This window comes from Xyrauchen texanus, chromosome 17 (genome assembly GCF_025860055.1).
Source record: "Xyrauchen texanus isolate HMW12.3.18 chromosome 17, RBS_HiC_50CHRs, whole genome shotgun sequence".
Taxonomy (NCBI): Eukaryota; Metazoa; Chordata; class Actinopteri; order Cypriniformes; family Catostomidae; genus Xyrauchen; species Xyrauchen texanus.
This window is the reverse complement of record NC_068292.1, coordinates 37,307,696-37,379,784: the sequence shown is the minus strand read 5'-3', so window position 1 is coordinate 37,379,784 and position 72,089 is coordinate 37,307,696. Positions and strand designations below refer to the sequence as shown.

At 36.8% G+C, this 72,089-nt stretch overlaps 3 protein-coding genes across 7 annotated transcripts in view; 2 read left to right on the top strand and 1 right to left on the bottom strand.

Annotated features, from left to right (window-relative positions):
- The first annotated feature begins 6,712 nt into the window (after nucleotides 1-6,712).
- Nucleotides 6,713-18,532, top strand: LOC127657972 (26S proteasome regulatory subunit 6B). Its single transcript, XM_052147014.1, has 11 exons — nucleotides 6,713-6,763; nucleotides 7,579-7,668; nucleotides 9,096-9,282; nucleotides 15,240-15,386; nucleotides 15,472-15,581; nucleotides 15,671-15,764; nucleotides 16,124-16,291; nucleotides 16,997-17,073; nucleotides 17,162-17,330; nucleotides 17,476-17,531; nucleotides 17,973-18,532. The coding sequence occupies exons 1-11, from the start codon at nucleotides 6,728-6,730 to the stop codon at nucleotides 18,084-18,086; spliced, it is 1,248 nt and encodes a 415-aa protein (XP_052002974.1). The 5' UTR covers nucleotides 6,713-6,727; the 3' UTR covers nucleotides 18,087-18,532.
- Nucleotides 18,533-22,909: 4,377 nt separating this feature from the next.
- On the top strand, nucleotides 22,910-62,663 carry LOC127657953 (beta-1,4-galactosyltransferase 3-like). Its single transcript, XM_052146985.1, has 8 exons — nucleotides 22,910-23,036; nucleotides 40,511-40,846; nucleotides 41,364-41,632; nucleotides 42,398-42,633; nucleotides 48,616-48,803; nucleotides 57,951-58,073; nucleotides 58,807-58,911; nucleotides 59,707-62,663. The coding sequence occupies exons 2-8, from the start codon at nucleotides 40,758-40,760 to the stop codon at nucleotides 59,867-59,869; spliced, it is 1,173 nt and encodes a 390-aa protein (XP_052002945.1). The 5' UTR covers nucleotides 22,910-23,036; nucleotides 40,511-40,757; the 3' UTR covers nucleotides 59,870-62,663.
- Nucleotides 62,664-69,108: 6,445 nt separating this feature from the next.
- LOC127657960 (protein LYRIC-like) overlaps nucleotides 69,109-72,089 on the bottom strand; it is a 15,128-nt gene continuing 12,147 nt past the window's right edge. For all 5 annotated transcript variants that reach the window (XM_052146997.1, XM_052147000.1, XM_052146999.1 and 2 more), the window contains one exon: nucleotides 69,109-70,266. In XM_052146997.1, the coding sequence (XP_052002957.1) occupies nucleotides 70,199-70,266 (68 nt within the window). In that variant the 3' untranslated portion in view covers nucleotides 69,109-70,198. The remainder of the gene's footprint in view (nucleotides 70,267-72,089) is intronic.

The window sequence follows — 72,089 nt, the reverse complement described above, 5'->3', positions numbered from 1 at the left end:
AAAGCATTATTAAAAATTCATCAATCTATTAAAATTGTCCAAAGTAAAAGTAAAATATGCTAAAATTGAACTCATTTATAGATCATTCATTTCCATTCAGGTTTTATTTCTGCTACTTTAGCAAATGTTACACAAAACTATGTGGGGACTAACATCAGAACAAAGCCTCTCAAGCTTCTAGGAAGCTTAATTAAAAACATCACCTCAATTCAATAATAGTCTCTAGATAGTTTTTGAACCTACATTTATTCTTTCAGATGAATTTTCAACTTAATCTCTTTTCTTTAGTATAAACCCTTAACTTTAGATTGCCCTCTTAATATATAAAATCTTTAATCATTGATGAGGAGAGCTGTTTGAACTCCTTCATATCACTCTATCTAACATTATTGTCAAGGCACATCATTTTACATATAAAAATAAAATCAAACCAAAATAAAATGAAATAAAACACTTATGAATATTTCTTCAAATTCTGCTCTTGTGTTTCTGTTTCAAGCAGACACTTATCAATTTTAGACTGAGAGTGAGGAGTGGGGCATTACACTGTTTCACAATAATACATTTAATTTATTCTTCAACAGTAAAAATAGTGATATTTATAATAACTGATTATATTAACTGCTTTCAAACTTTCTCATCTCACACCATTTAAAAACAAAAACTACTCTCATCAAAAACTACTCTCATCTTACTTTCTTCTGTCCATTCAAACAACATACAAATAACCTTCTAATCTTTAATAAAACAGAACACAATGTCTTTTTCGACATTCTCTATATAATCAATACAACTTATGTTTAGCCTTCTGTTCATGCAGAGCTTTACATTTACAACACCTATCTTATTATTAATATATTATAATCCCTTTTTATTATTAAGTAATAATTTATTATTACTACTTTCTCCATTTCTTACACTTTCTCAGGTGAAGGAACTTCCATTCTATCTAATAAAATAATATAAATCAAGTTTTTAAACTAACAGAAAAGTAAAAGATTAAACAGAATAAAGTCTTAAAGACAAACATATCTAAAAACATATCTCTTTTCTTGTGTTTTGAAATAATTGCTCAGTAAGATACACTACGTACTTTTAATTTCTCATGACTCTTACATTATTTATTTATTTATTTTTTTTTTATCCAAATGTTTCATCATCTTTTAACAGTTATCACTATTATACCTCTAAAATTACACTTTCATGTATTAACTATGGCAAACTAAAATAGTAGTAATAGAAATAGACACTCAATCAGCACTTTATAGCACACACTAAGCTCCTTTTTTTTTTTTTCTTTATTATGAGGGTACTCTCTGGAAAATTTGGGGGAGTAACCAATCCAATAGGTAACTCTATAACTTTGCCACATGTTTGTAATATTTACTCTTCAAATCAATAAATCAGTGGTTAGCTGCTGGATTTAAATTTAGACCCTCAGAACAATTTAGACACGGGCATTGAACCCATTGATGGCATTCTGGAAAATCATAAAGTGATCGTATAAGACTGAAATAAACTTTTCCAGAGAAATTTTAATCCACATTATAAATGGCAAATCAATAATGATTACCAGCAGTAATGAGCGCAGGAGGATATATCAGATCAGTCACATCATTTTCAGTCTTCTTTGTGTCCTGATTTCCTCCTGCAGCATTAGTAACTTCTATAAAATCATCTTTCTCAGCCGTCTGCAATGGTGAGAAACTAGTTCCAGAATGAGTTAGTGAAACAACACACATAATAATAACAAATGAAACACAGAATAGACACATGAATATGAACTTATTAACATTCATATATGAGGAAGTTATGATGTTCAATTTAATCTTAACCTTTCTCCATGGGCTTCACCTGCCCCAAAGACTAATTTTTAAATGATCCAAATCATTCTTAAATTTATTTTCCTTTAATTTTAGTCTCAAATGCAGCTTCTCAGTGTATCCACGATCAACCAAGACCTATTCTGTGTATACCAAACAAAAATAAATAAAATAAAAATAAAATAGCTATCTATCTGCTTTCTATCTTTTTCTAAAGTCAGGGCCCCTTTCTGTCTGTCTGAAGACATCAAGAGAGGCCTGTTTCCCCTCAAAGTCATCCTCAATGCCTTCATCAGACAGTTCCTAACAAAAATAAAAAATCTCTGCCTATCTTTTGTTGGTTGATCAAGTTTACACCGATAACGCTGCACTCACATTTAAATTGTTCTCCAGACATTTTTAAAATCATAGAAAATTCAAAAACAACTTTCTTGTGTTTAATTTAATAATGTTAAAATAGTATTCTCTCATAAACTGGACCAGACAGAACATAAAATGGACACATGAATGTGAAGTTTTCACATTTAAGGTTTAACTGCATAAGATACAAAATAATAATTTTCTTATTTTATCATATCTTTGGTCCTCTTTTGCCATTTGCTTTAATATAACAACACTTATCTTAAATACAACCTTGGTTTAAAATACAATTACTTATTTGACTTTAGTTTAGCGCAATACACTCGACTCAAAGCTTTATTGTTTGTCCAGATAATGTGATTTCCCAAATGCAATTCAATCACTTTAAAGTTATCACTTTTTATAATCTAAATATTCTTACTCATCACTTTGATATAAAAGGAGTTATGATCTGACACATGTCCATTCAACAGCTCTCAGTTTAGTTAATCTTACATCAGGCTTCATTCATGGCATGAAAAGAACAGCCCAAGAATAAACATTGTCCAGTCCGCTAAGAGTTAACTTTTTGATTTCATGCACATTTTTGTTTTAAAGCTATTTGTTTGTTTATACTGTATTATATTTATCCTTATACATACATACATACATATACATATACATACACACATTTACACAGACATACAAATATAATTTTTATCATTGGTTTTAATTCTACAATCATAATATTTATTAAGTGCCCTCTTTGTTTTTAATCATCAGATCTCTTCTGCCTCTTATATTGATGAAAATAGTCTAAATAGATTTTCTTTTATGTAAATTGCATACATACTCCTCATTAGTTATGCAGCAAAGGATCAACCTCTCTATCTGGATGGATATTTATAGGGCTCATATAACATACACTTCCATACGCAATCACACTTCAGTCATACTTCCCATACTTTAAAACACAGATTCTCTCACAAACACAGAACCTTTCACACTTTTTACAAACACAAGGCCTTTATAAACACAGAGCTCTCAAAAAATATTATACTAAAACAAACCTATTACTTCTGCCCCTCCTTTTGCTCTCCTCTTTTTATCCCTCTCCTTTATTTCCATAAAAAACACTTATTATTTACAGTGGTTGATTGCTATATCTGTTACTTCTTTTTATATTAAAACTCATGTACTTCCACCCACAGAGGTCACATCCATTTTGGGTCTCTGTTCAAGACAATTTCTACATTGGTGCTAATTCTCCTTTACTCTCCCTATTAAAAATCACCTTAACATTTTTGACTGTATTTAATTTGTTCATAACTCCAGAAATGATCACTAATTCCCTGTGTTTCTATTATTAATCTTTTTAATTCGATTTATTTTCTCCTCTCAGTTAGTCTCCTCTCAAATTCAGTAACATCTTATTTCCACATTATGATTTCTGCTTCAGGAGGAAAACTGAGACAAGGAAAAAAAAGTATTGTTCTGTTTCTCTGTGCGTGCTCAAAGCCCTCCCTTTACAGCTCCCTATTCTCACTCTAGCAGCCCCTCCCTTCTCTCTTTCCCAGCACTCAGTCTCCAGCGTACTGTAAGAGAGAGAGAATGAAAAATCAACAACTGTGCTCATTTATCCGAGTCTTATCAACTATACTTCTGGATAACATCCAACTAAATAAACTAAATATTTATTACTACTAATACTTATTTATATATTTATTATACTTATTTTTATTTCTTATCTCTTCCCCTTATATTTATTTATTATCTTTTATTTCTTTCTTTTTACTCTTTTTGTTATCCTCTTTATTTTCTTAACTTATATTTTCTCTTATTCTTTTATTTTATTATTTGCTTATGTTCCTTCTTTTATTGCTTATATGGTTTCACTTTATTTCTTCTCAAAACCAACTATTTGTTTATTCATGCTTTATGTTTGTTAGTATAATCTTATTTTGTGATTTACAAAACTTTTCTTAAAACATGGTTATACCTCACATACTACTTATACATACATCTTGGGTACAAAGTCTAAACTGGATAACATGATTATACATTACTTATTTCTTATACATACAGCATGGTCACAAGTGTTTAAACTAATGCATTCATTTTTCTAATTATTTGCTTTATCATGCATTATAGGCTACTTTCATTTTTGATTACATATTTATTTCAACATGAGCAATACATTGCTTTCACATAAGTAATGCATCATTATCTATGTCTATATTAGCAATACACACTTAAGTTTTGCATTCTGCTTTATATCATGCATATCTATGTTTCCCTATCCAAGTCTGCCCTCTTAAAACAACGTTTCCCAATAATGTGCCACTTCAGATTTCAAGTAAGGAATATTCGCCTCCTTGACTGACACTTTCAAATGTCCCCTGTATATATCTATCTCATCTCTATGGCCTGTTTTACAGAGTGTAGTTATGTGATCCACAAATAATTTAGGATCTATGTTCCTAACCGCAACATCCAACCAGTTAACAAATGGCCACTCCTGTTCTATTTCTCCTAAATTCACCACTTCAGTTAAGGTTCTCATTAACTCCTTCTTTTTGCAGTTAATTTTCTCTTCTGCCCTGCGTAATCTATGTACTCTGATTCTTTCCAAAAATGATCGCTGATTCCCTTTAACTCTATCAGCGCTCTTTCCAATTCTCTCTCCCACTCTTCAGATCTGCATTGATCTCCAACTTTACAAAACTCGCTTGTCTCTGCATTTTTCTCTAGTCTTGTTCACTGTAATGGAAAACTTTTTGCCTTTTCTTTATCTTTTTCCCAATTATTCTATTTTTTCTCTTCTGAATCTCCCTTCCCTCACTCACAGAGCTGTCCGTTCAGCTGACCAGTGAGTGAGAGCAAGGCAGGGAGATATCAGAGAAGCAGGTGCCATTTTGCGTCTTTATACTTTTTCAACAATTGTTTTATTCAATTCACTGTTTCAATTAGTTTTCCACTTTTGCTCTCATTTAGCATTTCCTGCTTAGTGCACCTGATTCTCTGTATTATTCTGCCTCTGCACACAATACATCATCAACACTGTAATCATGCATTTGAATAAACACAAAAACAGCGCATTTAGTACCGTAAGCACACATGCACCAACAACATAGTTAGTCATGCACATTATTCATTATCTCAAACATGCACACATAGTTCAACAATTCCCAGTTTTCTGCACAGTCCGGGTTCCGTCAAACACTGCAATAAATAACTTAATCTAACACCTGGAGGAATTTTGCGCGAATTTTCACTTCTCCACCCGTGTTAGGATTTTCACCTGTACAGGATTTTCAGCCACTCTTCTGGCAAAACCTTGAATAAATGCACCTAACCGGGAATTTTCACGCGCGTCGCTTCTCGACTCACCCTCAGGCTTTTTCTACCTTCTTCAAATAAACTTTCTTAAACTCTCTTTAAACAATCCCACCCCCCTATTTTTGAAATCTGGAACTCGCCTCTATTTTAGCCAATTAGTTCAAATTATTCTATGTCCGGACTGGCAAAAGTCTTAGGGAAGCCACTTACCGGGACTCGCTACCACAGATCACACAAAAACACCTTAAGCAAAGATGCTTACCTCAGTTTCTGGCGCCGGTGTTTCTGTGCGATTCGTGCAAGCCGTCCCACCAGCGACCTCTGCCCCTTGACCTCAATGCCAGCCCCACGAGTTGGGCGCCAAAGATATGTCGTGGAATATCGCGATGAATCTCTCTAAGTTGTAAGAAAACTCTCAGAGTCTTGAGTTCCAGATGCCAAAGTTGTAGTTTATTGAACACCAACAAACATGAGACCGGCCAGCTGTCCGTTCTGACTGTCTTAGTCCAAAACCTCCTCTTCTATACAGTTTGTTATCTGGCATTACCTCATTTCTGTGCCCCTTTGTTATTTTTGTAACCAATGGATACTATTTGCCACCATTATCTCACAGAGCCTTTTGATATCTTTTTACTGGTAGAAACTTGGCTTTAGTCTATCTTCAAGGTCCTTAGTCTCATTATTTTGTTACAGCTGGGTGCTCTTTGTGGCCTCTGCAGCATCAACACTTTTAGTAACCTCATATGCTCTCTCCTGGGTCACACAAAGGCCAGGAAACTCATATAAGTATTTTGATATATAAGAAACATACTAGAATATTGAAAAATATACTATAACAGCTGTGTCCCACCAGCCCCCACTTTTAAAATAAATGCTAGGCCCCTGCTGAAGTGGTTAATTTGAATAAACATTATCTTAATATTTTACTCAGAAGAAAGTGTGCCTTTAAACCCGTTACACCATACGTCTTTTGATCTAAGTCATTTTAAGATCACAAGAAACATAAATTAAGTTAACACAAAGTAGGCTTACACTTAGCAGAAAAGTTAACTTTTACATTCGGATTATTTGTCAGATTAAATGGCTTGTGATGGCTTCATCGAGTCCTGCTGAAGTAGCCTATACTTATCGAAACCTGAGTAGCCCAAAACAACGTGCTTTGTTGGAAGAGGAGCGGAAGTAGGGTAAGACAGGAAAGACGTGACGTCAGTTTCTACAAAGCCAACATGGAGGACAGTGGAGTTTTGGTTGAGAAGCCTCAGGTGAGATATTCCGATTTATCTCAATAACTTTCAAAGACGCGGGCGGCGTTGACATCCCATTTATGTTGAATGAGACATTTGTCATATTAAGAAAATACAAATGCAGCAGGAACGCGAGTCTAAGGCCTTTAGTCGGACTTAAAAAGGTGCGGATTCATTCAGCTAGCTGCAAATGCTCAGTCATGCCATCCTGCGATAGCAGCTAACGTTAGGATGTGTGCTGACACACTTACAGAAGAGCACTCAATGCTAACCTTTCAAGTTCAAATTAATACATTTCAACACGGTTGTACTATATGGTAATTTGGAAAAGATTTGAAGGGTTTCACACCATAACAGCATAATTGTCAGTTGGGCAATTGGTTAGCCATTTAGCATAGCAGTTGGGCTGATTATCAGGTTAATTTGTTGTTTTGTTAACATTTTAGAAGAACATTAATAACAGTTAATAAACATGATATGGTGCGTAACAGATCCACAGTTCAGGTAGGTTCATACACATATAATATGGATGTGAGTGTGTATAAATATATATTAACTTCTGATACATTCTGACGGCTTCTGCCCCTGGTTCTACTCTGATTAGCATAAAGTAATAATGTTTGTGATGTTATTTATTGAACTTATTATTAACAAGTGTTTTTATTTATTAGTGTTATTTTTAAAAACTGTTTTGAGGCCCTGACTTGTAGATATAGGCTGATTGTGTGCGTTTATGGAAAATGGGCTTAGATGTTTAGACATTTGTGACTTCCCCGAATATATATATAAACACACACACATCCAGACATTTATTATCTCTCCCCCACCCCCAGGAGGCCCTGCTGAATTCAAGGCCCCAGACTGGCTTGTCTTTCTTAGCTCCAGAACCAGAAGATCTGGAGGACCTTTACAGCAGATATAAGGTTTGTTTTTTTTCCATGATGTTTTGTGAAAATTGTATTCTTGTGTTTTTTTTCTTTCACAATATTGCTGTAATAGACCACCTGGGGCTGCTCGATATTGTTGAAAACCATAATTGTATCATAACATTTTGCTCAATTTTAATCACAGAATTGTATTAATTGTATTATTCATGATTATTCTGTCATTTGAGTTTTTTTGTTTTATTATTATTACAGGACTGCACAATTCACACAAAAATCACTACCAATCTTAAAGGCGTTAAGACAGTCCAATACAAAAATGGAGCAAACCATTATACAATAAACAGTGGGAGATGCTTGACAAATATACATAGATAACATAAACGTAAACTAATTTAAATATCTACTCAAATGTTTATACCTTTTAGTGTTTTTAGTGTAAATTATTGCTCTTACAACTACTACTGCTTAGATATCAATTCTAAAAGAACCAAAAAAAAGTAAATTACATAAATACAAGCTCTCATGTTGATAGTAAGTGATTCCTTTTGACTAAAATTAAGTCATGTTTTGCCCATGCTTTACTGCCAATAGAAAGAGCCTACTATCTAGGGTGTTCACACTGATGAATTTTTAAAACAATTATTATATTGCAATAGTTATATAATTGTGTAATAATTTAGCATGCAGCATTGCAATACGTTCTCAATCCTTTATTTCAGCAGAAAACTGAAGGAAGTGTGTGTGTTGTTTCTGTTGACAACAGCTTTGTACTCTTTACATACATGGTGAAGTGCTCTCATCTCCTCCTCTGTCCACAAAACCCCATTGCCAAATGTGCAATTGATGTAAATCTGTGGGGCTTTTGATATAATGCGGTCACTGCATGCAATACGCACAAACTGCACTGAACACAGTCTGCAGCTTTTTTGTACAACGTAGGTCTATAATCAGAACACAAGATGGAACTTATTTAATGTGTATCAAGCACAGAACCATTCTGAGAAAAACTTGATCACTGTCCTCATTTGATAAATTGTGCAGCCCTAAGATATACCACCATAGTCAGGGTAGCTTCCATATTTAATTTTTTGTGATTGAAAATTTGAAATAGACATGCAGTCTGTTCACTGGCTTGTACTACCCAAATGTCAAAAGTCAAGTCTAATGATCACAAACCACATTTTCAGTAGTTTTTTGTCCACTGGAGTTTTTTTTGGAATGACATTTTTTATGTTTTGTCAGTGGGATCATCAACATCAAGGTAATAAACAGAAAAAATCATTGAAAAGACTGCATATATTCCTCACTTTCAATTTACAAAAAAGAACCCTGACAAAAGCTCTTTACGGATGAAGTATTTTTTATTTATTCAAGTGCATTTATTTATTTATACAAGGTACCTGTTATTACTGTTTTGAATATTGATATTGAGCCACATATTCGCTTTCATATCCACTCTGTAGAAGCTGCAGCAGGAGCTGGAGTTTCTGGAGGTGCAGGAGGAATATATTAAAGATGAGCAGAAGAACCTGAAGAAGGAGTTCCTTCACGCTCAAGAGGAGGTGAAGAGGATACAGAGCATCCCTCTGGTTATTGGGCAGTTCCTGGAAGCCGTTGACCAGAATACCGCCATTGTGGGCTCAACCACAGGTAAAGGGTTTTACCTGTTGTGTTATAAATTGTACTGTTATCAGAAGACATTAGTTGCTTTCACACACAGCCTTTTCCAGAAAATAAACTGCAATTTCCAGTGTAGCGGTCATGTGTGAACATAACCTGTAAAATTTCACACTGGCTATTTCTCTGAATAAGAATTTGTAGCATTAAATGAAAAGTTAAGGTCTGATGCTATCTGTGAACAGAGTCGTAAGATTAATGGTTTGGGCACTTACTAGTTCAGGACACGCTGACGTAAAATGGAGATTTTTAATTTTTTCTGGAGTCCAAAAAATATCTTAAAGCATAGTGAAATTATTCCAATTTGTCAAAGGATCTTAAAATATTAGATATTTTAGAGCTGACTTTAGAGGAAATCTTGTAGTGTATGATATTCCTTGACACCCATCTGAAGTAAATGGTCTGCACTTATATAGCACTTTTTTTAACCTTCGAGGTTACCAAAGCGCTTTACACTTTATTGTCGAAATCACCCATTCACACCCTCATACATGTAAGGCGCTAGCCTGCCATTGGGAGCAACTTGGGGTTCAGTGTCTTGCCCAAGGACGCTTCGACATGTAGAGTTACGTGGGCCGGGAATGGAACCGCCAACCCTGTGATTAGCAGCCGACCCGCTCTACCACCTGAGCCACAGCTGCCCCCAAGTCATCTAGTGAGCAGCCAATTGAAATCCATAGAGAAGCAGCAACATCAACGGCAGTGCACCCATATATCCATGGTTGTTTACATCTGTCATGCATCTCCTAGAATGGTGTCCTTTGTAACCACTAGGGCTGCACAATTAATCAAAATAAAATCAAAACCGCGATATGACCTAGTGCAATTATTAAACTGGAAGGGCTGCGATTTAATTCAATAAATAAATATTCTGCTCACTTCAAAGTTTATTTGCGCTGCAGTCTATATTAAGTTAGAGCACTGATGGTGTTTTCAGAGCGGTTCTGCACTCCACAACTGCTCTGAGTTTGGTTCCGTTTGCTTACGAGAGCTAAACGCTTTATTTACACTAAACTGGCACATCCTGCATGAAGCGTACTTTATTATTATCTGCGGTAGCAGCATCTCAGTCTCCACAAGGCACAGGTATCATAATAATAATGTGGAATACCAGATGGGGAATAATTCAAACATCTTTATTAAATGCTTGCTGAGCAAACAGCATTAACATTAACACCTGTAGAGTCCAGAAACATCTCTCTCTCCATTCTCCTGTCATTTGTTTACTTCACGAGAGCGTCGCCCTTATTACACTCCCCGCGGAAACAAGTGAAAGCGGAACTAATATTACCAACATCCAACAAAATTAAAAAAGGAATGAACGTACATATAATAAATCTATATTAAATATTTAGTTACTATATTATAATGCAATATAATATATTATAATATATATATTACTAAATTAAATATAATAAAATAATTAAATGAAATGGTGACAAACTAACCAATATTTTCACTTTAAATGAAATTACACCAATGGTTTATAAAGAGTAACATTTTATATTTAAAAATTATATTTTGTGTTTATTGCATTATTCAATCAACCAACATTATTTTTGACAGCAAAAACTAGGCAACAACTATGGTTTTACCAACAGGAAAATTCAGCTAACAGTGACATTGTACAGAAAGCTTACATATAACCAGTTTTGAAAGAGCTGCTGATAAAAGTTAAATGATCAGCATCAATTGATGAGATGAAAAGAAATTTGGAAATCATATCGGATGTTAAAATCCTGATTGGAGCATTCTTAATATTCAAGTTGTCTGTGTTTCAAAAACTAATGATGATGATTAGTGGGCTGAGACACAAAATGGACAAAAACAGGTACACAGTGGATGGTAACATTTGAATATGAAGAAGACTTTGTTTCAATGTTTATATATTTATTTGTTTGTGGTTGAACTGAAAAAAAGGTCTCTGTTAGGTTTTTTATAAGAGGGTTCAAGTGTGAAAACCCCAGCAGCCTTTTTGCAGTTGAACATGTGGAAAACATTACCATCTTAATCACAGTTCAAATCGCAATCACAATATTTTTCAAAATAATCACAATATGACTTTGTCCAAATCATGCAGCCCTAGTAACCACTATACTTGCCACCATGTCATAAACCGACTATACCGGTAATACCGCTGGTTGAACGCTAGGTGGTGCTATGGGGGTAATTTTCATATGCAATAGCCTACTACACCATCACAGGCAGCTTGATTTCAAACTTTTAATTAAATGTTGTATTTAATTGAACTATAAATGACAATAAAGCCATCCCAGATGTATATGAATTTCCTTCTTCAGCAGAACTGAAATTAATAATTTTATAAGCCCATTTCAGCTCAGTTTGTCCATTCAGTGCATGAAAACAAGTGCCATTAGGCTGTTGGTGATCTGATGGTCCAAAAGGCATATTTCGGTAGCATAACAGTAATCCACATTACTCCAGTCGATCAATTAATGTCTTCCGAAGCAAATCGATAGGTAGAAGAGTTTTTATGTAAGTAAGTTACGTTTTTAACTTTAAATTGTTGCTTTAGCTGGATTGCTGTTTGAAATACCGAACTCTCGTGTGACATTCGTTCCTCTGTTGTAAACAAAACGAGTGCTTCCGATTTTTCACGTGAATTTTGCGCTTGCGTCATGCGATGGTAACATTATGCGTCGACAGCTGGCAGGAAGCGATTTTTAAAAGTTAATGAAGTTTTAATTATCAAACCAATGCAAGGCCAGACCCTGGATGCCAACCATACACTAGGCTTTTGAAAAGTATGTTGAGGTCAATAGTGTCAAAAGCTGTGCTGAGATCCAACAAAACTAAAACGGTGTATGAGGCCAGAGCAATCAAGATATCATTTGTGACCTTCAATAAAGCAGACTCAGTACTGTGTAAGGATCAGAAACTGGACTGAAATGTGTCTAAAATGTTAAAAGTGTTCAGGTAAGAGTGAAGCTGTGAATTCATGACTCTTTCCAAAAGCTTGGAAAGAAAAGGCAATTTAGAAAATGGCCTGTAATTACTTTGTATTGTAGAATCAAGATGTTTTTTTTAGCAAAGGTTGCACAACTGCATGTTTAAAACTAGCTGAAACTAGTCCATTAGCTAGGGAGCAATTAATTATAGCTGTCACGCTTGGAATAATTGTCTTAAAAACATCTTTGAAAAGACGTGCAGGAAGAACATCAATCTTGCAACCTGAACATTTCATCAATGAAATTACATCAGCTAACTGGGATGGGAAAACTGGTTGAAAGTCAGTCAGACAGCTGGCAGGTGGAGATAATTTTGGAAATGCCAACTTAGAAGGTACAATAGTAGAATTCATCTTTTTTTTATTTTGTGAATAAAATAATATATAAAAAAATGTTCACAGGTCTCTGTTGAAGCATCTGGAAAGACATTAGTAATATTGTTTTAAACAGAATCAATTGTCTTAAAGTTTTGGGTCTATTTGCATTATTAGCAATTCATTTGGAAAAGAACTTAGATTTTGCGTCCTTTACTGATGTTTGATAATTAATTAAACATGCCTTTTAGAATATCATATGAGAACTGAAGCTTGTCCCTTTTCCACTTTCACAGCGGAGCAACACTGTCAAGAGTAATAGAACATGATTAAGATTCAACTTTATTGTCATTGTGCAGAGTACAGGTACAGAGCCAATGAAATGCAGTTGTTTTCGCATATCCCAACTAAGCTGGGGTCAGAGCGCAGGGTCAGCCATGAAACAGCGCCCCTGGAGCAGGTAGGGTCAAGGGCCCAACAGTGGTATCTTGGCGGTGCTGGGGCTTGAACCCCCGACCTTTCGGTCAGTAACCCAGAGCCTTAACTGGGCCACCACTGGCCCAGTTTATTAAAAGCTTCAACCAAATGTTCATGTCTATAGGCAAGTTTCTGCATTCAATTACTTTCTGAAAATAGTGGCAACTCAACCACCATGTCCATGGAGAACTGATGAAGGCACAATCCGGGGGGTAGAGATCACAGAGATACGTTAAATCCCCGGGGTTAAGCCACATCTCAGTCACAAATAAAAAGTTCAGTGAATGAAACAAAGTCATTAAGAATAAAATATTTATTTGATATTGACCTTGCATTCACTAAGGCCATCTTGACTGTAAAAGAGTTTGTACTCTTGGGAGAGCTTAGAGATGAGTGCTTCAGCAAACCGAGATTTTTAAAATGTACTCTGACACTTGAATTGGCGGGGGAAACCAGATAACTGGAATGTGGTCATTTGCGGGGGAGGTGGTCGGCATTCTTGAGCAGAGATCATTGTGAGATCACCAGTGGACATACCAGGGGCGACGTGTGATTCCCCAGGAAGCGCAATGATTTAGTATTCATATATTGATATTTTAGTCTCTGAACACTGTAAACATTTGAACCATAAGAGTATTATTGATAAGCATTTGTCAATCTTGTCTATCCAAAACCAATATATATATATTTTGTTGTTGTTGTAATTTCAATGTTATTTTTCACACAAGATTGATCTTCTCATGATGAGCTTATGATGATGACGTTGCGCGCAGCGGGGGGTGAGAGACGAGCATCTCTGTATTAGAGTGTGCATCAGCCGGTGGAACTTTAAATCTCTCCCGATCTTGACTCCCGCTCAGATTGGGTCTCTTCCGCGACTGGTTGAAGCAGCTCTGACCGCACAGAGAATGACAGTTTTTAAGTTTGTGCTTATTTACATGGCATGCTCCTATATTATTTGAAGCTTAATTAAGGACGAAGTAAAGATATCTGTGATCTGTGTTTCTATCAGACACTCGCACTGCAGAGCTCCTCTCGTCTCGCGTATCATCATTATAGACTGGTCATCTTTTTATTAGCTGTGTAGAAAATGGGCAAACAGCTCTGAGAGAATGGGCTGTCACGTCCACACATGCACTTATTTATTTGATAAAATCGCAGCATTTTGCCATCATATAATCACACAGGCTGACATCGCGATTTCGATATGATTAATCGTGCATCAGTAGTGGGGACGCTGCCACCCAGACCAGCTTTAATTTACAAGACGGTTATAGAACTGCAGATTGTAATTTCCATACACATCCTTAGATTGCTGCTAATTTGCTGCATTGCTGCTGTGGGGATGATGCAAGAGAGATCTTTCTCAGTTAATGTTCCCTCTGACTCTTGCTGTACAAATCCTATTTTTACTGGGCAGAACCATCCATTCGTCCATCTGTCCGAAATACTACAGTAAAAATGGATATTGTGCTATTGAACGCATTCCTTTGTTTAGAAAGTTAAATATTAATTTAGATTTAAATGTTTTAAATAAAACCAATGGCATGTTGCCTTGGTGTTTCTCAATTAAGTAAATATTGCTTCATGTTTTTTTTTATTATTCTGGAACTTAAACTAAGAGCATAGTAGGCTAATAATAACAAATTAAGAGCAGTGGCTTTCTTTTCAATGTTGATTGTTGTTTGATTAAGATTAACAACATAAAAGACAGCGGCAGATCTATTAGGCTCATTAGTGTGTTTACAGTATATTGCAACGTCTTATGCAAAGATCCTGTATTTTGACACAAACATTTGTTGCACATGTCTGCATTCACGTAAGACATATGCGATTGTATGTTTATCACTCGCGGGACAGGCATAGACCATGAAGCACATTTAACCATTCGGATGCGCAGCCGCTTTTTCACATTAACTGATGGTGCCCTCGCCTCACAGTAAATGCGGAATGTGTATGTGTTGTTTCACGACTCGATATGTATTTCCACCAGTTTTACACACAAGATTTCATTCAAAGCTACAGCTCCATAGTGGAAAAAATATTTGCATTCAAATGGACTCCAGTTGAAACACTGAGCATGCATTTAGCTGTGTCTTATGCTAATATTTTTTACTTAATGCTACTCATTTTAGCTTCAACACTAATGTCCTGGTATATTTTTCTCCAGGCTCCAACTACTATGTTCGAATTCTGAGCACTATTGACAGAGAACTGCTGAAGCCCAATGCCTCTGTTGCCCTGCACAAGCACAGCAATGCACTGGTGGACGTTCTCCCTCCAGAGGCTGATAGTAGCATTATGATGCTCACCTCAGGTAAGAACATCTGTTGCAGTATTCCCATGGTCATGGACAACCTGAAATTATGATACAAATAACAACATTTTGTTAATGACTTCAGACCAGAAGCCAGATGTGACATACTCTGAAATTGGAGGAATGGACATCCAGAAACAGGAAGTGAGAGAGGCTGTGGAGCTCCCCCTCACACACTTTGAGCTCTATAAACAGGTGTGTGTGTATGCAAGAGCCTGTGGGAAACATGGGGTCACAGTTTAGCTGTTTTGTTTGTCCACTCACTTTTAAACTTTCATCCTCAGATTGGTATTGACCCACCCAGAGGAGTGCTGATGTATGGCCCACCTGGTTGTGGAAAGACTTTGCTGGCAAAAGCTGTGGCTCACCACACCACAGGTGTGTTTTAAAGAAACCTGGTCCACCATGGAGTTTTCATTCTTTAATCTCTTACACCTTGTCTATGCTGGACATGAACGTTGCATCGTGTCAAAAGCAATAGAACCGATTATAACCAACGACATCTACACTGGAAGTGTCTGTTGCTAACAACACTGCCAACAACATAAGTAAACAGTTTAGAAAGTTTGTGTTGATTCACCCAGTGTAGGCAGGGTGTTAAGATGCCTTTCTCGTTGATCGGCGTGGTTTTGTTTCTAAACATAGACTAAAATGAATGAGAATAAATAAAACAAAGTGTACACTGTTATATTCTAGCTTTCATAATTATCTTTGCTTTTTTTTTTTTATGTGTGCAGCGGCTTTTATCCGTGTGGTGGGCTCAGAGTTTGTACAGAAGTATCTTGGAGAGGGTCCGCGAATGGTACGAGATGTCTTCCGACTGGCCAAAGAGAACGCTCCAGCTATTATCTTTATTGATGAGATTGATGCAATTGCAACCAAGCGTTTTGATGCACAGACTGGAGGTATGGAGGTGCCTCTAAATTTTCCACCTTATTACCTTTTTTGTTTGTCTGTCTGTTTATTTCAGAAATGTGTCCACCTTCAAGTAAACCATTATTCATGATAAAATGTATATTGTATTACAGGCAAGGCATATCGTAGCATGAAATAATTTTAATGGTTTATATGAAGTTATAAAGTTCCTTGCAAGTAGTTTATTATTGTTTTTTTTGTTTTTTTACATAGCAATTGAGAAATACAAAGTACTGCCATTCTAGTAAAAATATTAATTAAAATTAAAGGTATAGTTCACCAAAAATTGAAAAGTCTGTTAGTTACCATCATGTCCTAAGCTGCTCTTTTGCAAACAACAATAGCTGATCAGGGCTGCATTTCCCAAAATCATCGTAAGCCAAGTAGATTGTAGAAACCATTGGCGCCAGTGGACTCTACAATCAACTCAAACTTGTGATACTTTTGGGAAATCAGCCCAGGACTGGGCTGATTTTTAAAAACCACTTGACTTGACTTGACTGGAGTTAATTACTGGGATGATAAAAAGTGACAAAAAATCAACACGAAGTCATCCATACTACTCGTGTGCTATTTTCCATGTTTTCTAATGGCATTCGATAGGTCTAGGTTAGGAACAGACCAACATTTAGGTCCTGTGCACTGTATTTTGTGTTCATATTGTTTTATTGTTTTTCTGTTATCTCCTTTTATAGCTGATCGAGAGGTGCAGAGAATCCTGTTGGAGCTTCTTAATCAGATGGATGGTTTTGACCAGAATGTGAATGTTAAGGTTGGAGAGAATTTTCATATTTTTATTTTTATTTCATTGTCACTTTAAGCCTCTGCTGATGTCCACTATTTCACTTTTTCAATGGCAGGTCATCATGGCCACCAACAGGGCCGACACACTGGACCCAGCCCTGCTGCGCCCAGGTAGGCTGGACCGTAAGATCGAGTTCCCGCTACCAGATCGTCGACAAAAACGCCTGGTGTTTTCCACCATAACCAGCATGATGAACCTGTCTGAGGAGGTTGACCTGGAGGACTGTATCCTGATTCTGCATGAAATGTTTGCTCATAAATATTTCATGAATTATAAGAATTTAGTTTCTCATGTTGGACTTTCTCAACCAAAAAGTAGATGTTTAGAATAATCATTTAATTGCTTTTCACATCCTTAACCAAAGTGCAGATGTTGCCAGGCCTGACAAGATATCTGGTGCTGATATCAACTCTATTTGCCAGGAGGTGAGTTAGAGCAGAGGAGTTTAGAGCAATATTTTCTTTGATTTAGATTTGTGAAACGGTATACTAGCCTAACAAAGTGCTTGACATCTCTAAAGCAACATTTCTGTGTAGTTTTGTTTGTAGATGTTTTTCTTTTAAATTCTTTGAATATGACATTCAGGATATATACAGAGTGCACTTTGCAAACTGTTTTGTTAAGGATTAAAGCTTTTTTTAATTATTACATATTAAACCTTTTTAAGAACTAAGTGAAAAAATGTAATTACACTCCATATATATATATATGATTGCACTGCTTTGACCCTTTCACTGATTACTTTTTTGCATATTGAAATTCGCTTGACAGTTTGTTCTCTGTATAAATTTCATATTTTCATTTTTTTGTGCTAATGCTAATGTTTTTTTCTGTTAAGATTAATCCTGTTTCTCTCATGTTGATAGGCTGGTATGCTGGCTGTGCGGGAAAACCGTTACATTGTGCTTGCTAAAGATTTTGAGAAAGCTTACAAGACTGTAATCAAGAAAGACGAGCAGGAACACGAGTTCTACAAGTAAAAAAACTCCAGGATATCGTAGACTGGATGTCGGCATTAGCTTTTACCCTGTTTGTTTCAGCATTTTTTTGTATGCACAGTGTATTGTTGAGGTTATAACACTTGAACCTTGATTTAACCATTCAAGGTTTACACTGCTTGTACTGGAACTTAAATTTCACAGGATTTATGTACGTATATAAAGTATGGTTGCATAAACATGTAGATCTCGTGAGCATTTCATGTTTCAATTTAAGAAAACACCTAAAAATATGACCTTTAAAGTGTTTGCCATATAAAAGAGTCTAGGAAATTGAGATGACAAACTCAACATATTCTGACAGACAATATTTTCAGTGAATTTCTAAAGAAAATTGACAAATGTACTAATAGATAGATTTTAGCCCATTTCAAGTATCACTCTTGTTGCATGTGATGGCAGATAAAAAAAAGCAAAATGCTTTTTGAGAAACATTTTTATACTAACTTTGCTAATGCTGTTTAACATTGGTCAAATGTAATGACCTGGACATTGTTTCCAGGCATTTTTAATAAGAAACCAAAAACACTTGACTAAAGGTCATTCAACATATCTTGTACAAACAATATATATATATATATATATATATATATATATATATATATATATATATATATATATACACACACACACACACACAGGTTAAACTACTTTTCACACTTTTTACTTCAGTGAATAATTTTCAAGGTTTTGTTTAAATACCATATACACACATATACACTCACCTAAAGGATTATTAGGAACACCATACTAATACTGTGTTTGACCCCCTTTCGCCTTCAGAACTGCCTTAATTCTATGTGGCATTGATTCAACAAGGTGCTGAAAGCATTCTTTAGAAATGTTGGCCCATATTGATAGGATAGCATCTTGCAGTTGATGGAGATTTGTGGGATGCACATCCAGGGCACGAAGCTCCCGTTCCACCACATCCCAAAGATGCTCTATTGGGTTGAGATCTGGTGACTGTGGGGGCCATTTTAGTACAGTGAACTCATTGTCATGTTCAAGAAACCAATTTGAAATTATTCGAGCTTTGTGACATGGTGCATTATCCTGCTGGAAGTAGCCATCAGAGGATGGGTACGTGGTGGCCATAAAGGGATGGACATGGTCAGAAACTATGCTCAGGTAGGCCGTGGCATTTAAACGATGCCCAATTGGCACTAAGGGGCCTAAAGTGTGCCAAGAAAACATCCCCCACACCATTACACCACCACCACCAGCCTGCACAGTGTTAACAAGGCATGATGGATCCATGTTCTCATTCTGTTTACGCCAAATTCTGACTCTACCATCTGAATGTCTCAACAGAAATCGAGACTCATCAGACCAGGCAACATTTTTCCAGTCTTCAACTGTCCAATTTTGGTGAGCTCTTGCAAATTGTAGCCTCTTTTTCCTATTTGTAGTTGAGATGAGTGGTACCCGGTGGGGTCTTCTGCTGTTGTAGCCCATCCGCCTCAAGGTTGTGCGTGTTGTGGCTTCACAAATGCTTTGCTGCATACCTCGGTTGTAACGAGTGGTTATTTCAGGCAAAGTTGCTCTTCTATCAGCTTGAATCAGTCGGCCCATTCTCCTCTGACCTCTAGCATCAACAAGGCATTTTCACCCACAGGACTGCCGCATACTGGATGTTTTTCCCTTTTCACACCATTCTTTGTAAACCCTAGAAATGGTTGTGCGTGAAAATCCCAGTAACTGAGCAGATTGTGAAATACTCAGACCGGCCCATCTGGCACCAACAACCATGCCACGCTCAAAATTGCTTAAATCACCTTTCTTTCCCATTCTGACATTCAGTTTGGAGTTCAGGAGATTGTCTTGACCAGGACCACACCCCTAAATGCATTGAAGCAACTGCCATGTGATTGGTTGATTAGATAATTGCATTAATGAGAAATTGAACAGGTGTTCCTAATAATCCTTTAGGTGAGTGTGTGTATGTATATATATATATATATATATATATATATATATATATATATATATATATATATATATATATATATATATAAATGTGTGTGTGTTTAAAGGTTAATACCTTGAAGTATTGGGTACAAAACAATTAAGCATTTCCACTGTTACTGCCTAGGAAATCAAGATATAGTTAATTTAGCACCTGCTGTTGTTTGACACGCATTAGAGGTTATTACACCTTTGTTTGACATGAAATAGTATTGAAAGTAAATGAGTAATCTTCCACACAATATCTGTAATTAAAGTGTATTACAGCCTACTCAAATGGCTTTCTGACGATAATTTAAACGATTACCGAATTTGAAACCTGAAACAATTGATAAAACAACAAAAAATACAATTGTAACTTAAAATACAATTCAAGCAATTGTTTTGGCCTAAAATTGATTGTTCAAATATATTGTACACGTTAACAACTTATAAAACTTGTGACAACTTGCCTAAAACCATTTGTGACAAAAAAAAAGTGATAAAATGCACCTTTATAATATAGTCTTGTAAATAATAGAAATGTATTCTTTCAGCTTTCCCCTTGTTTACCCAAGAGCTACTAAAATATGAGGGATGTTTTTTATTTATTTTCATTTTAGACTGTTTTTTAAAAAGTGTTTAAATTCAACATAATGTTTAGATAACTACTTTTAAAGAAAACAAGCACCTATGCAATTACACTTTTGACTCAAAACCTCACAGCTACTAAAAAATAGCCCTTGTGATTTTATCATGTGACAACCAGCCTCGTTATCCCTCAAATTACTTGCATTGCATTAATATACTATATGAAGGAAGACCTGTGTTATTGTGAGACGGAACATTTAAGTCATATGGGGTTGCTGGTTAGTGGATGTAGTTCCTTTACCATAGTCAACATCTTTAATCGTTTTTGATCTGATCTGGTAATGTCCATATGTCAATGAATGACTGCGCCAAACAATCAATCACTCCCAATCCTGGGTGTCAGTTTATACATATTAAGAAATAGTTCACCCAAAAATGATTCTCAAAAAATTCTCATATTTCCCTCATGCCATCTCAGATATGTATGACTTTCTTCAGCAGAACAAAAACAATGATTTTTAGAAGAATACCTCCACTCAGTTTGGCCAGAACTTTGAAGCAAAAAAAAGTACATCAAGGCAGTATAAAAGATTCCAGTGGTTTAATCCATATCTTCAGAAGCAATATGATAGGTGTGGGTGAGAAATAAATCAATATTAATGTCCTTTTTTTACTATAAATCTCCACCTTTGACCAGCCTCGGCCATTAGGTGGTAATATGCATGAAGAATGCGAATCACCCAAAAACAAGTGGAGATTTATAGTAAAAAGGACTTGAACTGTTTCACACCCACACCATATCATTGAACTACTGGAGTCACATGGATTACTTTTATAATGTCTTTATGTTCTTTTTGGTGCTTCAAAGTTCTGGCCACCATTCACTTGCATTGTATTGACCTAAAGAGCTGAGATATAAAAAATTAAAAAAAGGCTTTGTGTTCTGCTGAAGAAAGTCAGTCATATATATCTGGGATGGTGTGAAGGGGTTTTAATTGAGCCAGTTTAAATTTTTGGGTGAGCTATTCCTCACTTCAGTCTCAAATTGTAGTACTGCCTTCCACCACAAGATAGTGCTTGTTTATAAATAAAATGTGCTTGGGCCAGCACAGCATTCTGCCTTCATGTATTTAGTACAGTTCTTAGTGCCTCCAGTTATATACTTTCTGTCTCAGCCTGATTATCACATAGTATAATCACCCCACCATTGTCCAACACGTTTCTGTTTGTTAAATATTAACAGGTTCCAACAAGCTTGGACAGCTTAAAGGCGGAGATGTAAAATATTATCTTTTGTGATATAAGAATGACTTCACCCATGCCCTTAACAGTAGAGATTGACAGATAGTCAGTTTGACTGATAATTTTAATGGACATTTTAACTTTATCGTTTAATCTGTTATCGGTTCTTTAATAGTAAAAATAAGTGGGATAAAGCACAGAACTTGTAAGCAGAAGGTTGCCGGTTCGATCCACACAGCCACCACCATTGTGTTCTTGAGCAATGCACTGAACTCTATGATGCTCCTGTAATAAGTGCACTGTAAGTCACTTTGTTTAAAAGCATCTGCCAATTGCATAAATGTAAATATTAAGTGAGGGGCTTGAAATAAACTAAAACTAGTCAAATTAATTCTTTGTAGAAGAATCGTTTGATATGATGTGTATGACTTTCTTTCATCTGCTAAACTGAAATATCGATTACATTTATGAAAATATCGATTCAATTTATGATGCATTTATGTGCTTTTTGGAGCATCAAAATTTTGGCGCCCATTCGCCTGCATTGTGTGGACATACAGAGCTGAAATATTCTTCTTAAAATCATAATTATGTTCTTCAGAAGAAAGGAAGTCATACACATCTGGGATGGCATGAGGGTGAGTAAATGATGAGAGAATTTTCATTTGTGGGTGAACTATCCCTTTAAGGCCGGGAGAGTGAGGTTTACACACCACAGCTATCATGAACCAGCTGGCAACTGTTACACATAAATGTAAGATTTTAAGTGTTAATATGTTCAAACAAATAATCAGTTATTCATCACAATTGACTTCAATAACTTTAAATTAAATTAGAGAATCTTATGGAACCAAGTCATTTGACACTGTAAACGTTTTTGGAACAACATTGTTTTCTTCAAATAAGAAGAAAAGAAATCCCTCAGTTAACACAATAATGTGTGAAACTTGGGCGGAAAAAAGCAAAAAATCCCTGTGAGCGCGCACCCGCACAGCAGCGTGACCGCGCATTACTTCCGCGCATTGTGCATGCTGGGCGCTTTCAACGACGTCAGGACAATCGTGAGGGGGGTGCGAGTCAAAGTCTTACAAAAGAGTGAAAATAACGGAATATCCGAAGAAATTGTCCAGCAAACTTTTCGAGATTAATCGGGTAAGTTATAAAGTATCTTATAGATATCTTTTCTCATCCATTGGAATTTGTTGAGGGCCATTTTCCACCTTTTTGAGGGTTAGTCAGTGTTGTGAGGAGCCCCAGTTGTGCTAGCCTGCTGTAGCTAACCGTACTGGCTGTGTGTGACGACAGGCGGCTCAGCATCGTTTTCTTTTAAGTTCAGGACTAAAACAAACCCCAATGTTTGCGGAGTAACGGCTTTTTAATGTGTCATAGGCGTTATAATTACCCCTAAAGCATCAGTAAAGCCACCCTCAGCAGCCATAGTGTTATTACAGCCAGCGTTTGATATGACAACAGCTGTGACAGTTCAACAACAATTACGAGGCGTCCCTGATTTTATATTTATCTTGATAAATACTCCTGTTGTCTATTAAGTGTCTATGTGATTACCACGGCCACATGGATCCGTGAGTAAAATAAAAACCAAAGATTGATTTTACATGCACAAGTCAAATTTTGTTCCCCTTGATTTGCAATTTCACTTTCTAATGCTGTCCTTTATTTGTGGACAGAATTAGATTTGAATGACAGTATTTGTTTTAAATTTTACTTGGTACTTTTTGTAAATCATTGCCATGTTATTCAGAGGTACCTTTAGCAGTTAATCAGGCTTGTTTTAGTCAAATATCTTTAGTTTACTCACTACTTTGCTTCAGGCAATCCATGTCTGTTATTTGGTTTCTCATGGTTGCGCAACATAACAGTAAAGACAGAATTAGCATGCAGTGTGATTTTGTTCATTTAGACCAGGAGAATATTTGTATTAGACTATTTTTAGTGTTATATTGATGCTTATAGCTACTAGATCGATTAGGATAAATGTGGTGGTTATTGCTGCATGGTGTCTAGCCTTGTTTTTTTTTGCACAGCTATTCCTGATAATAAATGACTGTGCTTTATTTTCCTGTTTTGAGACTCAGGCTCTTTTTAGTGGGTTGACGTTTTTGGTCCACCTGGATCTTATCACTTGGTTACAGATACAAGCAGCAGGATGTCTTGCTTGCACTTAAGGCTTTGCTGTCCCTGTAGTTTTGTGGTATCTGTGTGTTATGGATCAACTGGGATCATGTTAAGTGGGGATGCAAGTAAAATGATTCACGTGCACGTGCCCATCCTCAATTAACATGATCCCCAGTTGATCCATAACACTGGAACAGATAAATAACCTTAAAGTACAAAATGGGTCAGTGAAAAATTAGGTGTGGTTTCTCGTCAGCGCTCTCATTTCATACAATCAAGGTCGAAGAACGTGTATCGGTGAAAAGTTAATGAATAATTTTTACTTTTTTAAAGTGCTAACGTGAAAGTGTGCACAATGCCTGGATAGTTAGTAGATAAATAGAATAATTGCTCTGTTGTTAAGGAGTCGGAGCCAAATTAATTCCTGGTCTGATTATAAGTAACATACAATTTTTTTTACAAGTTAGAACAAAGTTGTTGTCACATGGTTCCCACAGTCATTGGGAACCTTTTAAAATGGTTTTGTAAATTTGTGATTTTCGGTCCTTGAAAAGTCAATATTATTATGGCAGGGAAATTTATGTTTTGGGGATATGATGTGATGCTCATTGTTTTGTCCAGATCGATTTATTTATTAAAAAGACATTACAAATGCAAAAACAAAATAGTTTGAATACACCTCTATTATGATGATCATGATTTCAATCACGGAGTTCGAAGTCATTTTAACATTTATTTATGGGGGTTCAAAGTCAAAAATATAATGTGGTGTAACTGCCCTGGGGGGTTCATTAAAGGAAGACATTCTTGAAAAAGTAGTAAAAGTAGTGGAGATTGCAGAAAAGTGTTTTATAATTATTTCTTGTAAAAATAAGCAGTGAAAATTTATTTAAAAATGATTAATGCTTGGAAAAACTTTTGTCAACCTACTTACTTTTGTAACCCTAAGCATGTAGGTAGCTTTCATCAACAAGGCATTTCCGTCCTCAGAACTTCCACTCACTGGATGTTTATATATATATATATATATATATATATATATATATATATATATATATATATATATATATATATATATATTATATATCTGTCACTTTAAAAAATGTTTTTAAAATGTATAATTAAGTAGCATACACTCATGTTGGGCATTTAAACATTTAACATGTGAAGTATTTTAAAACAAGAACAAAAGTTGATAATAGTAGGGCTGCAACAACTAATTGATAGAATCGAATATGAAAATCATTGTCAACAAATGTCATTATCGATTAGTTGGTCTGACTCTGCTCACGTCATGGGGAGCGTTTGCTGATTACATCACTTTCATGACAACACAATCACACGTGAAATGGCAGAGAGTACAGATCAACTGGAGGCAGAAAAAATGTGCGCCCCAAGCCATCTAAGGCATGGGAGTATTTTACATTAAATGAAGAAGATTGAACCTGTAAGTTATGCAAAGCTGAGCTTGTGTGGCATGGAAGTACCACAGTGATGCACGAACACGTGAAAAGAAAACACGTTGGTGTCATGGATGAAGGTGAAACATCAGCACGGTAGGCAAAAACTGTGTATTTCCTCATTATATGAAGATGTGAAAATGGTGTAGTCTAGTTTAGTTCAATGCTATTGTGTGAACCGCTATGTTAACTAACTTCGAGACAGTCACACTAGATCTATTTTTCTATTCTCAAGCATCAGGTTGTGTAATCGGTTCTCTTGCAACATAGTGATTGATTAAAATAGCCCTAACACAAAAATAGGTTTAATTAAAACGGTGTGAACAAAGTGAAGCACTAAATATAAAGGCAGTTTATAACAGCAGCAGTAAAAGTTTGTTGTTAGGGTTAGTCACTGTAGTCAGTGGTTTTCAGCAAATGCTTATGCACTTGTGCTCTAATGCATACATTTTCCTGTCCTTTTAATCAAGCCTGTTAGCTTGCTGTTTACCGTTCCATTCTCTTTTTGTAGCATTTGTCTATTACGTTTTTTATCGTTTTTTGCAAACGCAATTTCTACTGTGGCTGTACTTCGTTCAGACGCTTCTTTTCAGTCACCTGAGCAAATTATAACTGTGCAAGCTATAGTGCAAACTGAAGCACTTGCAGCAAGAAGGGAGATGGTGCAGCAGCAACAAATGACCACCTCAGTCATAAGTACAGAGCTGAACCTTCAACAGCTTTGATTTGCTCACTACATGAGTCTGGAGGCAGCAGTGAGAAAGAAAGCAAAGAGGAGAAAACTAAGGAGGATCTCAACACTCAAATAAGAAATTAAGTCCTGGCTTACTTCATTGAGAGGCACCTAGCCAAGGAGTTCAATCCTTTGGATTGGTAAAATCCCACCTTGGCAAAATTTGCTAAATCCTTCTTGTGTATACCAAGTACCTCAACACCATCTTGAGCGTCTGTTCTCTGCTCCAGGTAACATAGCTTGCAAAAAGAGAGCCAGCCTAGACATGTAGACATGCTGACTGTGGCAGGGCAGAGGGTCCCGTATTCGGCTAATCAAGCCTCCCGAGAGGGATAAAGGTCGACTGCAGAGGATCGTGCGGGAGAGAGAGATAGTTTACAAACATGTCCGTCATGTGTGTGTTTGTCTTTTGTTTCAGTTTATTATTATAATATTATTTATGTTGAAAAGCCGGTTCTCGCCTCCTCCTTTCCATTGAATACTTTACACTGACATTTTTGCGTTCCAATGTTTTGGAAGAGTGAATAAGAAACGTGGTCATATGAACAACAGTAACTGTTTTCCTCTTCTGCATTCTACCTCTGTATCAAACACTAACATTTGTTGTTTGATTGTTTATTATTTTTAATTTTGATATATTCTATTGCTTGATATCTTATTACAAACATGTTTGTGTCCTAATTTCATAATTAGTTTTTTTTTTTTTTTTTTCATAAAAGTTTATATGAGTACAACACACTATTTTGTTTTATTTATATTTTGGATATTTAAAGAAGTTTTACGGTTTAAAAACTGGCCAAAATTTGTGTTTTGTTTAAAATGTCAAAATTAAAGATTATATTAGTAAAACTCAATATGTGGCCTTTGCACCTTTTAATGTACACTTTTACACATAAATACCCTGATTTAGGGTTTTATTTGGTTATAATAAACAAATCTAATTGAAAAATTGTTTAGCTTTTTATTGGATTAATCGGAAAAATATTCATCCGATTAATCGATTATCAAAATAATTGTTAGATGCAGCCCTAGGTAATCGTATTTTACACTTGTGAAAGGCAGTTTGAAAATGTTGCTAGAGTAATGCAATACATTCCAATTAATTCCTTCTATTCTTTCCATGTGGAACTTTAGAAGCAGCCTCAATAAGCGGAGTAAAATTAGTTGAGGGAAAATATTTCCTGGTACTGTTGCTGCGGGCTCAAACTAATCCTTTGCATGCAGGATTGTCTCCGTTGACTAATGCCATATGTCCTCTCTGGTCATGATATTGATATTTTTCTTTAATTTATTTAACCCCAAAAACTTTGCAAACATTTGTTTCACAATATTATTATGAAGGATAATCCAATTTTCAGTATGACGCATCAGATTTGCCACTTTCCAGATTTGGCATTCTTAGCATTTACTCTCCCTTCAGGTTACATGCAAAGATGTTATATAAATGGCCCAGATTTGACAATGTGAAGTTCTGACAGCCTAATGCCTTAGTCCTTAAAGTTTGGCCCCTTTGCATGTAGTTGCTTTAAAGTGCATGGAACGCACAGGCCCGTTTGTACACATGAAATTGTGAAACTATTTGTCCCCAGCTGCTTTATTGTAAACAATCTTAACAAAATACACCAACTGTTGCTCAGCCGTTTTGTATTGGATTTGATCAAGTTGCCTTTGTCACACAGGACTGTTTAATGGGCAGTCTTTTGTGGGCCAGGTGTATTTGATGTTTGTTCCTCTAATTGTTTAAAGGTTTTAACTTACATGTGTATTTTATTTAAGGTGTTTGTAACCAAAGAAAAGCTTCATTGTTTTTTTTTTTTCAGGCTTTTGTTTGTGCTTCTCGATTGAACCGATATTCAAACCTCTGACATGACAAATGTTGTTTGTAGCATTGTTTGAAAGTTGTGAAACCACATACTTGTGTTTTACTGAGCTGTTATTCAGTGTGGTATTGTTTTTGATTCAGTTTGGTATTGTAGACTCTGCTGCTTATGGTTCAGATAGTGTGTATTTTAGTGATCTTGTAGGCTTTGTAGAGACATGATTTGCTATACATGGACAGATGTTGGTGGATTGGCTGATAGGTTGACCAATGACCTTGTGTGACTGACGCAGGAGACAGAGGGATTGTTTTCTCTTAAGTTTTGATTGACAGCAGGCGGCAAGGTCCAGGGAATCCAGCCTTCACAAAGCTCTTCTCATTCTTATTCTACCGCTCTCATAATCTAACCCATGCAATCCAGATGCTCTGCAACTCCAGCCAATGTGCCTCTGCCATTCGTCTTGCTGAGTTGGCTAAGAATTTTTAAGGTTTGAATCTTTTCATCTTTTTATTCACTTATACATTCCATTATAAATACAATAATTACTCTTTTACAGGGCCTTCTGTGATTCACCCCTCTGCCAATTTGCTTTGGGGGGGAATAATATTTTTAATACTAAAACATCTGAAATTTTACAACAAACTAAAGATCACACAGAGGCTACTTTTCTCACTGCTTACCTCTATTTTGTTTAATCAGATAAAAAATCTTATGTATACAGTCAACTTTACGCCCCTTCTCTTCAGTCACTTGTTTCCCAGAAAGATGCAATGTAGTCATGTGTTGACATGATGTACTTGTTCTTGGCAGATACCTTTAACAAATACTTTAACTAGTTGATAATGGGCGGGTCACACAAAAATGAAACTTCTGTCATTATTCACCCTCAAGATTGCAGTAATTTGACTTCTGTAGAACACCTAAGGAGATTTTAGGCAGTATGTCCAGTCACCATTCAGTGTCACTGCATCTTTACATACAATAAAAGTGAGTGGTGACTGAAACTAACATCCTCCTTTTACAGTCAGGTCCATAAATATTGGGACATCGACACAATTCTAATCGTTTTGGCTCTATACACCACCACAATGGATTATACAAACATATACATATACAAACTGTTGTAATTCCTACACCGTTCACCTGATTTGGATGTAAATACCCTCAAATTAAAGCTGAAAGTCTGCAGTTAAAGCACATCTTGTCTGTTTCATTTCAAATCCATTGTGGTGGTGTATAGAGCCAAAAAGATTAGAATTGTGTCGATGCCCAATATTTATGGACCACGTAAGAAAAGAAAAGGAACCACGTATATCATTTTGCAAAAATGTTGCCAGAGTTATGTCATTTTGATGAGATCAAACAGATTATTTTTGTGTAGAAATGACATTACTGGACTGCTCTGCTGAACTAAACAACCTAAATCACCATTTACACTCTGGCTCTACGGAGAAGTTTGATGCTAATGCAGATCTTGGATAAATGTTTTATTCGTACATCAAACAAGCATCATGCTGTTCCTCACTTTTCTATTTGCTGTACAGCTGAGCAAAGCCATGCGAGTTGCTACGGGCTACACAGAAGGAAGGATTTTCTATATTTATATCAATGCAATTCATATTTACCCATTTATCTGTCCATTGTAGTGTTTGTCAGTGGGCTTTGCCGTGTATGCATATGCATATGATATTAAAGCCCATGGGCACAGTAGATTGTCCCATTTATAGCTTGACGCATAGATGCATGTTTGCTCTACTGTGTGAGGGAGGAGAGAAAGGAATGAGATAAAAGATGTGTGCCTTGGCTTGTGAAGATGGGAGTTAGTCATGGCAGTGCTGTCCCTTTGAATGCAGAATGGAGGTGGTGGGCGAGGGGCATGTGCTTTGGCAAGGCAAGAGAACGAAACTATGAATTAAGTCTAAAGCATTCAGTCTCTATTCCATTTTAATTTTCTTCACCATCACTCCCTTTCCTTGTCGTCTTTATGTGGCTTAGTAATGCCATACTTTGTTCTGGTTCGGTGGCCACAGACTCACTACACTTGACTTTGCATTAGTGTCTCTTCCCAGAAGACATTTCGTTTTTCCTAAGTGCCTCTACAACGATTATTTTATCTATTCCATTTACTGTTGCTTTCTAAACTTAGGCGCAGCACATTAAGGTTATACTTTGAAGTTTTAAGCAACACATTTTTTTTAAGTTAATTTATGTGCTGCAGCTGGCATGTTGCCTTTAGTGTGTATAAATGGCCTTAGTAAGCAAACCATAATATGTGTTGGCATGAGATTGGTGTGATAGTAGCACAGCTTTGTGCGAAGTTATATCCAGTCTTTCAGCTCTTGCCTTGACCAGCTAAAAAAGTAAACCTGGCTTCCGCTTGGTATCTGTGCAAGAATACCATGGACATTTTCTGTTTTCAACATCAAGACTTTAAACAATGAGTGGTTTACATTGTTTTAAAAAAAAATTCAATTCAGTAAGTTTAATGGTCCTGCAGTTTGACAAATTAATTTGACAAATTTAATTCTGCCTTTCAAAGCCTCTTAATTTAAAAGGGCTTAACTGTTTGTATAATAGATAAACAAGAGAAAATGTGCTTAAGTATCCTACACTGTGACCTCTAAAATTGTCATTGCTTGACATGTCAACTACCCATATGCATGACCACACGATATGTATACAGTATCTCACAAAAGTGAGTACACCCCTCACATTTTTGTAAATATTTGATTATATCACTGAAGAAATGACACTTTGCTACAATGTAAAGTAGTGAGTGTACAGCTTGAATAACAGTGTAAATTTGCTGTCCCCTCAATAACTCAACACACATCCATTAATGTTTAAACTGCTGGCAACAAAAGTGAGTACACCCCTAAGTGAAAATGTCCAAATTGGGCCCAAATTGTCTATTTTGTGTGGCCACCATTATTTTCCAGCACTGCTTTAACTGTGTGTGTGTGTGTGTGTGTGTGTGTGAGAGATAGATAGATATTACACACACATACATACACACACATATTTGGGCTGAAATGATTAGTTGACGTTATAAAACAATAAAAAAAAAACAATTAGACAAACATTTTTGTCGAATAGTCGTTTGATCTCATTTAACGTAACATAAGATCATATGAAGCTCTACTGATGGCATTTGAAAGAAGCACCGCAGCTCTTGCTTAACTGAGGAGAGGAAGAATACATTTCTCAGAGTCCAGAAGCTTCAGGTGATGTAGATCGCAAAGTATGAGGGGAATTATAATGCAAATCTACGAAATAAGAAAATACCGAAGCGCTGTCATCTGAAAAAAAAAGCAGAGCCAGATCTGCATTACACTTCAGCAAAACCTGTATGTCAGCGTATCTAAAAAGCAAACAACCTGACATTATAGCTTTAATTTATCCTTAATTAAAGTTCAAATAATAAGGAAGTGGGGTCATAAACAAAAAAAACAAAAACAAAAGAAAATGGCATTTCTCTGAGTCGCGCGAAAGGGGAGGGATTGAAACTTCACCCGGCTGGTGAACACTGGCGTAGGGATGCTTGTCCCTCGTGCATGTTTGCTGCAGCTAGATTATAACGTGATGTATTGTATCATAATATGCTGTAGCCTGCGTGTGTGTTGTTCATTTATAGGGGTCAGAATTGTTGTCTGTGGTACTTTAGTTGTACATGGACATCAGTTAGTTTAATATAACCTATAATATTTACGAAATGTTCATCCTAAAAGGCGAGGTTGAGATGGTGTGTTTGAGTAAGTCAGCACAACATCAAACCTCTTGTGCTCTCTGACCTCATTACAGTAGTGTAAAAAGTCATTAACAGTATCAGTATCAATTCCAATTCTTCCATTTAGTTTCCTTTGCATGATCTTCCCTCATGTGCCTCTCTCATAACTTCTCACAAGAGAAGGAACGGCAAAGAATGATGATAAAAGTGCCCATAATCTGTAGTGTGAGAATAGCACGAGATGACTGTAATAGTGCCGGATACAACTGTTCATGTGTTCACACACTTACACTTTGCCTTTTCTTCCCTTCGCACAATCCACCAATCCCTGCGCTATTCCCCAGATTAGGATTATTGGCCTGTCAAGAGGCTGTTTTAATGAGGTGTAATTGATTTGTAAACGCAGATCTACCAGACCATGCCAAGCAGATTAACTGAAGCTGGAACAAGCCCCAGGTCACTTCAAGCAAGTCTACCTGGTGGTTGGTAAGAATTCCCTGCAGGAATAATGTGACTTTTGGGATCAAGGCTGCACTGAGCTTTTACCAAGTCCCTGCCTTGCTGCTGAGGGTGTTTGCCTCCTTCCTAATGGACAAAGTTGTGTCTGGGACGTTAGCCATGTTTGAACCAAGTGTAGGGTATATTAATCTAAAAACAAATTTAGAGGAATGGAAGGGGAAGCAGCACAGGCTGGTAGTGTTTGCTGTTCAACAGTTGTGCACAGGGTCCAAAATTAACCTTTTATTTTTTTTTTTAAACCAACCCACAGATTTCCTATTAGCAAACTATAGTTTTGGCAAGTTGTTTGGTGACCTCTACTTTGTGCATGACATGAATAATGTTTCCAACAATTGTTTACATAGTCAATAAAAAGTCAATTATATCTCATAAACAGTTAAAACTGCCCCACTGAGCATTAATTATGTGCAATACACAGTTTATCTATTTATATTATCTAACATATCCTCTTCTACCATTACATACAAAGAAAAAAAAAAAAAAAACGTTTTGCACTGTACATAACGTACTGTATTTTTGTACAATATATAACAGATTTGTTTTAGTTTATTTATTTATTTATTTATTTATATATATATATATATATATATATATATATATATATATATATATATATAATAATAATAATAATAATAATAATAATAATAATAATAATAATTATATATATATATATATATATATATATTTATTTATTTATTATTATCTATGTCTTGCTGCTGTTTTTGTATTGTTGTGCACTGGAAGCTCCTTTCACCAAGACAAATTCCTTGTATGTTTAAGCATCTTGGCAATAAAGTGGATACTGATATCACAGTTCCTGTGGGTCAGAAGATTACATGCACAAAGTTAACTGTGCCTTTTAAGCAGCTTGGAAAATTCCAGAAAATTATGTCAAGCTTTTAGGCATTTGGCTTCTAATGGCTAATTGGAGTCAATTGGAGGTTTATCTGTGGATGTATTTTAAGGCATACCTTCAAACTCAGTGCCTCTTTGCTTGACCTCATGGGAAAATCTAAACGAATCAGCTGAGACATCAAAAATAAAATTGTGGACATCCACAAGCTATTTCCAAATGCCTGAAGGTCATGTTCATCTGAACAAGCGCAAGTATAAACACCATGCCATCATACCACTCAGGATGGAGACTCATTCTGTCTCCTAGAGATGAATGTAGTTTGGTGCGAAAAGTGCAAATCAATCCCATAACAATAGCAAAGGACCTTGTGAAGATGCTGGAGGAAACCGGTAGACAAATATCCACAGAAAAGCGAGTCTTATATTGACATAACCTGAAAGGCTGCTCAGCAAGGAAGATGACACTGCTCCAAAACCACAATAAAAAGACAGACTACAGTTTGCAAGTGCACATGGGGACGAAGATCTTTTTTTTTTCTTTTTTTTTATAACTGTTTGGACATAATGACCATCATTATGTTTGGAAGAAAAACGGTGAGGCTTGCAAGCCGAAAAACACCATCCCAACCATGAAGCAAGAAAATAGATGGCATCATTAGGAAGGAAAATTATGTGGATATATTGAAGCAACATCTCAAGACATCAGCCATGAAGTTAAAGCTTGTTGCAAATAGGTCTTCCAAATGCACAATGACCTCAAGCATGCCTCAAGTTGTGGCAAAATTGCTTTACAACAACAAAGTCAAGCTATTGGAGTGGCCATCACAAAGCGCTGACATCAATCTAATAGTACATTTGTGGGAAGAATTGAAAAAAATGTGAGACCTAAAAACCTGACTCTGTTACACCAGTTTTGTCTGGAGGAATGGGTTAAAATTCCAGCAACTTGTTTTGAGAAGCTTGTGGAAGGTTACCCAAAATATTTGACCCAAGTTAAACCATTTAAAGGCAATGCTACCAAATACTAGCAAAGTGTATGTAAATTCTGACCCACTGGGAATGTGATGAAAGGAATAAAAGCTGAAATAAACCACTTAATTATTTTCCAGAATTCAGTTTTAAAGTTTAATTTAATGTCATCATCAAAATGGTGTCTTACCAAATGAATTCTTAAAACTTTTAACAAGTAAAAAATAGAATGTGCTATTCAACATACCATTGCATTTTTAACCAACTTTTATTCAGTTCAAATGCACTCTTGCTTGTGATTTATATATTTCATAATTATTATTTATTTATCTATGAGTATGTATTATTGTTTGTTATATTTCTGCAGTGAGTATTACATTTACTTTTATGGCTGCAACTAATGCTTATTTTGATAATCGACTAGGGCTGGGCAGAATGTCCATATCGTATAAAACGATATCGATATAGATCACGATAAAGAAAATCCACGAGAAACTTTTGAGGATTTATTTTTTTATATTTACTGCTTGCCGCTAAAACACAAGCAGTTCGGCTTTCTCAGGCTGCGTTTCCACTGGGGTGGGCGAAATCCGTTCAAAGGTGCTCACAGCGCTAGGAGAGAGCTTGCTCCGCACCGCTGCCAATTCTACGATCCACCTTGCGAGTGTGATGCTTTCATAGGAATTAATAGGTCTTTTTTTTTTTGTTTTTTTTTTAAACGTTTTCTAAATTTTCTCTCTGGACGCCCCTGAACCCACATTCAGCATCATTCCACAGTCACAAGGGCTTCTATGCCCCATACTTGGGTATCTGAATCTAAAGAAATATAAAAAAATATTTAATTTTAATTTAAAAAATATTCCAATAAATACTGACTGCTGTCACTATGCTTCAGAACAAACAAATGATCTTTTAACATTCATTTTCAATTGATAAACGGTAAAAGACGTTAAAATTGGTAAAAGATCCTGCAGACCCCACTGCTTTGGCCGTCTCTGGACCCCCTGTGCAGTTTTGTAGAGACTATTTTGACTGTAATAGAATTTATTTTTTCTTCTGTCAACTTTTACACATTGAAAAAAAAAAAAAGAAAAGAAAGTGCAATGTATATCATGATAAATATCGATATCGAACAATATGAAAAAGATTATCGTGATAACAATTTTGGCCATATCGCCCAGCCCTATAATCGACTAATCTAACGATTATTAGAACAATTATTTGGTGATTATTACAATGATTAATCATTAGCTCTTAACCTACTATTCAGCTTGTACCCCAACTTATAAGGTTGTATTAAATATGCTTTCTAACATTACAGATGACAAAATCATCTTGTAAAAATACCTCTTAATGACATTACCTGAATTAAAGGAAACATATACAGTGAGGAAAATAAGTATTTGAACACCGTGCTATTTTGCAAGTTCTCCCACTTAGAAATCATGGAGGGGTCTGAAATTGTCATCGTAGGTGCATGTCCACTGTGAGAGACATAATCTAAAAAAAAAAAATCCAGAAATCACAATATATGATTTTTTTAACTATTTATTTGTATGATACAGCTGCAAATAAGTATTTGAACACCTGAGAAAATCAATGTTAATATTTGGTACAGTAGCCTTTGTTTGCAATTACAGAGGTCAAACGTTTCCTGTAGTTTTTCACCAGGTTTGCACACACTGCAGGAGGGATTTTGGCCCACTCCTCCACACAGATCTTCTATAGATCAGTCAGGTTTCTGGGCTGTCGCTGAGAAACACGGAGTTTGAGCTCCCTCCAAAGATTCTCTATTGGGTTTAGGTCTGGAGACTGGCTAGGCCATGCCAGAACCTTGATATGCTTCTTACAGAGCCACTCCTTGGTTATCCTGGCTGTGTGCTTCGGGTCATTGTCATGTTGGAAGACCCAGCCTCGACCCATCTTCAATGCTCTAACTGAGGGAAGGAGGTTGTTCCCCAAACTCTCGCAATACATGGCCCCGGTCATCCTCCCCTTAATACAGTGCAGTCAGCCCTGTCCCATGTGCAGAAAAACACCCCCAAAGCATGATGCTACCACCCCCATGCTTCACAGTAGGGATGGTGTTCTTGGGATGGTACTCATCATTCTTCTTCCTCCAAACACGGTTAGTGGAATTATGACCAAAAAGTTCTATTTTGGTCTCATCTGACCACATGACTTTCTCCCATGACTCCTCTGGATCATCCAAATGGTCATTGGCAAACTTAAGATGGGCCTTGACATGTGCTGGTTTAAGCAGGGGAACCTTCCGTGCCATGCATGATTTCAAACCGTGACGTCTTAGTGTATTACCAACAGTAACCTTGGAAACGGTGGTCCCAGCTCTTTTCAGGTCATTGACCAGCTCCTCCCGTGTAGTTCTGGGCTGATTTCTCACCTTTCTTAGGATCATTGAGACCCCACGAGGTGAGATCTTGCATGGAGCCCCAGTCCGAGGGAGATTGACAGTCATGTTTAGCTTCTTCCATTTTCTAATGATTGCTCCAACAGTGGACTTTTTTTCACCATGCTGCTTGGCAATTTCCCCGTAGCCCTTTCCAGCCTTGTGGAGGTGTACAATTTTGTCTCTAGTGTCTTTGGACAGCTCTTTGGTCTTGGCCATGTTAGTAGTTGGATTCTTACTGATTGTATGGGGTGGACAGGTGTCTTTATGCAGCTAACGACCTCAAACAGGTGCATCTAATTTAGGATAATAAATGGAGTGGAGGTGGACATTTTAAAGGCAGACTAACAGGTCTTTGAGGGTCAGAATTCTAGCTGATAGACAGGTGTTCAAATACTTATTTGCAGCTGTATCATACAAATAAATAGTTAAAAAATCATACATTGTGATTTCTGGATTTTTTTTTTTAGATTATGTCTCTCACAGTGGACATGCACCTACGATGACAATTTCAGACCCCTCCATGATTTCCAAGTGGGAGAACTTGCAAAATAGCAGGGTGTTCAAATACTTATTTTCCTCACTGTATTTTGTTTAATGAATTTTACTTCAGTATAAAATTCACTGCAAAAAATCCTATTCTTATCAAGTGTCTCGTTTTCCATTTGAAATGGTCTAAAAATACTTAAAACAAGATATATCTAGCTTCTCAAGTAAATGTAAGATATTTAGACTTGTCATTGTGGTGTAGTGGGCTAAAGCACATAACTGTTAATCAGAAGGTCTCTGTGTCCATGAGCAAGGCACTTAACTCCAGGTTGCTCCGGGGGGGATTGTCCCTGTAATTAAGTGCACTAAGTCGCTTTGGATAAAAGCATCTACCAAATGCATAAATGTAAATGTAGACTTGCTTTAAGAGAATGCATTTTAAATAACAGTGTATTTTGTATACAAGTGTATTTTTTCACACTTATACTTCTGCAAGTGCAGTAAAGACAAAATATACTTAGATTCAAGATCTATTCTCTAAAAGTTAGTCTAAATATATTATATGCTGCTTCTCAGGTGAATGCATTATTTTTTTTTTACTTTTTTTTTTTTTTTTTTTTTTTTAGATATTGTAAAATATATGTTGTTGTTGTTGTTGTTGTTGTTGTTACATTCTCGGATAAAAAAAAAAAATTCTGCAGCTGCTAAAGTAGATGTATATAGTTTAAAATTAGTTTTAGATATTCATTTTGAAAAACAAGCCAAAACAAAAACATCAAATTTATTTTGTTGCCATGTATAATGAGGTGAAGTCTTATTATTAAAGCAGCATATTGCCAATTTTCTTCACGATAAGAAATGCACAGTGGCACATATATTATGACTCAATAAGTTGCGAGCATCACGTTATAATCTAGCTGCAGCAAGTGTGCCTCAGCCGGGTGCAGTTTCAATATCTCCCCACTACATCGGGACACTTCGCACAACTTATAGAAGAGGTGCTGACCGCAGAGTGAAATGACCGTTTCGGAGTTTGTAGGTGACCTGTTTCCTTATTATTTGAACTTTTTAATAAAGCTATAATGCGTTAAATATAACTGCATTAAAGATGTAACACCTGGGTGTTTCCTTTAAAGATGCTCGACATGCAAGTTTTGCTCTAGCTCTGCTTATTTCACAATGAGAGTGCTGCTGTATTTACTTATTTTGGATTATTCCCTCATTTTTGCGATCTACATCACCTGAGGCTGTGAAAGTTTAGAGTTCATCTGGACTGTGAGCTGTGTAATTCTTCCTCTCCTTAGTCAGACGCGAGCTGAAGTGCTGTGTAATTCTTCCCCTCCTTAGTCAGACGCGAGCTGAAGTGCTCCTCTCGCGTGTTGTCATTTAGAGTTTAATGTGATCTAAAACGTTAAATGACATCAAACCACTATTCGACAGCTACTTTTTTTTTGTCGACAATTTTTTTGTTTACGTTGTTTTACTATACAGTTTCCTAGCTATTATTTTGAATCCTGTTTTTATTTTGATGGAAGCTCTCATCTTCTGACAGTTAACCGGTTTGCTACATGGCCCAGTGTGATCATTAAAGCACAAATGCTGTGATTTTAATTATATAAATATATAGTCTACATATAATACGTACTTTACAGTGGATTAGTGCTCTGCTTTATCATCTTATACAATGTGAATGATTCTCAATGTATGTGGAGTTTCCATTGTATGAGCAGTCGGTTTCACACATTTAAAGTACACACCTCAAATGCAGACTAAGATTGCAACCTTTCATGGTTTAATAATTGTATTGAGACATATATCACAATTTTTATTTGATTAATTGTCCATTTCAGTGTAAAAAGATTAACAAAGCACACACTCAAATAAGCATGTTAGCATTTGGAGGCATTTGTGTGCCAGTCAGACAGCATGAGGTACCGAATTAAGTCACTTGGTGCTTCATACTTGGTGCTTGGTACTGCCGGTACTGTAGAAACACTGTTATGGTTACATTTTAGCCTATTCATTTAAGTACCAGTACTTTTGACAACAGTCAATTACAGCATCATATACAAACTACTCCCTATCTCTCTGTAAAACTGCACCTGTTCTTAATAATGTATAGTTTTTTTTAGTGGCTTAATGCAAATAATATAATCAAATATCTAATGTCTCGCCACATGGAGTTCTGGAGGAAAAAAAACTTTAGGCATCCTAGATACATTTCTGATGATACATTTTCTACTAAGGTAAAAGTTGTTGGATGCTTTCTTTTCTATTTGTATGTCTTTAAAATGAATTGCTCATGTGATTTACACCAGTGATCATCAGACTATCGTACTTGTTCTTTTGAAACATTTATTATGGTTGTTGTGTATTCTGTAAATTCCTTATTACTTTACTAGGGCTGCCAACAGGGTTGAGAAACTAAATTTGAAGTTTTCATTTAAGTGCTACCAAATTCGAATTATATTCAAATTGTATTAGTGTTTCGAAATATTTTGTTAAATGGAAAAATAAGCGTTTCCATAGATCGGTCTGTTAACTTTGTGCTGGATGGTATTTAGCCTAGGTGCCAGGGTACTACAGTGGTAATCGTGTGTGTGTGTGTGTGTGTGTGTGTGTGTGTGTGTGTGTGTGTGTGTGTGTGTCTGTCTGTCTGTCTGTCTGTCTGTCTGTCTGGTACATAAATACAGTGGTAATCAAGCTTCAAAATATCTATATATGAGTATTATAGTATAAAGTATTATATAAATAACATGTACATAAAATATACATAAATATTTGGCCAAATTTATCAAAATAAATATTAACAAAATTCTAATTGTATTGAATTTTTAAAGACATTATTTCAGTTGGGGGAAAAAGTTACAAGATATCACTGATCCATGTATTATGTAGAGACTTTTTGTAAAACTAATAAATAAATAAATAAATGCTTCAAAATATCAGAATTAATTACTGTTTTATGTATGGTAGTAATATTCCCAAATAGTAGTGGTATTTGGTTGAACTCTTGTGGAGTGGCATTTGTGGCACCATGTATGGTGTAAAGGCATGTACTAGTATGTGCACTCAGTGCTGCTGTTCCTAACAGGATGCTACTTGGGGCACAATAGAATCGGACAGAACACTGAGGTCTCGAGACAGTGTTTTTAAACTCATTGATCCCTTATAAGCATCTTGCAGCAAGACACATTTGGCCAAAGAGAAAGACATCCACCGAAGTCATCGTCAGTGTTTGGCACACACCTAACATTTTAAAGCACTGTTTTTACATTTATGCATTTTTAGATTTAGTTCACAGAATATTTCAATTTGAATTTGACTGCCTTAAATGTTATCATCCACTGGTGAGTTCCTGGCCAAAGCCTATATATATTTTTATTATTATTTTGAACACTGGTTGTGCGCAAGCATGAGTGAATTCATTATGGAATGGATGCTTAACAAACTTAACCTATGTAAAGACACCGTTCTGGATCATTCCTCATGTCTTCCTCTTTGTTTTCAGGCACTGACTCCTGTCATTGGACCAGCTGGCATTGGACGGGGTGTTGGACCCTCCCCCTGCACAGCGATGGAATGAGACAATAGCTGTGGGTGTTTGATGTCGTGCCTCCCCCCTCTTTGTTTGCCCCTTCTACATATCCAGGAAGATATCCACATTCTCTCACAACACACCCCTTGACCACTCTGGCCCCTACATGCTATGTTATGCTTTGTTGTGAAGGGGCCATGAGGTTTGTACTGGACATTTCATGAGTGCTGCTGTTGAGGACCCTTGGGGAACAAAACAATCAGTTTCCTTCCAGCAAGCAGACACATCCTCCTGGGGTCTACAGCTTTGGTGAGGCCTGACGGAAGCTTGTTAGATCATTGAATCATGAAGATACCAGAGGACCACTAGGGGTTTCTGTTTGGAGTTGTATATTAATAGCCTGAAAGACTGCCAGTGAGCAAAGTGAATCGAATTCAACCTGCAATAGGTCTTGAGCGTCTGTTGAAATACATGAAATTTCTCCTTGGCCATTTCATCGAACACATCTGAAGTGCCTTGTGCTTCATCAAAACTGACATTAACATATCTTATCTATATCTGCCATTCCTTGAAAATAATAATTTGTTTACATCTCCAAGCTTCATAGCTTCCTGAGACATATCAGTTAATTTTACTTAACCCTTATACAGTTTAGACCTTTTCTATTAGCTTCTTCTGTTTGCATGGTTCCACTAAGTGTATCGGTCTGAAGTATCTGTGATGCAAGGAATGAGACCACCATAGAGTCCAGTTCATCATACTTCTCAAACTTAATTGCTATCATTCATCTGACTCTCAAACTTGTTGTACTGTTTTCGTGGCCCAGTTCCATCACCATGTTCACACTGCAGTCCAAATGGCGCTACCTGATCATGCTCTTGGGCGTCCAGTTGGTAGTCATGGCTATTCTCTCCAGAGAGGGCTGCCAGAAAAGGGTGTCATATTTTTTCCGGATTTTCCGTAAGTCTGATTCTGTGATGGGACATGTAGTTGGTGGGCGGAACCACACGGATGTCTATGCCAACCTTTCCCTACTGGGCCCAGCTCTGAATAAAGAGGACATGCCCTACTGCCCCAAGCAGTCTCCTCTGATTGGTGAGTTTAATAGCTCCCATTGGCATTGTGCTATCAGGTTCCTAATCGATCTATTGTAAATCCATAATCTCAAGTGTGTTTGTAGTAACAGAAATTGCCAGGAAACTCCACTTAGACTTGACCCAAAACCATTGCTATAATAATGACAGATTTTACTGGTGTCTGTTTTAAGTGATGAAGCAAAGTAGTCATGGATTAGTGCAAATGTAAAATCAAACAAATTCTAAGCATGGGAAGTCTACGTGGAAAATCTTTCCACCTTAACAATATCACAATTAACAGATTTACAACACAGCAATAAGATACTATAAATACTTTCACAACCCATAGTTAAAGGGATCACAGAGCCTTTGTAACAGGTTTATTTCTGGAACACATAGTCCAGTCATGCTAGCAGGTTTCTGATTTCTAGGTGTGTACTAGTACAACCGCTTTGCAATGTAGTAGCCAGAACTCAAAACAGTGTAATGTGTCCATCTTTTAGGGCTCTTAGACTTCCTTCAAAGGGACAGTTGACCTAAGTTGACATAAAATTTTGTTTTATAAAAAAAAGATAAAATAAAAGTGAATTCTGACTGAGGCTAACTTCCTGCCTAGCATCTGCTTTTGTTTTCCATGAAATAAAGAACCTATTGTAGGATAGGAACAAACTCGCAGTGAATAAATGATGACTTTTTGTATATGTCTGGTTTAATAATTGATTTAAGCCAAATTGTTTCCTCCTGAGCCAGTGATGTTTCTGTTCACGCTTCTGTTCTTATCCAGGTGGACCAATCCATGTCACCTTCCCTTCTGGGCTTACGCTCGCTGAAGTGGAGAGAAAAAATCCTCTTGTTGTCCGTGGTGGACGCTATAGACCACCAAACTGTGATGCACGCCACCGAACTGCCATAATCATTCCTCACAGAAGCAGAGAGCACCACCTCAAATTTCTCCTTTACTATCTGCATCCTTTCCTTCAGCGTCAGCAGCTCAACTATGGCATCTATGTCATTGAACAGGTGCGTTGCCTTCATTTACATTTGTGGCATTTAACAGAGTGCCTCTACAAAAAGTGCTAGCTTATCATGCATGACTGCCATGGTGAGCGTGCAATTCAGGAAGTTATTTGCTGACAAACAAATTCTACAAGTACAAATGTATTACAAATGAGTCGTGAAAATCCTTCACACAGGTTCAAAAATTTTCTTTTTGTGCATGCAATCTTTAAAATGACTTTGAAAAATCTTTTTCCAGAAGTCACAAATGTAAGGCGGGGTGCCAATGTGTTTGCTTTTCAAAGGCAAAGAGCAGTGATCTTTGAGAAATGATCTTTGAGAAAATCAACAAATGAACTTTCTCACAATTAGCAACTCTTCCTGTGGCACCACACCCCACTGAGCGAAGACTGCAAATTCACACCTCATTGTTGCCCTTCCACATCTGTCCCATTCTCTCCCCTCTCCTTCTCATCCATTCCCCTTCAGCCCAGAATCACCTCAAACTCACCTAAGATCTGTATGTAACAAAAGACCATATCTGATGTATACAAATAATGTAACTTGTGTAACATGTTTGGTATCATTTAAAATGTATCGGTGCATCTGGTATAGTGTTTTGTCCCCAGGTTTATAAAACTTAATGACAACAAAGTTATAAGGTCTATGCCAAATACTGAATAACTCTGGTGGTCTATCCCCCACCTTGAAGGTTTAACACCAGGAAGCCAAGAACCCTTTCACCCCCAAATTCTCATTGATCAAAGGATAATACCATTTGGTACACAATGTGTATTCTCTCTGGATATTTAAGGAAAGCTGGCCCAGAGCTCAAGGTTCTCTGTAGTCAGATGATCCCACACCTCAATGTGTGTAACAGTAATAATTGGAATCTGCATTCAGATTTCCCATGCTTTGCAATTACATGTAGTTTTCTCAACTGCCAGGTATGTTCTTTGACTTGTTTCTTTAACTTGTGTTTTAAATCCTACCTGGCAAATAAATTGTTACTTTTTGATTCATTCTGTTTTCCTCGGGAAATCATTTATATCAATACTGGGTCTATAAAATAGGAGAAACTGCTCTGGAGGAACCGAGCAGGAGAATCCCATTTTAAAAATCATTTATATCATAACTGAAGTTTTAATGTAGGAGGAAGCCACTTGAAGACTATCAGTTTGAATCTCATTAGAAACTGATCAAAAGGTAAATGAATAGAAGAGGATTCAGAGTAATCAATAACGTAAATGATTAAAATAAAAGAATGATCAGAAAGTATTTAGAGCTTTAATTTAAATTAAAGGTCAACTCTTGGAGTCAGATTAATATCAAATTGGAGTAAGATAAAATTAATAACGGGATGAATTTGTAAAGTGCAAATTATTAACAATAATTGCTTTGCTTCAGTGCTCAGAAAAGACAGAACAACGCAGAGACCTTCAAGGGGCAAATCAATATATTTTTAGCAGTTTTGCCTGCCATTTTACACAAACAATAGGGATGGGACGACATATTGAATTTCGAAAAATCGCAAACCAAAAAAAAATTATGAACCATATAGAGGCAAAACTACATTTTTCACAAAGTGCAACATTGTTTTCTGTCCATGTGATCATAAATGAGATGACCCATCAAACGTCATAATCTCTATTGCTTGATTTTATCTCTACTGTGCTTATTTCTACACTGTTCACAGGGTTTGCATAATTACTGTAAGTCTCTTTGATAATAGTGTCTGCCAAATGTATAAATGTAATGATCTGATCGATCGCTCCCACTGATCTATAATATATCATTGATCGCTTCCTGTTTCCTATATGCATTGTGGCAATCAATCACTATAGTGTATGAGTGAGCAATTTCACATTTTGGCTGGTTTCTGTTCGTGGTTAAATGATAAAATCTTGGAGAAATGCAAACCATTTAATTTCCTTTTGTGTTTGTTTTTTGGTATCACTTACACTAAACAGAATACAATATTAACAGTAAAGGCTACATGTTTTAACTCTGAGCTGAATCATTTGAAGTTGTGTGTGTGCTGGCATCTTTTGCACAACCTCTTGTGTCGTGCATGCAAAATGTCTGCATAAAAGAGGTGGCAAGATCACAAAACAAAGTGATGAAAAACGATGCCAGACATTACTGATACACATTTATTGACAAATGGTTGTAAATTGATTGACCCTTCGCTAAGCCACACTTTAAAAGCTCTTCTGACCAATCCTGTCGAAGCAACTGTTGCCCTGCTGCCATTTAATCTGACATGCAATAGCAATTTTCCAGTGACAGCCTATGGAAGTATTGTGTGTTTGAGTACATTTAAGCAGGATTTTATCAAAATAATAATAAAAAAATTAAAGTGTTAAAGTTACCAAGAGAGGAGACCTGAAGTGATTTCTTTCTTTTTTTCTAAATAATCTTTTGAATAAATCTGGAGAAGAGCTTGATATGGATTAAACTGTGTCAGCCATCATTTCCTAATGAACATGTAACCTCTGCAACGACACCTACATTTGCTCCAATGTCACTTGAATCAATACATAAATTAATTAACATTCAGTTATTAGCTTTAAGTCATGGTAAAAGCTAGTAAATAAAATGGTTCACAGCATCAAAATGAGTGTTATGAGATGTTGACCACTGCTACACCACTGTAAACGATGCATGTCGCTCTGTCCCACGTGTAGCTTTAGGACTCTCTGATCACTGTCTGGTTCATCTTCTCCTGACCTACAAGCAGAAACTAAAATCAGCTAAGCTTGTATTAAGGACTGTAAAGAATGGAGCAATGAAGCAGAGCAGGAACTACAAGCCTACTTTGACTGCACTGATTGGAGTGTTTTTTAGGCTGAAGCCACTGACCTGGACAATCTCACAGTTACTGTGACATCAAATATCAATTTCAGTGAGGATATGTGGATCCCTACTAAGACATTTTTATCATTCAATAACGATAAAACTCAGATAGCTTGATCATGCCAAAGAGGATGCTTACAGAATTGGGGATACAATGTTGTACAAACAGGCCAGGAACACACTTACCAAGGTAATTGGACTGGTTAAAAGAAGCAACTCTGAAAAGCGGAAAAAAGCATTACCAAGTATATGGCGTCTCCCCCTCGCTCTGTAGAGAGTCAACTAATGGCTGATGAACTGAATGTGTTTTGCTGCACCTCCTGGAACCCCCCCACCTGCTACTCAATCTGCACTTGTGATTTGTGAGAAGGATATGTACCGGTTCTTTTGGAAACAAAAGACTAGGAAAGCTTCAGCACTGGACCCCCTTCGGTTTGCCTGAGCAAACAGATCTGTATGTTACGGTCAACATGGGACTGTATTATATCCTGCAACACTTCTACAGACCTGGGACTCATACAAGGATTCTATTTTACAGCCTTCAGACGACACCACAGTCATCAGCATCATCCGCAAATGTGACGAGTCTGCATTCAGAAGGGAGGTTGATCAGCTCTGGTGCGGGCACAACAACCTTGAGCAGACCATGCTCAAAACAGTGGAGATTATGGTGAACTTCAGGAGAAAAATACCTTGCACTCCCAGTGGAGTCATTAAGGTTCCTGGGCTCTGCCATCTCTCGGGACATGAAGTGGGACACCCACATAGACTCCATTGTGAAGAAGGCTCAGCAGAGGTTGTACTTCCTTCGCCAGCTGAGGAAGTTCAACATCCCACAGGGGTGACACCGTACTACTTGGCCGTCATGGAGTCTGTCCTGTGCTCATCTATACATGCTTGTTTTGGTTCAGCCACCGAATCAGACAGAAGGAAATTACAATGGACAGTCACTACATCTGAGAGGATTATTGGTGCCCCCCTGCCTAGCCTGTGAGGAAACATGTAGATAGAATCACTCTGGACCCCACTTATCCTGCCCACTCCCTCTTTGAAGTGTTGCCCTCTGGCCGATGTTACAGAGCACTGACTGCTAGGACATCCAGGCACAAGAACAGTTTCTTCCCTCTGGCCATTTTCCACATGAACAATTAGACTCAGGACTCTCCCATAGTGCAATAATGTATACAAATATCTGTACATACCCCTTCCTTGCACATACATTTCCACTTGCACATGCACATATGCCATTCTTTGTTATATGTCCTATTATTTGTATGTCTATTTATACTCTTACCTTTTTTTATATTCTGTGTCTCACTGTAATGTTGTGTGTACTTGTTTCTCCTATCACCAAAAAAAACCTCCTTGTGTACATGAGAACACTTGGCAACAAAGCTGATTCTGATTATAAACAGCTCTGTTCACACGCTAATGTTATTAGATGCTACATAAATTGCTATTAAATGAAGTTTTTCCCTTTTCGAGTGACTAATAATTGTTTGCCTGGATTCAGATTCAGTCTACACAGTTTGTAAGCAGATTACTGTGTAATTTAGCAATTTATTTGATAAAAAACTTAAAATAAAGATGCATTACAATGTCACAACTAGCCCACATAAAAGAAATGATCAATTCCGTTTGAGAATATTTTGCCAAAAACTGCGTTGTTCACAGCAGTCTCCCATTCATTCCAATGGGGAATTCTGCAGAGCTTGTCAGAGCGAGCAACCGTAACCAAAGGGGGCAAATATTACATTTAAAAAGGTGATACTCCTATCCAGTGATTTTATACCAAGGTTGTGGTGGATGACATTGGTGTCCCCTTAAATAAATAGTTGCATGACACCTCTGGGTTAGACTATCTAACTAGACTTTATTTTAAGACTTTAACCACATTTATGGTCTTAATGTGTTGCAATTTCTACAAGGTTACAAGCAAAATGGCTAGTAGTGTCTCGCCAAACCAAATTTTAACTTGCATTTGGCACTCAGCAAATGTTCATTTTATAGACACTGTCTTATCAGTTTATATTTAATATAAAGATATATTTGTTGCTTGGTTACATTTCAAACACAAACCTCTGATATGATAACTCAACTGTGCCTCCTGGTGTTTCGTCTGCGAGGTAGTGCTCAGTTGTAATCACTTTATCCTGTTGTAGCTGTATGCAAACCTGTACCACTCACTCTGACACGTCATTCACAGGTCATCTTTTGCTTTCCCCCATCTGATCTGTTGTTCTGTTGGAAATATTAGTAAAAAAAACACCCAATATTTTGTTTTTCAAAGCAGCAATGTGCTAGATTCAGACCTGATTTAACTACATTCCCAGGATTTATTATTGTACTGTACATAGTTTAATACAATTTTATGTATGATTATAGTTAAATGGCATTTTTGGAATTGAATAATTTTTTTTCTCAAGAAATCATGACTCGATTAGCTTAATGGGATTGAAATCTGAATTGTGGCATTTTAAACCAAATTCGTCAATGGTGTACAGTGCAGTAATGGGTCATATTTTGACAATTTTCCAATTTCCTCAAACCTTTTAGTTTAATAGTTTGGCATATGCATTTATTTTTATTTTTTTAAGTTGACCCAATGGGATTTAAATGTATTATTATTATTATTATTAAATGCCTTTTTTTGCCATTGAAAATAGCCAAGGAAGCTGGCATGACGTTAAATCGCTAACAAACAAACATGATAATTATAAGAAATATTTATAATTTTTAATTAGATTTGATGCATGCCATTGATTTGTTCTCTGAGAATTACAGATTGAATACAAATTCAGTGGTCAGAAAATGTAGAGTAAAACAGTGGATTGAGAAGTAAATCTCTTTGTTTGAGACTTCAATTTTCCCACTTCACATTAGTAGAGCAAGGATTAGAATGTAATCTTCATTAATCTGGCCTTTTGAATCCTTGCCACATTATGGACACATTAAGACCATTTGCACAAGTAATATACACCCAACCGCAAACTGCATTGAGTCGGAAGGCTTTGTTGTCTTCCTGTAAATACATTTTATTCATCCATTTGTTATGCACAGTACACTATGCCATATCATACATCTGTGTATTCATTTCTTATCACTGTAGCTAGTTCAATACAAATAAATGTCTGCGTGTGTTGTGTGTAGGCTGGTAATTATACCTTTAACCGAGCGAAACTCATGAACGTGGGTTTTCGTGAGGCAATGAGGGATGAGGATTGGGACTGTCTCTTCTTCCATGATGTAGACCTTATTCCTGAAGATGACCGCAACACCTACGTCTGCGACACTCACCCCAAACACGCCGCCATTGCCATGGACAAATTTGGTTACAAGTAAGTCTTCAGCTAGTCTGTATTTCATTTGACTTTATTTGCTTGCATTTTCACTTGAACTTCTGCACATATTGATTGTTTTGCAACTCGTGCTGCTTAACTTGTGCTGGGGGATACATGTATTAACATTAATCCCTGTATACTTGATTATTTTCAATAAATATAAATAGAAATATATGTTGTAAAAAGTATGTATTTGCTCTGAAATGGCCTGAAAGAGAGATTCAATCATTCTAAGCATAATTTCAAGCTAACTGGTAGATTTCAATGAACTAAAATGCTGTACAAATCTAGAGAAGACTAATCAAGGCCTGTTTCCCACTCAGGAATGTTCCAAGTTCAATAAGCTCAATTGACAGCATTTGTGTCATAATGTTGATTACAAAAACATTTATTTCAACTCGTTCCTCTGATTCTTTAAATAAAGCAAAAAAGATGTTAAAGTGAGGCACTTGCAATGGAAATGAATGAGGATAATGAAAGTGAATGTGGCCATTTAGAAGGTTTATATACATTTTTCACATAAATTTGAAGCTTTATAATAATATAAAAGCACTCTCATTAATTCTTCTGTTTGAACTCTTATTTGAGCTGTAAAGTTGTTTTCAATCATTTTTTTTTGTGTGTTTTAGGGTTTGTTGACATTACATCATCATGGTAACAAAGTTATAAAATTGGCTTTTACTTTACACAAAAGGTTTGAAGGTGATTTTATAACACAAATTATTTTTACATGCGTATCCTTTGTCTTGTGGCTATACTTTTGAAACGGGGTATTTAAACAAAATCCAAAAATTGACCACAGTAACTCTCATTATAAATAACTCGATGGAACCAAGATGTTTGCTTTTTTTTTTTAAAGAAAATGAAGGGCAAGTCAAAATAAATTAGTGGTAATCAACGTTATGCCACAAATGCTGTCGAATTAGCTTAACTTGTATTGAACCCGGGACATTCCTTTTTAAGTGAACACAGGGAAGACTGTGAATGAATAATTTGTGCTTGTATGCAAATATAACAGTGCATGGTAATCAACAGCATTATTTTCCTACATATAATTTACTAAAAGATAAAATGGCAAGCATTTTAGTGATGATGGAAAAATTGTTGAATTAGATTTTTATATCGCTCTAGGCGGGTCAAACAGTAATCCCCTGTGCCCGTCAAGGAGTCTTCTTAGGCCCTAGGGATGATTTGCAGGGGGAGGAATGTTTGAAAACATTCATGTTGATTTAGCCTGTAACTTGGGTAAGATGTATTCACACTATTATTTTATTAGCAACTGCATAACAGATATTGCAGATGTAGCTATGCTATAGCTTGCATGATCAGTGGAATTTATTTTAATTACACGGGACATTTAGCACGCACAGTCAAGCATATCAGCGATTGCTACACATGTCTGATGGTGACAAGTTCCATGGCCACGCGTTCCCATGGTGAAGTTTCTCTCACGGAAATAATGACAACATGGACAGGTCCAAGGTTAGATGTAAAAACTGTTGCTTTGTTTCCGTCCCATTCAACTATTATTCATTTTAAGTAGGTTTCTCTCATTTTCTTGACATTTTCTCAACCGACTTCTTGAGGTTTCACCCTAGGATGCTTTTAAAACATATTGAAGGAGTTCCCATCTATGTTGGGCACCTATTGGCAGCTTTTCTTTATTTGGTCCAAGTCAAATTTCAAAAACGTTTTTTTTCTATTAAATTTTATTTTTTTAATGAAATAAATTAATATGGTGTCCCAATTATATTTTTGTCTATAAAATGAAGTGTGTGTGTGTGTGTGTGTGTGTGTGTGTGTGCGTGTGTTCACACAGTTGAAGTCAGATGTTTACATACACTTAGGTTGAAGTCATTAAAACCTTTTTTTTACCACTCAGATTTCATATTAGCAAACTATAGCAAGTTGTGTCATGCACAAAGTAGATGTCCTAAACAAGTAATTTTCCCAGCAGTTGTTTACAGACAGATTGTTTCACTTTTAATTGACTACATCACATTTCCAGTAGATCAGACGTTTACATACACCAAGTTAACGGTTCCTTTAAGCAGCTTGGAAAATTCCAGAAAATTATGTCTAGCCTTTAGGCAATTAGCCAGTTATTATGGTAATTAGCCAGCTTCTGAAATGATAATTGGAGTCAATTGGAGGTGTACCTGTGGATGTATTTTAAGGCCTACCTTTAAACTCCGTACCTCTTTCCTTTTGATTTCAAAAGGAAATCAGCAAGGACTTCAGAAAAAAATTGTGGACCCAAGTCTGGTTCATCATTGGGAGCAATTTCCAAATGCCTGAAGGTACCACCACGTTCATCTGTACGTACAATAGTACGCAAGTATAAATGCCGTGGGACCACTCAGGAAGGAGGCGGATTCTGTCTCCTAGAGATGAACGTAGTTTGGTGCGAAAAGGGCAGATCAATCCCAAAACGACAGCAAAGGACCTTGAGAAGATGCTTGAGGAATCAGGAAGACTAGTATCTATATCCACAGTTAAACAAGTCCTATATTGAGATAACCTGAAAGGCTGCTCCACAAGGAAGATGACACTGCTCCAAAACCACCATAAAAAAATCCAGACTACAGTTTGCAAGTGCACATGGGGACAAAGATCTTACTTTTTAGAGAAATGTCCTCTAGTCTGATGAAACAAAAATTTAACTGGTTGGACATAATGACCATCGTTATGTTTGGAGAAAAAAGGGTAAGGCTTGCAAGCCGAAGAACACCATCCCAACTGTGAATCATGGGGGTGGCAGCATCATGATGTGGGGGTGTTTTGCTGCAGGAGGGACTGGTGTATTCACAAAATAGGTGGCATCATAAGGAAGGAAAATTATGTGGATATATTGAAGCAACATCTCAAGACATCAGCCAGGAAGTTAAAGCTCTGTCGCTAATGGGTCATCCAAATGGACAATGACCCTAATCATACCTCCAAATTTGTGGCAAAGTGGCTTTAGGACAACAAAGTTAAGGTATTGGAGTGGCCATCACAAAGCCCTGACCTCAAACCGATAGGAAATTTGTGGGATAAAACATCTGTGCAAGGAGACCCAGTTCTGTCTGGAGGAATGGGCCAAAATTGTGGGAGGTTACCCAAAATATTTGACCCAAGTTAAACAATTTAAAGGCAATTCTACCAAATACTAACAAAGTGTATGTAAACTTCTGACCAACTGGGAACGTGATGAAAGAAATAAAAGCTGAAATAAATAATTCTCTCTACTATTATACTATTAATTTGACATTTCACATTCTTAAAATAAAGTAGTGATCCTAAAACATGGAATGTTTTCTACGATTAAATGTCAGGAATTGTAAAAAAAATGAGTTTAAATGTATTTACAATAATGTACAGTTTTTGTGGTTTCTGAAGAAAATTGGTTCTTTTAATTCACCAAAGTGGCATTCAACTGATCACAAAGTATAGTCAGGGCATCACTGATGTAAAAAAAACAGCACCATCTCTATTTGAAAAAAGTCATTTTTTATCAAATTTGGACAGGCCCCATATCCAGCAGCCATCACTCCAACATCTTATCCTTGAGTAATCCTACTAAATTGCTAATTTGGTACTAGAAAATCACTTGCCATTATATCAAACACAGCTGAAAGCTATTTGGTTCGTTAAATGAAGCTTAACATTGTCTTTGTGTTTGTTTTTGAGTTGCCACAGTATGCAATAGACTGGCATGTCTTAAGGTCAACATTAGGTAAAAAAAACGGCTTTTCTCTAAACCCGTCATTCAATCACACTACAGTCTTCAAAGACAAAGGACAACTGGCTCTAACAAGGACAGAAAGAGATGTGGAAGGTCAGATGTACAACTAAACAAGAGGATAAGTACACCAGAGTCTCTAGTTTGAGAAATGGATGCCTCATGTCATCAGCTGACAGCTTCATTGAATTCTACCCGCTCAACACCAGTTTCATGTACAACAGTAAAGAGAAGACTCAGGGGTGCAGGCCTTATGGGAAGAATTGCAAAGAAAAAGCCACTTTTGAAAAGAAAAGGTTAGAGTGGGAAAAGAAACGCAGACATTGGACAACAGATTATTGGGGAAAGAGTGTTCTGGATCTTAACCCTTTGAGCTTTTGTGGGATCAGCTAGACCAAGGGTACTCCATTAAAGTTCCAAGAGGTCCGGTCTCTACATTTCCTTCCCAGCAAAGGTCCGGATAGTATGTAGCTTACATGGTCAGTAGTTATATGGTTAGGAAATTATGTATCTTTTTTTTAATAGTTTTTATAACTTGCCATGTTGACCGCAATAGTACAAAAAAATCCTGATGAGAACTTTGGGGGCCCAGAGGACAGCTAGAGGGGTCTGGGAAATCTTTTCTACCAAAGAATTAAAATATTTAATCAAGACTTTATAGATCGAGTGCACATGGATGTGAATATTAAAAGATAAAATCAGCAGTTTTGAAGGTAAATGACAGGAGTCCAGTTTTATTTAAATATTTATACATTCAGAATCTATACCTACAGTGGGAAAGTATTCAGACCCGCCTAAATTTTTCACTCTTTGTTATATTGCAGCCATTTGCTAAAATCATTTAAGTTCATTTTTTTTCCTCATTATTGTACACACAGCACCCCATATTGACAGAAAAACACAATTGTTGACATTTTTGCACATTTATTATAAAAGAAAAACTGAAATATCACATGGTCCTAAGTATTCAGACCCTTTGCTGTGACACTCATATATTTAACTCGGGTGCTGTCCATCATTTTTATATTTTCCTTAAAGTGAGAATCTACTAACAAGCAAACAATTTACATAACAGTGAAGCATTAAATATCTGTTTGATTAAGCATAAATAGGCTTTCCTTGCCATGATGACATTTCTGCTTAATTTTCACAAAATTAGAACAAAAATCTGATTTATTTTGAAATGCTCATAACATGCTGATTAATGAAGCTAAATTTCGATGGAAAAAACTTTATAATCTTAAGGCGGCACGTTATCTTGGCCTGACAAACCTGGCTTAGCTGAACCGGCTGAATCACATATCAGAAAGATGAATATAGTATCAATTTACTTAAGTTTAGTTTTCCACAGCGTGTTTAAGTGAAAGATGCCAGTATCTATAGCGGTGTCTCCACTACGTTTGTTAAGATAACCGCACCTGCAACTTGTATGTTCAGTAAATTAGGCTTTATGTGGCGCCTCATGTCTATAGTGGGGAGAGAGGCAACGTGCATGGAGTGGGAATAAAGTTATTAGCGCTGAACGTGCTTTATTCCCACTCTAGAGAGAAATATTTCTCTAGCGCTGAACACTTTATTTATTCCTGCTCCGTGGGTGAATAGATGTATGCTTACATAATCACGTAGCCAGATGTCAGGTAACTATCACAAAGCTTCAGATCTCGTCCGGATTTAATCGTTCTTCTGTCCAGATCTGGACCAGAGTCCAGCTATTGAGGACCCCTGAGCCATACTGTAAGGTGTGTGTGTGTGTGTGTGTGTGTGTGTGTGTGTGTGTGTGTGTGTGTGTGTGTGTGTGTGTGTGTGTGTGTGTGTGAGAGAGAAGTGCCCGAAAAGACAGCAGCATCAATGGCAAGTGCTACAGGAAGTGTGGGGTCAAATACTCACGTTACTGTAATTTAGTAGTTTTTCCCAGGAATTGTACTTTAAGTAGTTTTAAAATTGTATACTTGAGTACATTTTACATGCTGTAACTGTACTTTTAATGCTCTATTTTCCCACCGTCTGTGTTCGCTACTTCCCTGTCCTGATTTTATTTTTCTCTATCAATGTGATTGGCTAGGGAGAGTCTTGTGACTCCCGTCAAATTAAAAGATGTGAAGGATGCCTCAAACAGTTCAACACCTGAACATCACGACCACACCTGAAAGGGCTTTTTGCAGTGAAAAGGGCCAATTGCTCATGTGACATGCGAGTAGAGCTTGCTCAAGCTAGATATCAGCATATATCCTGCCTCTATTAGAATGAGAACACAATTATTTCTGGGCTTAAAATATACAAGAACTAAATCAATGTGGAATCCCCCATGTGCTACTTAAAGAATTAATTCACACAAAAATGAAGATTCTCTAATTTACTCACCCTTGCTATCCAGTGTATAACTCTTTCTTCTGCAGAACACAAATTAAGATTTTCTGAAGAATATTTCAGCTCTGTAGGCCCATACAATACAAGTGCCAAGGTGCGGATGCCAAAATGTTGACGCTCCAAAAAACACAAAGGCTGCCCAAAAGTAATCTATGACTCCAGTGGTTAAATCCATGTCTTCAGAAGTGATATGATAGGTGTGGGTGAGAAAAAGATCAATATTTAAGTCAATTCTATTCCCTGCCCAGTAGATGGTGATATGCATGAAGAAAATGAATCGCCAAAACCAAAAGAAGAAGAATTGACTGAACAGGGAGGAGAATTTAGAGTAAAAATGGACTTTAATATTAATCTGTTTCTCACCCAACCTATTATAGCTGTTCTGAACACATTGATTTAACTACTGGAGTCACTTGGTTTAGGCTACTTTTATGCTGACTTATGTGATTTTTGGAGCTTAAAAATTTTGCCACCCATTCACTTCCATTGTATGGACCAAAAGAACTGATACATTCTTCTAAAAATCTGTTTCTTTGAAATTTGTCTTCTGCTGAAGAAAGTCATACACATCCGGGATGGCATAGGGTGACTAAATGATGATGAGAAAACATTCAGTTTTGCGTGAATTTTTCATTGATGTGGTCCCTGTACCAAACAACTGCTCCACCGCCTCTATTGTGCAGGATGTGACGCGCCAAATGACCCTGCTTTTTTTATTATTTATTTTTTATATTAATTCCTTGCATGTTTTATGCGCAACACTTCCTCAGTCAGCATTAAGGACAAGTTAGACCCTACATAAGATCGTTTCATACATTATGGTATTGAAAATAACTTTCATCTTTTCATTTCTGTAGTCATGTCTCCCTTTTATAATAATAATAAAAAAAAATCATATTCATGTAGTGTTAACAGTATCATAGATAAGTGATGTATTTTAAATTTTTAAAAAAATAAAATACCCATTTTTTTTATTTTTTTTACTCTTTTTGGCAAATAGCCATAAAAGGGAACGTAAATTATGGTATGTGTGCTAATTTTTTTTTAATTGCAGCATAGAGTGTTTATTATAAAGGGGCATTGCTTTCACAACTCATTATTCGATACTCACTACTCAGGAGTACTTTTAAATGAGCTACTCTTACTCTTGAGTAGTTTTTAGGACAGGTAATTTTGCTCTACTCAAACTAAATTTTTTAAGAAGTAACAGTACTTTTACTTGAGTTATTTTTCAGTACTCTTTCCACCCCTGGAAATCTCACCCGAGTATCTGGACAAACTGACAGCTAGAATGCCAAGGATCTGCAAAGCTGTTATTGCTGCATTTGAAGGATTGTTGATGAGAACTCTTTGTAGTTTTAGAAGTTCTGAATGTTTTTTCAAATTGTTATTGTAATTTTTCACATTATTAATGTCCTGACCATACTTTGTGATCAGTTGAATGCCACTTTGGTGAATGAAAGTACTAATTTCTTTCCATAAGAGCAAAATCTGTACATTATTCCAAACTTTTGGCTGCGTGTGTGTGCACGGTATATAGAATTTATAAATATAATCTTGGGCCCCAAGCAATGTTGCTTGGTCCAATCAGGCCTGTGACCCAAAATGAGTTTGACACCCCTGACTTAAGACAGTTTTTAACTCATGGAAGTATATCAGATTTAGTCAATCCAATTGCATTGGTTTAGGTTTGGTTATTAAAATGTTCTCATACTTGCAAGTCGTTAGACAGGGAAGGATTGCAAAACCATAAGCAAGGTTACCGTTATTTTTTTAATTTATTTTTTTAAGGAAATCGTTATAAAATTATTTTGATGGAGACTGACCGAGACTATATTGACTATTTTGTGTTCAGTAACCTATATGCTTAACCGATATTTATTTAATTTTTTTTCCCTTACCCCTAGGCACATTTAATGACATTTATTGATCACTAAGCTCTAATTAATATTGTGCACAGTCTACAAAGTTCATTACACGTATTATTTTTACAAGTTTTATTATACGCTTGTTCAAATCCCTTACTTAATATTTAAAATGTAATTTGTAACATTTGTTAACCGGGTCATAGCATGATATTCTGGGCCCCCTGACTGTATATTGCTCTGGGCCCCTTTCATACTAACAAAAAAACTGTTTAAAATATGTTGTGTGGCCCCTAGAATTGTTACCACTTTTACTTCACTAGCTACGGCCCTGTTTGTTAAAATCAGTAAATGCACAAAGTAACATGAATGAACAATATATTTTCTTAGTGTTTTTTTTTTTTTATATATATATATATATTTTTTTATGTTAGTAAAAATACAGTATGAACTAACTATGAACAAGTTTATTAACTAATGTTGTTTAAATGTGTATGTTGTAATTAACATTAACCAAGATTTATAATTGTTTAAAAATATTGTTCATTGTTACAATACAATAACATTTTCTTTTTATAGCACATTTAAAAACAAAACATGGAAGACATAAAATAACATGAAATCAAAAACATATTACATTCAAAGACTCTTCAACACCATTGTCATTGCTCTGATTCAAAAGCCAAAGTATAAAAATAGGTTTTAAGACTAGATTTAAAAGTCACTGTAGTTGGTGAGGCTCTGATATTTAAAGGAAGACGTTTCCAATGATTGGGAGTAACAACAGAGAAGGCACGATCCATCTTTAGATTTAATTAGCGAATGAGAGACGGACAGTTGTAGCATTTGACCTCAGAGGTCTGGAAGTCCGATCTGGATCGATAAGATACACAATGTATTGTGGAGCTGAGCCATGGAAAGCCTTGAAAAATTGGTTGGTTCATGTGTCAACTACATGTGGTGTTAACAAATGGTTACAGTTTTACCACTTTTGTGCTAAATAACCACAACTCAATATTAACTCAATATTAAAGAACCGATTAAGTGGACTGATTAAATATCAGTAAAAAAAAAAAGTCAAACCAATGAGCGGTCGATTTCTATATTTTTAACATTCAGTATATCGCCCAACATTCATGTACAGTTCACATAAAGATCTTTAAAGAATTCTTTCTTGTTATTCCTTAGGTTGCCTTACAAGATGTATTTTGGAGGAGTGTCCGCTCTGACCCCTAATCAGTACCTCAAGATGAACGGTTTCCCCAACAATTACTGGGGCTGGGGAGGCGAGGATGATGACATCGGAATCCGGTAAGTGATTGAGGAAGTGTTTGATCATGTGTGTTTTTGCATTGGAGGTATTGAGTGTGTGTGAGATAGCTGTCAGTCTTTGCACAAAAGGTTAAAACTTATAAAAACTCCACAGTTCATGGTCCAGCTGGGGCCCAGTGCTTGGCGCTGATGCTCTTGACACATTGAACATGTGGAGTACATTTCCTAATAAGGGCTGTGCAGATAATTATTGATCTATGCATCACAATTCTATTTACACACATTGATGCATTGATACTTTAGATCCTTGCAGCATGAGTTTTGTGTTCTATTTGGTGAGTGTCTGCAACAAATTAAGCTGTGGTTTGATATATTCTTTGTAAAAACATTTATACTACCTTTGTAATGCATTAAAACGTTTTTGTAAACTATGAATAAAAGTGGCATATATTGTGTGTGTGTGTGTGTATGTATGTGTATATATGTATGTGTATATATATATATATATATATATATATATATATAAATAAATAAATAAATATATATATATATAAAATAAAATAAAATAAAATATGTGTGTAAAACATTTTGTTTGCCAAATAACCACAGACATTTTTATGTAGATTTATAAGAAAATTATTATATATAATATTATTATTATATTTACCAGAATACACAAAGAACAGAGGAGCAGCAAGTATTATTGCAATCAACTGAAGGGGACTTTTCTGCATTTTGTTTAACGTTCTCCCTGTTTTCTTCTCAATCGAAGGGTTTCACTCGGAGGAATGCTGATCAGTCGACCATCTATAAATGTGGGCAGATATAAGATGATCAAGCACAAGCACGACAAGGGCAATGAAGTGAATCCCAGAAGGTAGAATCACCTTTCTCAACTGTCCAATAAATGCGACCTCTGTAGTTTACTTATGTTTTTTATCATATCTTTCACAAATCCTTCTCTTGCATTGTTACTTTGCAACAGTATTTCCCATTATAATGACATCACCTAATATAGTGGTTCTCAGCTGGTTTTGTTTCAGGACCCAGATTTTACTTTGGACATCAAGTGGTGACCCAATGCAACACAAAAATTATTTATCATACAAAATTTAATTGAAACTGTTTCATACTCTCGGCAGCCAATAATTTGCCATTCAAATGCGTTTGTGGTTTCAAATCATGACCTTGTTACCAATGAACACATTTAATGTAGTCTGGGTTGTGTCAGCTTTAAACTTGCGTTGTTTTTTTTCATGGTTTTGGAGGATGAGGGCAGGTCAAGAAACCCCCGTATGCCCATTTTGGCTAGCTTTTACCAAGTGACAAATTAATTTGCACTGAAATACCATAGTTTGATGAACAACCTTAGAGGTCAACAACATCAGCTGTGCATTCAAGGGATAGGCCTGCATTTTATCAGTGTGCATTCCCTGACCTTGACCTTGCTGGCACTATGCTCTTTCTTTTGATCTAAGGAACAGTTCAACAACTTTTAAAAGTTGATAAGTGTATTCATTTTGCCAACTTAAATATGCACAATTGTTGTCCGTGACACTGTTAGCACAGGCCTGCGACACATTTTTGGATTACGACCCACCAGTTGAGAATCACAAACCAAGTTTTTCCACTATTAGATGTTCAAATACCAAACAGTTTTCTTCCCATGCAGGTTTAACATGTTGGCAAAGACCCGGCACACGTGGAAACAGGACGGTATGAATACGGTGGATTACGAGATTGTGTCTCGGGATTATCTACAGCTTTACACCAACATCACCGTCAACATTGGCACTGAGAAAGGACTGCATCTGGCAAAAAAAGCTGCTTCCTAGTCTGATAGGCCCAGTACTCTTTCCTTGCACCAATGCAGCACAGTATGAAGAACACTTTCTCCATATCCACAGGCCAGTGAATCAAAAGGAACATCATGCCTTTATTGCAGCACAGACATTGCTTCCTCTGTTACTGTGGTGCCACATAGTGGACCCAAGATTCTCTGTCCTACTTGTTCTCTTCTTCCCCAAAGTTTGATCTTTTGTATCTTATACTGGTTCACTTTATCAGTCAGGATGCTGCAGATAACTGGTCCAAAAACTGACTACGCCAGAGACTCGCGACCCCACCAGTGAAGAACCACTCTGCAGGAAGGACATGTTTCCTAATGGACAAACTCTTGGTACATCCTCTGTGCCCGAGAGCACTGGTAAAATCCTCTGTTGCCTTAGAATCAAGCTGCACTCTCTCCTTACATTTCTTATATGATGACTGAAGCCTAGGTTTGGCCACCCACGGTTGACATATAGATGGGTACATTAGTTTTCATTCACCATGCGAGTGAAATGAGGAATGGCCATGCACTACTCTGTGAGACCGATGCATTTCTGGTTCAGTAAATTAGAACTGTAATGCAGGTGGGTGGAATTATTTTTACATTTTATTTAAGGGATAATTAATCCAAAAATACAAATTCTGCCATTTAGTCTCCCTCATGTTGCTCTAAACCCGTATTACTTACTTTTTTCTGTGGAACACAAAAGGAGACGTATAATGAAAGTCACCGTTCACTTTCATTTTATGGTAAAAACAAAAAGTGAATGGTGGTTGAACACAACCTTCTGTCTAACATCTCAGTTTGTGTTTCATGGAGAGAAAAAAAGACTCTTTAACCTAAAGGTTTAAACAACATGCGGGTGAGTAAATCATGGCAGAATTGAATTTTTGGGTGAGCTATCCCTTTAAATGTACATTTTAAGTAACTCAATAAGAACTGGCCTTTTTTTCTTAATTTTCTTTAGAAATAACCACTCTGCATGTTTCGTTTTTTAAAATTATTATTATTCCTGAAATTTCGCCATTGCCTTTGGTTCTCTTAATAATAGAACTGGCTTTATAATCAACACTCTGCCTCTTACGTTCATGAAATATTCAGGACACTGCATTTTACCTGCATGGATTTGTTAAATTTATGAATTTCTGGATTGTTTAAACTTTTGCAAAGTTGTTCTGCTCTGTTAGCAATAGGCATGTTGAATGTATCTATCTCTAAGTTTGGTGAGAGAATATGTCACGTCAGTGCAGAACGCATCATGTCGTGTGTCAGTTCAGCTGGTTTCATGAAGATTGCATGCTTCAGGAGTCCTTGAGGCTTTGTCACGAGTCAAACGCATATGTTTGCTAACATGCCTAATTGCACAAAATTAAGCTTTTGAATCTGTTTCTGTTTCCTTTTGACCGCACAGTTTAATTATTCAGAGGAAATTGACCAGAAAAGCAATTTAAACTTCTATCCAAAAGCCGCCTCCATCAAAAAAAAACAACCATTCTTGCATAAACCGTTGCACTGAATTAAATGTCCTAAAGTTTGTTAGAATTAATTCAGGTTGTGTTTCATTAAGGAACCCATTATTATCATAATTTGAATAAAGAAAAGAGAGTTAATACTTGAACATATAAATGTTTGGTTTGACCAACAAACATAAAACTTTTAATTATTTTTTTTTGTATGTGATTCATTGCAAGTAAGTGCAATCCTCAAAGAAATGCTGATTGAAAACATATCCATTTCATGTTTGTACATTTCACAACATAACTGCAGCTGTTCTCATAAGTTTTGGGGAAAATCTGCATCCGTTTTACTCTGAATACTGAGAATACGTCTGAATTATGGCCTCCACTGGCTAATGTTAACCTCATATTTGCCATGCCTTCTTCCTAGGTGATTTAACCTCTAAACATCTTTGTTGTTCAGTCCCTCCACATTGTGAAAGGGGCCCTTTAACTGTCAGGTGGCCAGATACATGGATGTAGTACACCGTATGTGATGGCAAATGAGTGTTGAGTTGTGTGATGTTGGAGTTTGTTAGACTGACAGAAGTCGATTCATATGTTGGTTGTTTCAGACTCGGCTCGTTCTGTGTGAATGTGTAAGATGAAAGTACCGCTCATGAAAACATGTCTGAGTTATATTTCACTCTAAAAACTAAAGGAAAAAAAAAAGTAATTGTATTTTGCATTACAAAAATGAAGCCTATTTTCTAGGATCATTGAGGTTTTTGCATTCTGAAATATTTCATGATAATTAAGCACATTTTCTCCCAAATTCTCATTAGCATAATGCATCTGTAAATGTTACTTTGGAGTTATTTTGTCATTTCTATAATCCACAGTGACGATCGTCATAACGGTAATAGTTGTTTTTGTATGCAACAATATTTTTATTTAAATCTGCATTCATTTGTAGGGATAGTTCACCAAAAAATGAAATTACTCACCTTCTTGCCATCCCAAATGTGTATGACTATTTCGAAGAATATCTTTGTAGGTCCACTTAGTGCAAGTGAATGGTGACCAAAATGTTTACGCTCCAAAAAGCAACATAAAAGTAATCCACATGACTCCTGTGGTTTAGTCATCTGATGTGATCAAGCTGGTTTTGGGTGAGAACGGACCAAAATGTCACTCCTTTTTCACTGTACATCTTGCCATTGCAGTGTCTAGGCTCAAACATGATTTCGATCTTTCACATCCTATTGCTTGACTCATGCACAGAGCACTAGATAGCACTGTAGGAAGTGTAAACAAGCTTGAAATCACGATTGCCAAGGAGACTGCTGATGTCCAAATTTATAGTGGAAAAGAGTTATATTTTGGTCTGTTCTCACCCAAAACTGATTGGATCACTTTAGAAGACATTGATAAAACCACTGGAGTCAAATGAACACATTTTATGCTGCCTTTATGTGCTGTTTGGGAGCTTCAGAGTCCTAGTCACCATTTACTTGCATTGTATGGACCTACAGAGCGGAGATATTAAAAAAAAAAAAACAACAACAACTTTGTGTTCAGCAGAGGAAAGAAATGCATAGACATCTGGGATGACATGAGGGTGAGTAAATGATGAGAGAATTTTCATTTTTGGGTGAACTATTCCTTAAAGAAAGTCTTACATTTCCTATTTTGTCCCGAAGTCAAAACCCGAAAGAGAGAATATGATCTGGACATGTTCTTGGCTGGGTTTGTGAGATTCATTGTTTGGTGTGGTTTTGGAAACTTTTGATGGGTCATTTCAAATCGTGTTTGTTCGTTAAAAAGTTATTTTATGTCATGAATGCAAAGATACCAAAAATGTGTTAAGATTATATTTTATGGCAAGAGTGATTTTATATATAATATATATATATATATATATACACACACACACCATAATTATCTAAATAAATTTTTCTAAGAAAGGTGATGGTGGTTTTACGGTTAGGTTAATGAAATCTGACCTATATATTAGTATGATTGCTGTTGGTTGACTGTGTTGAAGAGTAACTGATGTCATGTGATGGTCCCCTGATTACAGAGACTGTAAACACTTTCAATGTGAATTATTTGGGTTGTAATGGGTACTTTGCTCTTAAACTCCTAAAATGCATATTATTTGGTATCACAAATGAAAGATGAGAACTTGTGTTTTGATAATTATTAAAATCACTCATGAATTCTTAGAAGTTATTAGGAATAGGCAGTTTTTTTAGCAATTAAATATATAGTTTGAGATTTGCCCACATCACAGGCTGTACGGAATTCTGTTGGATAAGATGTTTCTAAAATGTGCCTTATTGGGCTTCAGTAATGTAGGTTGTGTTCTTCAATGAGCAATGCTTTGATGTGGGGCATTTGATCCTCTTTACAAAGTCTGAACACTACACAGTGGCCTTATGATGATTTAATAAAAATGTTAATGTATTAAATGTCTTGTGTCTTTTTGTGACAGGTTTTTTTTTTTGAGATTTGAGCAAGGGAGAACAAAATGCATATACCAGTTTTGTTTGTTGTGATGGGAAACACGAACTGCAGACTGACCTCTTAACAACCCTTCACAAAACAAATAAGTTTACTGCATGAAGTACACTTATGGGCTTTTCAGTTGATGCAACAGGTTTCCCACTTTTTTTGATAAATAGATTCCCATGTCTTGTCCATGTGCCAAGGACTTCCATTATTTTAAATTATTTATTTTTATTCAGATCGATTTGCCAGTGATTAAATCAAAATTAAAGTGGTTCGAATGGTTCACTGAAAGGATCTAACTTCAAAGATTTCCTCACAGACCAAAGATCACTACACACACAGAGCACTTTATTAGGAACACTATGGTCCTAATAACGTGCCCGATGTGGTCTTCTGCTGTTGTAGCCCATCCGCCTCAAGATTTGACATGTTGTGCATTCTGAGACGCTATTCTGCTCACTACAATTGTACAGGGTGTTTGAGATACCGTAGCCTTTCTGTCAGCTTGAACCAGTCTGGCCATTCTTCATTGACCTCTCTCCTCAAAGCTTTTCAATCCACAACTGGTGCTCACTGGATATTTTTTGTTTTTGGTACCATTCTGAGTAAATTCTGGAGACTGTTGTGTGTGAAAATCCCAGGAGATCAGCAGTTACAGATATACTCAAACCAGCCCGTCTGGCACCAAATATCATGCCACGGTCAAAATCACTGAGATCAAAATTTTCCCCATTCTGATGGATGATGTGAACATTAACTGAAGCTCTTGACCCACATCTGCATGATTTTATGCATTATACTGCTGCCACATGATTGGCTGATTAGATAATCGCTTGAATATGTAGGCATATAGGTGTTCCTATTAAAGTGCTTGGTGAGTGTATGTCTAGTAAGAAATGAATTATAGATACAGTATCTCTAATTACATTGTGAATAGGAGTAAATGACAGATTATTATGAGATTTGACTAATAAAAATGCTATTACTGACAGAATACAAAACTTTTTTAATGCTAGTTGACATTCCATTTTGATATAAAGAAAATTACTAGTTCAAATGTAATTGCAGATTTCAAGAACTGGCTCTTTCGCTAGTAATTCCATTCTTGATATCAAGTATTCATTTTAACTAGTAAAAATGTAATAGTTGATATCAAGAATGTATATCCTGCAAGTGACATGATTAAAGGTATATTCGGGGCTGAATACAAGTTAAGCTCAATCGACAGCATTTGTGTCAATGTTGATTACCACAAATACTGATATTGACTTGCCCCTCCATTTCTTAAAAAGAAAAAAAAATATGTGGGTTAGAGAAAATATTAAAATTTCATGACCACACATGAGATAAGGATTCTAGTCAGATCAGTAACCTTATGAAGCAGTTTAATTCAACATGGGACAGGGGTGCCCTCCTGGGGGCTTCCATTTTTTAGAATTACATGACCAGCTGACACTACTCTTAATCTCTGTAACCATCATGTTATTTGACCGTTTCCCTCTTGGAGTAAATTAATCATGGCTGATAGTAAATATTGAATTTCTACAATGGCATCTGAAAACTATTGATTTTGAATGATGCTGTATCCACACCAATAGGTTTCATTGTAAGTCTAAGATAGCATGAGCAAAAAGTTGTTTCATTCCTCCTGACATCCAGATGCGGTGCTTAAACTCTAGTGGATAATTGCAGTGACCCCTAGATACTTTTTGTACATCATCGCGGTATCTCTCCCAGGCTATTTACTACGGTTCTATCCGGGGGCGTTTTGTTCCTTTGCTATGCCACCATGCAAAGATTTTGTGTCAGAATTTTCTAATGCCCTTACTGGGTCTAGTGCACCAAAGCAGCGCTCCAGGATCACTCGTACTAGCATCTATGGCCAAAGCAGATTCCATCGGGATGGGCCGCACTCCAGAAATAAAGCAGCCTATCACAGACCTGGTGGTGTCCCCTGACGAGGATGATGATGGTTCCCAACCTCCTCATTGGCAGTTGCCAGGGGGACCAGTCCAGCGCTCCCCGCCACTAAAAGTAGGTCCTATAAAGCCTGAAGTGATTGGGTTGGCGGTTGATCGTTTTTCAATGCAACACCTATTGGAGGAGCAGAACAGTAGATAACTGGGTTTTGAATACCCTGATGGGGTATGCTCTACAGTTTCTACGCCGGTCCCCCAAGCTCTCAAGTATCGTCCCTACTGTGGTCAGGGATGCAGTTCTTTCAGTGGCTCTCTCAGGAAATTCGTACTCTGTTGGAGAAGCGAGCCATAGGTAAAGTTTACCCCCTCGTTCCAAGGGAGGAATTTTATTCAACTTAATTTCTAGATCCGAAAAATACAGTGGTTTTCGTCCAATTCTTGATTTAAGGCTCGTTTAAACTTGTTTTTCAAATATTACGTGAAGTTGACGTTCTTAGGTCTGTCAAGCGGGAGGATTGTTTACGAGCGTAGACTTGAAGGACGCATACTTTCATATTCCGATTGTGACTCGGCACATGAAGTTTCTTCAATTCAGTTTCAAAAACCAAGCCGACAGTTCAAGGTCCTACCATTCGGTCTGTCTCTGGTACCTCGTGTCAGCTCTGTATCCTCTGGTCCAGAGCAATGCAGATCCTGTCTTATTTGGACGACTGGCTGCTTTGTGCCCCCACAAGGTATCAATCTGTCTGCAAAACCAGACTGTTTTTGAAACATGCTGGTCTCGTTGTAAACGAGACAAAGAGTTGCCTGATTTTGGTGCAATCGATTACTTTCATTGGAATGATTCTGGACTCCAGAATGCCATGTCTGCCACTCTGTCACATGATTGGCAGACAATATTCTACAGCTCCTTGCTCGTTTCTGGCTTGGAATGATGTTGCCATACAGAGTGTTACTATAGCTTATGGGGATGCTGACTGCTGCCACTTCTGTGATTCCACTGGGCTTCTCCAGCAGTGGAACAGCAATTTGCAGTTGAACCCCACCAGACATCATCATCAGTTGATTGTTTTCCACCATTGTGTTAATGCATTGACACAATGGAATCGCTGGGAGTTTTTAATGACAGGTGTACCCATAGGGGTCATTCCTCCTCGTCGGGAAATGTTGAAAAGTGAAACGTGTGTGTGTGCAGTAAGATACACGCAGTTGAAACGGTAGAAATGCAGAAAAACTCTAAGCTTGTGGTAAAATGGCAAAGGATAAAACAATGAAAATAAATAAGCAAGAATAAGCAATTTTAAGCAAGCTAGCAAGCTACAAACACAGACTCGTGCAGCGTGTCGGCAGCAACCAGAACAGGAAGCCATTCTCCGCTCAGGGTCTCCCTGTGCAACCACAGGGTGCTCCTTGTAGCACCCCGATGGCCAGCCAGGCTTTGGTTTCCCTTACTTATGAGACTATTGTCAGGCAGACCGTGGCATCTTCCACTACGGCTGGATCTGCCATTTCAGATGGACAGTGGTATTTGGCATCTGGATCCAGCCTGTCAGCAGCTTTGGGTTTGTTCTCTGGGTCAAACCCTCTTCTAACTGATTGTGAACCTGCTGTTGTTCATACTATTGCTAGTGCTGCATCCACACATCAGCTCTACGCAGCATATTGGAATTTTTTCTTCATTTGGATGCAAAGTATACATTGCAGCCATATAGGAGTATTATGTACCAGTTAATGGTTCTTCTCTTAGTTCCCATAATTTCATACGTTTTTTAAAGGGTGCGAAACATTTATGGCCAGCCTGAAACCCCCATTTTCCTGTGTGGGATTTACCACTTGTGTTTGATTTTCTCTGTTTGCCACCGTTCAAGCCATTGCAGATTGCTGACCTTAAGTGGGTATCTTTCAAAACTGCTTTGTTGTTTGGCATCGCTTCCACTAAGTGAGTCAGTGAGTTATAGGCATTGTCTGCTAGTGAATTATGCATGTGTTGGTTGCCGGATGATTCTGGCATTTTGCTTCGGCCAAATACATCTTTTCTTCCTAAAGTTGTTTCCTCCGTTTGTGAATCAGTTTATTAATCTGGCTGCATTTCAGTATTTGTCCCAATCAGATGAGTCGAGGGATCACCTCGTGTCCTGTGCAAGCCTTGAGGTGTTACACGGATGCAACCGTTCGTCTTAGACAAACAGATCAGCTATTTGTTTGCTATGGTGGTGTCCGGAAGGGTGCTGCTGTATCAAAGCAGAGATAGTCACATTGGATTGTGATCACTCTGGCATACAAGAAAGCCCAAAAGCCCCTGCCAGGAGTAAGACTGTGTCTTCATCTTGGTCTGCCCTTAGAGGAGTCTCCATGGCAGATATCTGTGCAGCTGCTACCTGGGCTTCTCAATGTACCATTGCTCGCTTCTACAAGGTCAGAGTTGCTGCGAGTTAAGCGGTTCTTCAGGATCAGCCTAGACTGTTTTTCAGGTGAGTGGCATTCCTCATGACTATGTTGGTAGGAGTTATCCATTAGTGCTTAAGCACCTCCTCTAGCAGTCAGGAGGAATAAAACAGAGTTTTATACTAGTTATGTAGGTAACTGTGGTTCTGTGAATTCTGGATTATATGTTCTGAGTTATTTGTCACTCGGAATGTACGAGAAATCCATACCGAGGCTGAACGCTGAGCTAATGTGGCTATTATCCTCGATATTGGTATATGCGATAATCCACAAGTGCTTAAATCTGGATTTAACAGAACCACAATTACCTACGTAACAAGCATTCCTGAGTGCACTTTTGGATACAAATTATATGTCAGTATTTTTTATTATGGTGGACATGATTTTTTAAATGACAATTGAGAGATGCCTCAAAAGCATTCATTGTTGCATCATATTTGATATGCATTTCAATAAGATTTGTATATAATGTACAAAACCCAAGTACAAGTCGCTTCAGTACTTCAAATACTCATTTTGAATTACCAGTTACAATATACATATTATAACTTGATCAAAATCAGAAAAAAAAGTGTGCATCAGAGTTAAAGATGGCCATTTTGGAAATTATATTGCAAGGTTTTCTACCTCCAGAAGAGCATGGGAACTTTCACCAGGAGGTAGTAGACATCTAGAATGTTGCATAAAACAGGTCTTTCAAAAAAGTATGTATCCAATATGATACACAACTTTATATGGTTAAGAAAGTTCCTGCTCCAACGTTTGTCATTTTTACGTAGTTATTCTTAATCGTACATTGGGCAACTCTGGGATCAAATTCTTTTGAGGAATGCATGTCACATATTACAAAATGAAATCTTATAATTAACCAAATATTTGCTCACAGTAAATGTCACAGTATTCATGTAATGAGACAGGTGTGCAAAGAAACTCTTTATTACTCGTTAAACATGACTTAAGAAAGACTCAAATAAATAATAAACTGCATGCAACTGACAGATCTTTGCTGCCACCTTGCACAACACAAGGCATTGAAAGTGTCCTGACACTGCAGTACCTGGTGTTACAATAATCACAAATACCCAGTCAACGTCACTAGTTCACCAAAGCAGGTTAAAAAGTTGTTCGTCTGATATTAGCGAGATCTACTTGCACTCCACAACAGCAAGTCTCAGAGTTATAGTCTTCACATATGGCTTGATTTACTGTTGAAAAGAATTAAACACACACTTGGTAGAGGGAAATTCACTCAAATGAAATCCAGCCATTATTCATGTTGCCACTCACACTTATTTTGTTCCAAACCCGTATTACTTTTTCATCCATTGAACACAAAAGACGATGTTGGGCAGTACATTAGTCTGTCACCACATTTTGCCTGACATCTCCTTTTGTGTTCCACTGAAGAAAGGAAAAACAAAAAGTCTGGTTTGGAACAACATGAGGTGAATAAATGTGACTGATTAAAATTTTTGGGTTAACTATTCCATTGTTAGTGCACTCCATTTAGTATGGCTGCTCCAGTGATTCATGTATGTAGAATGAAACGCTCTACTGTAACAGTTCAACAATGATCTATGATTCCTGGAAACTCAAGCAGGTCTGAATGATCCCCTTACTTTCCTGTGCGTGTATCGTAAGAGTGTCGTGGTCAACATTGCTTGACCGCACTGCTCTAGATATGTCCCTGGCACTTTACGAAATGAATGGGGGATCTAGTTTCTTCTTAAAAAAACAATTTGCTGCAAATACAAACCATTTCAAATTTACTGAATATTTAAATAACGTACATAAAAAAAAAGGAAAAAAGAAAAAACTACTACGATTTTTAAGTGTCCCTTCATATGTCGTGTTACAGTACATGGTCTAGATACACCTAATGGGATGGGACACTGGGATGGGATTCACAACACAGCAGATTAGGGGTATCAAAAAAGCACAGTCTCTCATCGAGTCCGAAAATCTGTACAACCCAAAAATTGCATATGTTGTCTTCTCTCGTGTACATAGGCCACACATTCATGTCTCTCTCCGTGCCTTCTTCTTTTTAACTTGTTTTGGAGACTCCCAGCTGTCCTCTGTTTTTTCTAATGGAGGAAAAGTAGAAATCAATCTACTAAAAGTCAAATTCACTCCAAGTACAGAATAAAAAGCAACCGGTTTCACTTGTAGAATGAATATTTAAAGGAATATTCCGGGTTCAATACAAGTTAAGCTCATTCGACAGCATTTGTGTCATGATGATAATTACTAGTGTTGGGATCGAGTCCATCTTATTTGAGTCAAGAGTCTTTAAATAATTGAGTCTATATACTACAGTACTACACTTTACAGTCCTCTTGCTGTGTCCAGGTGTAGCCTACTTCCCTAAAGTCAAGATAAAATATTTGACAAACTCACCTTGGGCTGACGTCTCTTTTCACATTATATTTAGTATGGATAATAGATGATTAGAGACTTCTGTTCTTCATTGTATTTTTGGACTTTTTTGCCATTGAAATGCAAGTGCCAGCGTTAGAGGTAACAAAGGCTGTGCAACAAATATGTGACTGACTTGTACAATTTCCATCATGGTCTGTTTCATCTGTCATATTAGTTTAAATGTCCCCGATACGTAATAAATTAGGGATTCACTGATCCGAAACCTTGATACTGACGTTTTTAGATGGCTCTGGTATCTGTATCTGTGGTAAAGATGCTGGCTACCACCCCTGAAGTTCACTAGTTCGAATCCCAGGGTGTACTGAGTGACTCCAGCTGGGTCTCCGGCCTGGTTGCTAGGGAGGGTAGTCACATGGGGTAACCTCCTCATGATCAGTATAATGTTGTTCGCTCTCGGTGGGGCGTATGGCGAGTTGTGTGTGGATGCCGCGGTGGGTGGCGTGGATCTCTACGGTAACCCGCTCAACAAGCCACGTGATAAGATGCGCGGGTTGACGGTCTCAGACTTTGCATTAACAAGTTAGCTAAAATTACACAGATCAATCTTATGGCACTATATTTCACATGCTTTGCAGTTATGTAAGCTTGCCTATCCAATACGAACGGCAATTCATGGTCTGTTTTGATCCCCAAAACCGAATGAAGATCCCTCCAGGAATCAAATGCCCTGCCGATGTTCACTCTAGTTTTCACTCAACCACAATCATGTTTCCTTGTCTTTTTTTTGTTTATTCTGAGTTTGTGTAGGAGTCTGTGTTGTGCTGGGAACCGAACATTTGCTGGATTCCATCTCTAAGATAACGTTACCTAGTGTTGCAGACAGTTGTCGCTGTTCAGGGATGTGCACAGACATTTTGGGGGGCAGGGGCTCAAGTGGAGAAAATAGGACACTTCTCATTATTTATTTAGAAATGAATTGTAAAATGTAAGAAAATGTGTGCATATCAATGTGGCGATTGTGATGACATTATTAGACACAAAATTCACCTGTAGTGTCTCCAAGTACAGTACATTAGCATGTATTCACAGCACTTCACTTTTTCCACATTTGTTACAGCCTTATTCCAAAATGGATTAAAATCATTATTTTCCTCAATTCTACAAACAATACCCCATAATGACAAAGTGAAAGAAGTTTGTTTGAAATCTTTGCAAATGTATACAAAAAAATGTTTTTTTTTTTAAATCACATGTACATAAGTATTCACAGCCTTTGCCATGACACTCACAATTGAGCTTGGGTGCATCCTGTTTCCACTGATCATCACCTTGAGATGTTTCTACAACTTGATTGGAGTCCACCTGTGGTAAACTCAGTTGATTGGACATGATTTGGAAAGGCAGTTAACAGTGCATGTCAGAAAACAAACCGAGCCATGAAGTCCAAGGGATTGTCTGTGGACCTCTGAGACCGGTTTGCATCGAGGCACAGATCTGGGGAAGGGTACAGACACATTTCTGCAGCACT

Coding starts and splice junctions, on each gene's coding strand:
- LOC127657972 (XM_052147014.1), top strand. CDS start 6,728: ATGGAGGACAGTGGAGTTTTGGTTGAGAAGCCTCAG. Junction 7,669..9,095: donor ACCTTTACAGCAGATATAAG/GTTTGTTTTTTT, acceptor TCCACTCTGTAG/AAGCTGCAGCAGGAGCTGGA. Junction 17,331..17,475: donor GGAGGTTGACCTGGAGGACT/GTATCCTGATTC, acceptor ACCAAAGTGCAG/ATGTTGCCAGGCCTGACAAG.
- LOC127657953 (XM_052146985.1), top strand. CDS start 40,758: ATGAGTGCTGCTGTTGAGGACCCTTGGGGAACAAAACAATCAGTTTCC. Junction 41,633..42,397: donor CAAGCAGTCTCCTCTGATTG/GTGAGTTTAATA, acceptor GTTCTTATCCAG/GTGGACCAATCCATGTCACC. Junction 58,074..58,806: donor GATGATGACATCGGAATCCG/GTAAGTGATTGA, acceptor TCTCAATCGAAG/GGTTTCACTCGGAGGAATGC.